This window comes from Neolamprologus multifasciatus, chromosome 23 (assembly GCF_963576455.1).
Source record: "Neolamprologus multifasciatus chromosome 23, fNeoMul1.2, whole genome shotgun sequence".
Taxonomy (NCBI): domain Eukaryota; kingdom Metazoa; phylum Chordata; class Actinopteri; order Cichliformes; family Cichlidae; genus Neolamprologus; species Neolamprologus multifasciatus.
Window position 1 is genome coordinate 35,325,276 of NC_140460.1, and position 72,089 is coordinate 35,397,364.

At 40.2% G+C, this 72,089-nt stretch overlaps 1 pseudogene across 1 annotated transcript; it reads left to right on the top strand.

The window, feature by feature from the left end:
- Positions 1-36,061: 36,061 nt before the first annotated feature.
- LOC146492075 (uncharacterized) lies at positions 36,062-39,810 on the top strand (annotated as a pseudogene). Its single transcript, XR_014872508.1, has 5 exons — positions 36,062-36,444; positions 37,906-38,290; positions 38,448-38,600; positions 38,828-38,911; positions 39,016-39,810. The product of XR_014872508.1 is annotated as an uncharacterized LOC146492075 (transcript).
- Positions 39,811-72,089: the final 32,279 nt, after the last annotated feature.

Genomic DNA, 72,089 nt, shown 5'->3' on the forward strand with positions numbered 1-72,089 from the left:
TCGCCTGAAAAATGTATGTTTTTTCAGACGTCAGTTCGGTACTTAGGGCACATCGTCTCCCAAAACGGTGTAGAAACAGACCCCGAAAAAGTAGCAGCGTTAAAAACATGGCCAAGTCCCAAGAACTTGAAAGAACTCCGCTCCTTCTTAGGGTTTGCAGGGTATTATAGGCGGTTTATTAAGGACTTTTCTAAGATCGTAAAACCCCTTACCAACCTAACTGCTGGATACCCCCCACTGCGGAAAAGCAATAGCTCTAAGTCCAACTACGTCCAATACTTTCAGCCAAAAGCTCCTTTCGGGGAGAGATGGACAGAGAGTTGTCAGAAAGCGTTTGAGACGATTATAGACAAACTGACTTCTGCCCCAATTTTAGGCTTTGCTGATCCCAAGTTGCCTTACGTATTACACACAGATGCAAGCACAATTGGGTTAGGGGCAGCTCTTTATCAAGAGCAGGAGGGAGAGTTGCGAGTAATTGCATATGCCAGTAGAGGACTATCAAAAAGCGAAAGCCGTTATCCTGCTCATAAGCTTGAGTTTCTTGCACTCAAATGGGCTGTAACGGAAAAGTTTTGCGATTACTTATATGGCAGTCCTTTCACAGTAATAACTGACAGTAACCCTCTAACTTACATTTTGACCACTGCTAAGTTAGACGCGACGAGCTATCGCTGGTTGTCCGCCCTGTCCTCTTTCGAGTTCCAGCTTAGGTACAGAGCAGGCAAACAAAACATGGACGCAGATGGCCTATCTCGTCGTCCGCATCTCGAGCCATTAAATGACCTTGTCTCCCTGAAGGAACAGGAGCGGATCCGTCAGTTTGTGCAACACCACTTGCCTGGCACCGATCCTTTCACTCACGTTCCCACTCAAGCTGTCAGTGCAATCTGTGAGAAACATCTAGTCCTCCAGTCTCTTGACACAGACCATGCTCTCGCCTGCCCACTCGTAACTTCACTGTCTATGTCCGTTGATGCTGTTCCCGACAGTTTCGACCAGTGTGATCCTTTTCTTGTCATTCCAAGCTTGTCAGAAGAAGAGATAAGACGAAGTCAAACAAACGATCCTGCTATCAGTGAAATCATACACCAGCTTGAAACAGGTGAAACATCTCCTCCTACTGTACGCAACGAGATCCCACAACTTAGCATCCTTCTGCGTGAGTTAAACAAACTTGAGTTGCAGAACGGGATTTTGTACAGAAAAAGGCAAGTAGGTGAAGAGACCCAGTACCAGCTGGTTCTTCCTGAAAGTCTAAGATCTATGGTTTTCAAAAGCCTTCACGATGACATGGGTCATTTTGGTCTTGATCGGACCCTTGATTTAACCAGAACCAGATTTTTCTGGCCAAAAATGGCCTCAGACATAGAGCAAAAGATCAAAAGCTGTAGCAGGTGTGTTTGCAGAAAGACCCTGCCAGAGAGGGCAGCGGCCCTAGTAAACATTCAAGTCACCAGACCTCTAGAGTTGGTGTGTATTGATTTCTTGACGATTGAACCAGATCGCAGCAACACTAAAGATGTCTTAGTTATTACAGATTTCTTTACGAAATATGCTGTAGCAATGACAACTCCCAACCAAAAGGCTAAAACTGTAGCCAAGGCCCTGTGGGAAAACTTTATAATCCACTACGGTTTTCCCGAGAAGTTGCATAGCGATCAGGGAGCAGACTTTGAGTCAAAAACTATCAAAGAGTTATGCGACCTAGCTGGGATTCAAAAGGTCAGAACTTCGCCTTACCATCCCAGGGGAAACCCTGTGGAGAGGTTTAATAGAACCCTGCTAAACATGTTGGGTACACTCAAAGACGAAGACAAGAAACATTGGCGTGACTTTGTTAAGCCACTCGTTCACGCGTATAACTGCACAAAACATGAAAGTACAGGGTTTACGCCGTACGAGTTAATGTTTGGCAGGCAGCCTAGGTTACCCATTGATCTTGCTTTCAATGTCCCCCTGAACCATCGCCAGCAGCAATCTCACTCACAGTATGTTAAAGCCCTCAAATCTCACCTTCAGGAGAGCTACCAACTGGCTACCAAAAATGTAAGCAAAGTCGCTGAACGTAACAAAACTAGATATGACAAACATGTAACCGAATCTGTCTTAGGTGTCGGAGATCGCGTGCTTGTAAGGAATGTTCGGATTAGGGGAAAAAACAAATTGGCTGATAAGTGGGAGTCCATCGTCCACGTGGTTGTAAGTCAAAAAGACAACCTCCCAGTATACACAGTCAAACCCGAGCATCACCATGGTCCCACTAGAACTCTCCACAGAGACCTTTTGTTACCTTGTGGGTTTTTGTCAACTGCCCCTGAAAATCCTCCAGCAGTCCAAGTAAAGCCTCATCGGCCAAGCACACGTCAACACCCAACGACTGATCCCGATGAACCTGAACTTGAATATCACTCTGAGGAGGATAACTACCCTCTGTATTACCCTCCACCTCCTCCCAAAGAGATCTCATGGTCGATTGAGGAATACGAAGTAGTCTTTCCTCCCAAGGCTAAGTCAAACCATGCTAATGAGCAACCCAAATCAGACAATTCTCAAGTCTCAGAAAGTGTGACAGTGCCTGATATTGCTCAAGAGCACATGGACATGACGGAAACTGTAAACTTACCTGATTGTGGAAACCTACCGGATATGGAAAACTTACCTGAAAATGACAAAATACCTGAAATGGAGAAACCACCTGAAATGGAAAACTTGCCTGAACCTGCAAAGGAAGGATCTCAGATAACGCAACAAAATGAAATGGACAATGCATCGGATTCAACGAAAACTAATGATGAGGAAGCAACTCAAACTCACGTGAATGGAACTGAACCTGTAAACAATGAAACTGAAAGAAATGACCTCGAAGCAGAGCAATCAGTCAGAAGATCATCCCGAGAGAGAACAAAGCCCAAGCACTTAACATACCCTCAATTAGGCAACCCACTTGTTGGCATAGTTCAGTCTTTGTTCCAAAGTTTAAGTGAAGCTGTCACAGGCTCTATTGAAATCCATGATATCCAGGTAGTCTGATTTATGCATTATGCAAAGGGGCTTGCATACATTTAAGAGGGGAGGGTGTAACCCTGGTTAACATAACTGCCAATAAATAAAAGCCTGTTAGTAAAAACAGTCATAAGAAATATATCACAGGTGATAAATAAATAGATCATAATGGTTAGAAAATTCATTAAAAACATCAGCAATGATATAATTCATGTTATAGGATTTCATTGTGTTTAAAAACATGTTAAAAGAGTACAAAACTTGCTAATTCATGGTGTTTTATGTTAATTCAGGTAAAATGGCTAAAATATGTGTTGAGACTCTTATTGTGAAAGGGCACGCTGCAGCGTGACTCCTGTGATAGCCACACCCAATCGGGTTGTTCATTCTTTTTGATGCTAGAGAGGGAGAAATGCAGACAGTCCTTGCGGAGCTGCTGCCTAAACGAGTGAAAAAAAGATTAAAAACGAGCCAGAAATCTACATAAAGCCATTTTTGTACTCTGGAGAATATATTTTTTGTTTTTCCGACCTGTCCTTGCCTCGGTGACGTTGTGAACATAACCGAACGGGACTTGGTGAGTTTAGAAATTGTATTTTATTTCATGCAAGAAATGTTTTGTTGTATTATATTGCTCATTTCATGCAAACGGAGAGCCAAGGTAGCAGATTTATGTTGTTTTATGTTAAACACGGTGGATTCGTGCTTAACCGACACACAGGCTGTACTTCAAAGGCCTTTGACGGTGTTTCAGCGCGCCATTTTGGCGTCACCTCATTCACGGCTAAATAAGCTGGAAAAATGGACTTTTACTGTTATTTAAGAGCTACCCTTGTGTTATTTTCGAATGTTTATGCACTTTATTTTGTTGTTATGGTAGGCCATTAAGGTTTGGATCGGGAAATGCCGAGCTAGAATCGGAGTTTGATCCGCTGAGCGAGAAACAAGATGGCGAGCCACCCACGGACCCATTGAACTGTACCGAGCAGGAAAAGGGAAAACGCCCCCTGCTGGACGTTGAGCTCTTTTGCTGAAAAACTGGTAGGATTAATCCATACACCTCTGCAAAAGAACAGCGGACTTTCAAAGCACTGGATAATCATTTGGAGTAATTCCAGGATTAATAGTTAAAGGACACAGAGACAACTTTCTTTTATTTGTTTGTTTAAGGGGATTATTCAGCCTTTTGCTGAATTGTTTTTAGTTTTTACATGTTTTTGTAAATTATTTTGGTCAACCTCACATTTTAATGCTCTAATAGTGTTAATGGAAATGTAAATAAGTTTGTTGGGTTAAAACAAAATAAGAACTGGTTGAGATTGAAAGGTGAACCTAGAACAAGATTAAATTAAATCTTGGGCCTAAAGAACTGAACTTGATTTAAAATAACACAGTGTTAATGCAAATAGATCAAAGGATAAGCTTGAACTTAGAACTTGAAATAAATAAGACAATAACCTAGGTTGAAAATAACATCCTTTTAAAGCCAAATAAAAGGTTTTGAGATAAATAGGATAAACTAACAGAATATACTGAACAAAAAGGGGAAAGAAAATATCTTGTTTTCCTTAAATGTGTGATGTTGGATGTTTTATGTGATGTGTGTTAACTGTCTATTCTCTGTCTTCACAAAATAACAAGCCGGCAATTTAAACGTATTTTCTGGTCTGTGGTCTTTATTACATGCTACACTCATTACTACTCTAGTAGTCGAACCTAACTGGTCCTAGTATACTGTAACGACTCCAGAAGTGTTACATATGCAACCTTTACCAAGCCATAAAATGTTTGCATGTCCACTGAAGACCTGACAAAAGGGGGACATCTTTCCTCTACCACGTCTGAAACTATTTCACATCACTCACTTCTTCTGTACACTTCTGCTAAGGTCATACTTGATTGCGCTACTTTTCAATAAATGAGGCCTCTGGTTGAGTCTTTCCTGCAGCTGTACAAGGCTCTGTAAGGATACAGGACAGAAAGAGGACTTTCAAGCAACACCCACAGAAGAACAAAAAGATTTAAAAGAAGTGTTAAAGTTGATACATTTATTTTTCCCCCCCCCCTGCCACACATTCCAGTCGTTTGGGAGCAGGGACAGGTCTGAGGGGGCAGCTTCGCTTTCGAGCATGAATCCGTGCTATAGTCACCTTCAAAAGAGCAAGAAGCAGGAAGAGATATGGAGGGGAAATCTAAGTCAAATAAATGGGGGCGGCAAGCAAAGAAACTACAGGGAAATTTGGTGATGAAAAGAGGAAATGACAGAGAGAAAGAGAGAGAGCTGAAGAAAAGGAGAGCAGAGCAGAGAAAAGAGCAAGGCCTTCTGTAATGAGCCCTGGTTAAGAAACAGCACTATACCGTCTGTCAGGTTTCATTTCGTATCGGTGCCTCCATGCATTTTCTCTTCCAGTCGCCTTGCTGTAATCACGCTGTCTTGTAGAACTTCTAGAAAAAAAAAGGAGAAAAAAAAAGCAAACACAAGAAATGTTTTCAGCTCCCATAGTCGGTGGCTCTTTTCACTTCCCATTTCAGACTTTCGGACTAGAAATGCGCACAGCGTTCTGACGTTTCCATTCATGGACTCGCTCTGTTGTCGCTCCTCGATCAGACGCTTTGACTCTACAAGGCGACGCAGCTCGCAGCAGTACACAACGCTGCCTGTGCGCGTCCTTGATCCAGATGAAAATAAGCTTTGCCTCACTGTACGCACTGTGCCAGGTGAGTTTGTTCTTCTTGTCAGAGTGGTCTCTGGATAGTTCCCCTTCAAAATCACGGCGCTCTGTCTTTGACAAGGCGAGAATAATTGTAGATGATAATTTGAATATGAATAGGGACGTGGAAGATTGCTCTCTCTCTCTTAAGGAGAACCGGGTGTCTTCAGTCTAAGAAAGTTGTTCCTACCAACCTCCCCTCCCCTGAAAAAAGTTTTGACAGCATGAGCTGGGATATTCTCTCAAACAGCCACAATGATGTTATTCCCTAAAGAGAGCAGCAGACCAGAAATACCACAGATCTCTTAAGTTGCTGATGGCTAGAAAACTCCGATTTCTGACGGCTCTTCTAATTGAGTGGATGAAAGCTGATGTGTTAAGAGCACAGTGACTTTGCTATGTCTCTGTGCAGTCGCTCTGAGTTGTTCCAAAGCAAAGTGGAGGAAAAAAAGTGGACTAATTGACACGTTTGAAAGATACACCCAGTCTTCACAGGCATCGAACGAAATTAAAACTTTAATTTGAGCTCCCCCAATTACATGAACGCTGTCCGAGGTGTGTTGTTTTAAAAGCACCTCACACTATAATCATTTATATGACATAATGAGCATGTCCGTGGCCTGTTTTGTTGCTCTTTGAGATTACGTTTTTCAAGAGAAGCCATGCAGTTTACGTTCACATTTCTTGGAGGGTCAGATGGCTTGCATAACCTCAGTGTTAGCTTGAGTCATGCGTTCTCTTTCCTTTTATCACTGAGCTGTTTGTACTGACACAGACAAAACGTAACTCCCCGTGGACCAATTATTTTAGTTTTCTCATTGGCAGCGTGGCTTCACTATTAGTGTGGGCTTATAGATATGTAGCTAAAGCACTATATGATGTCCTGTGTTTATGCGTGGGTGAGTACACGTGTTTGTGTGTGTGTGTGCGTGTTCCACAGCTGACAAGACGTCAGTGTGCTTTCTATTATGAATCTTATTCAGAGTCCTCACAATGAGAGCCGTGTCTCCAGAGGGAGCCTGTTCAGAGAAGCCAAATAAATATGATTGTGCTTAAAAAAGAAAAAGGGTGGGGGAAAAGAGAAAATCTGTCAAAAAAAGCCCAAGTCTAATGAAATTGGCGACATAACACAGAAAGCACCTCGTGGCGATCTCATGCTGGTGTAATGATTCTGCGCCCCGGACTGTACGAAATCCAGGCAATTTCAGCCAGGTGTTTACTCTGACTGGGTAGACAGCGCCTACAGCTGTCTACACAACAGCACGTTTCATTTAGATTGGTGAGCTCCATCAAAGCCTGTTTGAAGCATTCCAAGCGTGAGTGTTTTCATGTAAGCTTCACACAGACAGCTGTTTTTTTTTTTGTTTTTGTTTTTTTAATTGAAAATACTATAGCTTCAAAGGGTTTAGGTTTCACAAAGCTCCCCAATCCATGCCTTTGCAATCACTTTGGAAAATTAAAATTTCAATGAAATGAAAATGGATGAAAATCCTGTAGGAAATGAACCAGAAGATGCTTAAAAAATACTCATAATTAAGTGGTGTAGGGTGGTGTGTGTGTGTGTGTGTGTGTGTGGTGTAGACACACCGTAGTGTCCACCATGTCTTATAGTGTCAACAAAAGTGCTGCAACAGATATAATTTCGGTTTCATTCTGCTGTTCTGCCCAAAGAGATAAAACAATGGGGTGTATGACAAATATTCATTCAAGCAATAGAAAATACGCAGTAACAAGTACAATGATTGGAATTTAAAAAAAGAAAAAATCAAAAGACCCATCTTAGAACATGCTTTGTTCTTGTTTTTGTTTTTTTTTTTACCTCCTAACGAGGATGCTTATCCCAATTAGCTATCCAAGTTTGCTAGCATTAGCTAGCAAACCTAATTAAGATTCAAAGTGTCATGTGTCACAAGAGAAAAGCCATTTCTTTGTGCAATGAAATTCTTTCTTTGCTGTCCACCCACAGATGCAGATTAATATATACAATAGAAATAGAACATATAAATACAAATAGTACAAATAAATAGCTGAAGACAGAAAAGGAGACAAAATATGGAGATTTGAAACAGATGTGTGCAAAAGAGCTATAGCTTAATATGCTGGCTTAATATGTAAGATGACCAGACATGCAAAAAAAAATATTATTACTGTTCAAAATGGGTCAGCTGTTCAAGAGTTTGATGGCAGTGGGGAAGAAGGAGTTAGTGAGTCTGGATGTTCTGGATTTCACACTTCTAAACCTTCGTCTCGAGGGCAGAAGTGTGAACAGTCCGTGTTGGGGGTGTGTGGGGTCTTTGAGGATGGAGACAGCTCTCCTCTGGATTGTGATGGTAGATGCTTTGCAGAGAGTGCAGCGGAGTTCTGATGATCTTCTCCGGGGTTGTTATCACTCTCTGCAGGCGTTTGCGGTCCATAGCAGTAGTGCTACTGTACCATGTAGTGATGCAGCTGGTCAGGGTGCTCTCCACAATGCAGCTGTAGAACCTGCTGAGGATCTTGGCCGACATACCAAATTTCCTCAGCCTCCTCACTAAATACAGCTGCTGCTGAGCTTTCTTGACCAGCTGTGTGGTTTCAACCTTCTCTTCCAAATATGGACTTCAAAAGGGTTCAAAACTGTGTATACGTCGATTTTTGTATATACATAACCTATGGTATCTAACAGAAAGTGGTCCTAAAAAACAATTTCTATAAAACAGAGGAGATGTTTTAGCTTAGCTTCCCAGATCAATCCACAAATGCCAAATGCAGGGTGCCCCACAATGAGAATTTCTTTTTGCAAGTGTCTTGGATTATAACAATGACTAAGTAAAAATGACATTTTTACATAATGGGAATACAGCAGTGCTGACTTAAATATTGTACTGGGTCCTGTGGTTGGGGTTGTTGTTGTGGTAATGGTGAGCTGGCAGCAGGAGAGCTGCAGCTCTATGTGTATTGGGACGGAAGGCGTGTGTGGGCCAATAAAGAATGCTACAAAGCATGTTAATGTCACCAGGTCTGCCGTAGTCATTTACAGGGATCAAATTAAACCAAACCCCTCTTCCAAATATGCACATTAGACCTTCAGAAAACTATTGTAGTGTTAACCATAACACTGATATGGCTTGAAAATGGAAAGTTTGCAAAACCAAGAAGGATGGCCATTACACAGGGAGATTTGCTTTGCATAAACAAGTATGAACATAAAATTGGTAAAAGTTTAATCCATTTTCTAGAGATACCACCATGCCACCCCAAATAGAGTGTACTTTTAAAAGTAGAATAATATACTTTTTATTTTGTGGGCAAATTAACTTGCTATATAACTATAAGAGGTCACCCACGCCATATTAGGCTAACGATTGTTCAGGGCACAATAATATCATTATTGTTTGAGAACTGAACACCATAAGAGGAGTAAAGTCATCTTTTCTCTCACAGAAATTCATGGCAAGTACTGTTTCTCTTTGATATCCTTACAAAGCCTCACAAACACCAAGTAAAAGGCTGACAAAAACAAAAAATAAATTCCAAACTTAAACAACTTCAAATGGCGCAAAGGTGAAGTGGACGCCAGTGACAAGGTACACACTCAGGGACAAGGGCCTGATGTAGAGTGCTCCTCACCCCCGACAAGTAATAAAACAGTCAAGGAATGGCCTCTCGCTGCCATGGTAACAAATGTCCGTATAGGTTACTGGCAGTATGTGGCGCAAAGACGAGATGAGCTACTGGTGTAAGGAGAAAGTAAAAGATGTAACCTCAGAACGGAGGTCAATTATGTTGGAAGTTATCCATGCCTTAGAGCAGGGACATTGCTGCCGTCACACAAGATAATAGCTATTACTGACAAGTTGGTAAAAGTCGTGGAGTACAGCGCTGAGCTATAATTTCTTGGAGGCTATATGCCAGTGGTGTCAGCTTGCATCTATAAGGTATTCTTCTCTGCACAAAAAGAGAAAAGGGAGAAGCCGCTCTTATAGGTCAGAGACAACGGGCCGTGGGAAATTTTGATAAATAGTTCCTGGCAAGTATTTTGTGCAGTGCTTTTCTCTCCAATTTGTTTATTTGCTCAGGCCCGTTGTGATGCATTACAGATCTATAGTGTTCCTAATCCTCTGCAGCACTAGCTTTGACAGCTTCTGTAAAAGCAGACAGAGCAGCAGGCAGGGAGAAAAAAAACATCCCTTTGTTTTGTTTGAAGTCCTAAAACTTGTACAGAATGTGTGCAAAGCAAAGAGTGAATCCTGTTTACATACCTGCAATTCGATGTTGTATATGGTGGATTCAACCTGTGCATATATCTATTTCATAGTTAATGGTGCTATAAAGTTTACATTCTGCTTTCCCTCCATTTAACACAGTCTCACTGCACGACCATAAAGATTATAGCCACAGTCAGTCATTTGAACTGAGATGTGTGTTTAAAGGATAATCCAGAAACTACAAATAACTTTAATGCCAAAACAGACAAGCCTCTCTCGTATCTTTGTTTTTTTCTCTCCCTTTCTCTCTCTGTCTGTTTTTTTCGCAGCTCGTCTTTCTTTCTCAGGCTTGCTCATTCTCTTTTAACAACCTCCCTTTTTTTCCTTAGGCATTGCCTTTTTTCAGTTTCCATTTTTTTTTTTTAAAAAAAGAAAGAACATCCTTTCCTTCACTGCTCGCTCTGCCTCTTCCTCTGATTCACTTCGTCCTGTCTGTCTCTTCCCTCCCTCAGAAGATGGCCTTCACACAGAGTGAAGGGAGAAAATGAGCCCGGTGAGAGGGCAGGCCGACATGCTACTGTCAGGCAAAGAAAGGAGTAGTGATCTGACAGTTCACACATATATGCGTGCAGTTACAGTAATTGAGGTAAGCTCAGCGGGTGTGCGCAGGTAGCGCTGTCCGCTGTCGGGAAGTGCTGATGCTCCAAAACTGACCACGGCTGGTAGTAATCCTCCTTTCAAGCTTTAGTCAGTAGGCAGGTGTCATTACAGATGCACAGAGAAGGGCAAAGACTGCGACTGGTGTGAAATGACTTATTAGTAAGGCAGAGCACTGATGGGGAGAATAAATCTCTTGTGATGTATCATCTGCAAGCATAACTTGCCAGTTTTAATGTACCTGACAGATGAGGTAACATTTGCTCAGAGATTTTGTTGCTCTACAAACACACTGTCAGCACATTAACACTTTATGGTACCCTCGTTTTTTTTAATCAAATGCTTTATTCTCCCATCTGCTGTCAGCATTCTGACTTGTAAAAGATAGACCATTTAGAATTTATTTGGCTATCTAAAACAAATATTTTGGAACATGAATCTTGTACATTCCAGGTGTCTGGAAGCAGTTTGAGTAAAAGTTTTGTAGAACTGCCCAGAATGTACTTAAACTTGGGGAGTGGTCAAATTAAAGTCTATTTTCTAACAACAACTACAACAAAGGTGATCATTAATAGAGCTCGACTGATGTAGAATCTTTAAGAATAATAATCTGATATATTGGCCACATTTGTTTTCTTTCAGACGCACAAAATTTTTAAACATTAACACTTTAACACAATTAGATTCGTTTACACATTTATAAGGTGAAGTTATTTATAAATCCTTACTAGGATCGCATGACAATGCAGTTTAAGAATGGGTTTATTTTATTGTCACAATAAGTCTTGAACACCTTATTCACTCTCTGCCCAAGTCTGCCTGATTTATTGCATTACAACCGTGTTCCCAAAAGCAAATTTGCAGAGTGTGCTCTGGTGGACAATTTATAAAACTTTAACATGGCTAAATGGTTGAATCAGGACAAGCAAGACAGGCAGTGCTTGCCTTTTCAAATCTAAAAATAGCCCCGAATTACAACATACCAAACATCTCCTTTCATTTCAGACAGCGCTGTCGAAGCTCCTAGCTGTAAATTAATATGTGCATCCAGCCTTTAAATTACTGCCCTCTTGCGGGTTCAGTCAGCTATAGTCAGCCTCATAGCCGCTGGTCTGTGACTAAAAGTGTGAGGCAAGTTGCCGATTGTCTGCTTTCACTGCTCTGAGATCAGTTACTAACCATGCTTGTGTGGAAATACAGCTAGCATCAGCAAGTAAACAAGCTTCAGTGATTCAGCATTGTAACAGATGAGTTTAATCTTGCTAACCACCTTGGCCAACATGTGTGATGTAGAGGGGAAGGATTTTGAAAAAGTAGTTAATAACACTTTACTACATCAGCAAGGAAAACTTTGACGATGATGGAGAGGGGACTGCTGCCCTGACCATGTCTGGTCTCATAAATTAGGCAAGTTGAAGAGGTGCAGGCTCAGCAGCACTTTTCGATTAGCATCTATGAGACTGTCTGAATATAATACATTTAACCAGCTGTTTTGCCAACACTCCACCCTAATTTTTCATTCATGTTGATTCTCCCTGTAGCTATTGACAGTTAACCGTGTCACGTGCTGATCAAGCCTTTTAATTCAGATGATGATGCCGGAGCTTATGAACAACTGATTTTTTTTTTTTCTAAGATCCTGACAAAACAGCAGCTGGAAACATAAAATTTTACAATAATAGTGTGTTACCAAGGTGTTTTCATAGGATTTTATTGCTTCTTTTTCTAAAGGAAGGGTTCAAAAAATGTCTCCATCACTTGTCATTTGCAGCTAATCACAAAAATGTTTGGTGATAAAGTAGACTTTTAGTCAACTAAATAAATAATAATATTTTACAATTCTTCAGCCTAGAGGGACTGCATAAAGGTGCAGATAGGCAGGACATATCTGGTCCAATTGTTCTGTTACGTTGGTAAATGGCTAATATCAGCTGATATATCAGCTTTTGGCCGGGCTGTATATATTCTTAATTAAATGACTGCACAGGATTACCATCACCACGATGAGCAATTTTTAAAAACTATGAGCTTAATATCAAATGCTTGCAAAAATGTTCTCAGTGTTTCATTCTTTCCAAAATGTTTTAACTGTAATGAAAACAATAGAGCTGTAACTGCTTAACAACAATCTTTGTGCTGTTTATACCAACAGCCACAAGCAGTGCTGGGATTCTTTCAAGAAATGAAAAAAAAAATTAAATAAAGTAATTACCTTACCTATCAATTCCTGTATCAAAGTACTTTTTACAGAACCTTAGTGTTGAGCTACTCCACATCATCCCCTTGTCATATAATTCCACGTCTTAAATATGCCCACATACCAAGAGAAACTGCTCTCCTCGTTAGGACACCTTTTCCCATGAAAACTGTAAATGAAATTGCATTCCTTTGAATTTTCTTTTTTCTTTCTTTTCCTTTTACTTGATTTGATATGGGCAACAACTGCATTTAAAGACCGTTCTCAGTGTTTCTTTATCAGGTTATTGCATTCTTCCAGTGTAGACCACCTAATAATATATCTTTCAGATACAGTGCAGTGTGGAATGACGGGCTATTAGTCAGGTGTGGCTAGTGGACTGTGGTGGCTACCTAAGTTCAGTGAACTCATTGTTCAAGAGAAACCAGTCAGAGATGATTTAACCATTGTGGCATAGCATGCTATCCTGTTGGAAGCAGCCATCAAGGGATGGGTACACTGTGGTCTTAGAGGACTGGACGTGGTCAGCAGTTGGGCTGTGGAGTTCAAATTATGCCCAAATGGTATTAAGGGACACAAGGTGTGCCATGAACACACCATGCCATTACACCACCACCATCACTAGTCTTAACCTTAGGGATGGGTATTGATAGTCATTGAAAGTAACCACCCTTACTAAGCAGCATATCAAAGACCTTACATTAGGACAAATTAGTTGCATGCTGTGTGCTCAAACTTTGTGCATCTTGTAGTTTTTTTTCCTTCCCTTCTTCAGTGAAGGCCTCCTTCTTCAATGTTGGGGTCATTACTATTGTATAACACATGTTTCACAGAAGACCTTTCTTAAAAGTAATGTAGTACGTTACTTTACTACGAGGCGAAAGTAATTCTTTGCAGTATTTGTTACATTTTCTTGATGCATGCTCAATCATCCAGGTAAATAAATCCCAAAAGGTTGATTCTGTTCATTTGGACGTAGCATTTTCAGCGGGAGAAAGTTTCATCACTCATCCAAGTGACTTCTTCAGTCTCAGTTGACTGCAGGTTGGGGAACCACAACAAACCACAACAACTAATCATTGGGTGGGCTGCTCTCTGTGCAGGTGCTTGCAAAGAACCAAAGTTGCAGCATTATGCGGTTGTTTCTGTCCTGGATACAGTTTCTAATTTACCATTGCACTCTCCTCCTTTTGTGCAATAAAAATAAATGTAATGGCATGCAAATTAAAATCAGCTGATTGTAGAGCAAGTCCAAGTGAAATTGAGAAGTGGGATGGATAGGCAAGCAGACTAACAACTCCAAGGAAATGAACTACTGTGAACTGATTCTCTATAAGAACCAGTTCTCAATTCCCATCCCAACTGAAACCTGAACCATTGATAGGCAGGACAAATTCTATATTTTCATTTACACCCTACCCTTATTGTTTTTCCAAGCTTGTCGTGTCCACTTTCAGTGACAACATGTTGTATTTGTGGAGATGCTCTTCTGCATTCCTTGGTTGTAATGAGTGGCTAATGAAATTGCTGTTGCTTTACTATCAGCTCAAACCAGTCTGGCAAAATTCCTCTGAATTCTCGTGTCAGCTGGGTCTCTTTGCCCAGCAAACTGTTACTCGCTTTTATATTTCCTCTTCTTAGGACTATTCTTCATTAACCCTACAGACGGTCATGTAGATCAGTTTCTGCAATACTCAGACCAGCCTGTCTGGAACCAACAACAATGCCATTTTCAATGTTACTTTAATCACGTTTCTTCCCCATTGCAATTTTCTAATAACACACTAAAAACGTCATTGATATCATGCTAACTTACTGTCTTACAATATGATGCCATGTGTAAAACTCAACCGTCATACATCATTCAAAAGCCACCCTACTACTTTGCAATCTGATGTGGAAGCCAAGAAAGGTAAATTATACATCTAAATGTAACAACTTTGGCTTCAATATCCCATATGCTCCCAATGCAAATGGTACCCAGAAGACAGATTTTGGTGTTAAATAGGAACAGCTTGGAGAAACAGAATTAGCACAGGTCACGCACTGAGAGCTACTCAGTAGGGTGGATGGGCTGCCTTTAATAGGAAAGATACTGCTGTTTTAGAGGGGACGCAGTCATTGCTCTGCTACTCAAAGTGTAGCAAGGATGACCACGCTTGGTTGGAAATTTGAGAGTCACGGCTAATTGGTTGGCAATTTTACTGCAAACAGTTGCAGTAGCTGTCCAGTTATCAGGAAGACTGACGGGAGTAAAATAAGACATCAGTAAACAAAAGTTAAGCTGTGTATATTCTCAACATATCGAAAGTACTGTATCAAGATTTCAAATATCACATTTGAAATATCTATGCAACACTGATACGTTTTGAGTGTTGCTGATTAATCAGCAGTTAATTATGGTTATAACATTTTCAATATATATACATTTGACTACCCAAATAAGTACATTCTGGGGGGAGAACAAAATAAACTGATAAACCATTTTACTAGACAGTGGAATGAATGCTACACATGTATCATATCCACATAAATTAAAAAAAAATCACAAACAATAATTATACTTAAAGTTAAATTCAGTTCACCTAAAGGCACTTCATATTTTAAGGTAAAGACCCTACAATAATACAGACAAAACCCCATCTATCAGAAAACCTCCTATGAGCAAGTGTTTTGGCAACAGTGGGAAGGTAAAAACTCAATTTTAACGAGAAGACACCTCCAGCTCAGCCATTAGCTGCCCCATCCTGAGGTGTCAGAGTGCCAGAGTTTAATGATTAGAAATGATTAAATACAGTAGTAGTGTATAAACCCACACAGAGTGTTTCTTCTTCAGTCACCTCTTCATACTGAGTGCAGCCTATCCTGATCCAGCCCTAACTATATGCTTTACCAAAAAGGAAAGTTTTAAGCCTAAACTTAAAAATAAGTAATCCAAACTGGTAGCTGGTTCCACAAAAGAGGGGCCTGAAAGCTGAAGGCTCTGCCCTTCATTCTACTTTTGAAAACCCTAGGAACCAAAAGTGAGTACTTTATTGGAGTGCCATGGTACTCTGAGTTCTTTAAGATCTGATTTTTCAAGAGCTTTTTATGTTAAGTATATTAAAATGGGTTTCAACGGGGTAAATAATAAAAGCCTGCACTTTGCACTTGTTTTTACTTTACTATGAACTTAGAGTAATTGAAAAATAACAAAGAAAGCAAAATGAATATGTACAATATTATTCCCTTTGAAGTAAATACTGTTTGGAGAGCCAGCTTCCTTGGCGGAGTTTTGCGCTCTCTGAGTGCTTCTTGTTCAGATTTTTTTCCCTTTAAGCTTTACTCAAATTTAGGTTCTTAGCCCAGGAGCAGTCTCTAGCAACCCATGAGCTGGTAAAATGATACAAGACTGAATCATCTCCAAAGTGGGAGTTGCAAGAAATGTGAGTAACATCCAACCAATGTGACTTTTCAGTCCGAGATGGAGTGCTAATTTCCTCAGCCTGTCAGATTTCAGATGGGACGAAGCAAAGGGGCCTCAATTACATCCTACAAAGTCAAGAACGAGAACTCAAGAACGTCAAATGTTTAGATTCCCCCACCCCCACAACGCCTCAGATATAAATGAATTTTTTGGGCATCTCATTATGGAGACAAATGACTATCATTTGCACAACCATACCTCGAAAACATTCAAGCAACAAACTGTTGTGAAATGAATAGCTTTTCACAGCAGTTGGAATCTATGAGTCACCCTGACACTTTGCTGACTGTGAATGTTATTTGACTCCAAGTATTAACAGTGAGAAACATGACCGAGGCAAATATCAAAGACTGAAACGCACATTTAACAGTTTGTTAGCCGACCTTTAGTTCCAGTTGGCGTAATATTTGGAACATTTCAAATGATGTCGAAGTACCATGTGAGTTTCCAGAAAGTGAACTGCGCTTCGTGCAATAAGAGAGCAACATTCTTTGTTTGGTTGCGCGTGAAAGTGAACTACCTCATCCAACAATCACCCAGACAAAGAAAATCTATAAAATCAATGTTTGTGCGTGCGTTTGTGTTTGTAGACAAATCCAAACTTTACTCCAGACGCCGCCCCAACAGAAATGAAACGATTCCTCCGTTCTGTTGTTTACACTGCTGCTGATTGTCTCAGATAAAACTGGGTGAGAAAATCATACATATCGCCTGCATTCTGATGAGTTGTTATCGGCCAATTATTTTCCTCCGGCTGTCAACAGAAATGAAGCTGTATTTCTGCAAGCATGGCTAACAACCCGCAGGGAGGCCTGTCTGTCGGGTGTGCGTTAGTGCTGCGTGTTTGAGGGAGGGGTTGCGGCATATACGCCAAACAAATGTCTCCTGTCTCCTTGTACGCCTCTCTCTCTTTTCCACCATTTATTTCCTCTTTTTTCTCATGTTGCTGTTCACATTCCTGCACTCCCCGTTTTTTCCCCCTGCCTTCCTCTTTCCTATTCCTCTTTTCCCTTCACCACTTCTTCGTTTTACCTTATTATACTTTCTCTGCACTTTGCGTGCAACCCAGTCTCTGGTTTTGGCACGGACTGTTCTCCTGTCTCTTGTTTCTTTTTTTCTTTTTCTTTTTTTGCAAAGCTCCTGTTGTCACTGTCATTTGCACTGGCCATGTGCTTGCTTCTACTGCGGACTTCACAGTCCCCTCATGCTACTGCTAAGTTTGGCGATTTATCATTTTCTCACTGACTTTAATAATTGCACACGCATATACACGCGCAAACGCGCACACTAAACAATGCACTGGCGCAGGCGGGAAATGCACACAGACACACAAGCAAAGTAAACAAGAGCAGGCAACTGACACAGTTGCAGACTCTGTGCGAGGGAGCAAAGGCATAACAGGCCAAAAACAATTAAGCACAGAGCGGAGACGGGCCCGCTAGTGAGGGACATTTACATTATTGAAAAGGACTTTGAGGGGAACGGCAGAAGCTGCATGCCCAGAAAACACTCACACAAACACACATACAAACACAAGCTGCCTGCTTCACTGCTGGACATGCCAAATAATGATCTCTCCTCTGCCTCGGCCTCTCTCGTTCTCCCCCTGGTCTCTGTTTCTCTGTCTTTCTCTCTGCTCTCTGCCACGTATGTCTCCTTCGATATTCTCCCTTCCTCTCCTCCTCTCTTTCTATTGGACGTGCCCTCCAGAATCATCCAAAACACAATCGAATCTTTACAAATGACATACCTACGGAGATGCGTGATGTGTCAGCATGGATCATAAAATAGGCCCAAACGCGAGAGGACGTCTATTGTGCTTGACATTCCCTTCCCTCCTCTGTCATTTCATCATGTTAAATGTCATAGTGTGTGTGTGTGTGTTTGTGTTTATGTAAGAATCATGCGAATGTGTACAGCTCCGTCTATGTAGAATATATGTGTGCGCGAATGGGGGTTAGGTGGATTTTGCATATATGAATTTTCTTTGTACCAGGCTGGTTCAGCCTTCGCAGTGTTAGGAAAAGTGTGTTGTGAGATGAGTCCACATGGATTTGTCTGAGTGTGTCGGTATGCGTGCACTCGTTTACCTGTCCAACTGTGGACCACAGCATCATTACCAACAAGCCGACAGGGGACATCACGGTGATCCACCGCTGGAAATTACTTTAAATGTTGCAATCATAAATTGCCTTGGTTTAAGGTAGAGTTGCTGGAGACGTCAAAGTATTAAAGCTTATACTTAGCACCTCTTCTGTAAGCTGGAGCAGGGATTTTAGTGTGCTAAAACACATCTTTTTTTTCACACTCCTCCACAGTGCAAATGGCTTGTAACCCCAGGCAGGCTTACCATAGAAGGCTATTTAACAGGCTACATGCTGATGAAACAAAACCATTTAAAGATAATTTGGTTTTGGCTTGTTTTTGTTCTTATTTTTGAGAAACAAACAATAAAAGAAAATAAAAACATTAAGTCTTCTTAACTTGTTTCAAGCTCTAAAAGGAATTATGCTGTAAATATCACCAGAAGGCACACACGTTTAAAAGTTGATTATAAAAAAGGATTTAAAAGTAGAAATAAAAGAACCACAGTTTAAATTAGTTCATGTTAAATACATACTGACACGTTCCATGAGACTTTCAACAGTTTCAAGATTCAAGATTTACAGCTGTTTTTAGCTGTCACTCCCATAGATACCCCAATTTGCCAGTTTTAATATTGAATATTGAGCAATATTGAGTTTTGCTCATATTTGGGAATATTATCTTTATCACTTAGTTTCATGTTCTTTCTGGACTTAAAAATAAAAGAACCACAGTTTAAATTAGTTCATGTTAAGCACATACTGACACGTTCCATGAGACCATAGATACCCCCATTTGCCAGTTTACTCACCAACTTGTAGGCTTTTTACGCATTAATAGTTCTTATGGAGCCATAAATCAGACAGCTTTGACCAGCAATATTGAGTTTTGCTCATATTTGGGAATAGTATCTTTATCACTTAGTTTCATGTTCTTTCTGGACTTTACTTTTGTTTGTTTGGTGGTTTAGGAGTCTATCCTAACATCCAGTGTATTAAATATTTACAAGGTGCCACTGCCTGTGCGTCTAGACACAAATGCCAAAGGACACCTTGCGTGTATCTCTGAGACACTAGTGGCTTTGATAAAATGGTCGCATTTGACACTCTGGGATGGGAACAGGTCGTTTTAGGCAACAAAGCTATTTGGTAAAGATTAGAAAAAGATTGTGAATTTGACAAGCAGTTACACAGCCACAAGGAGTTGTTTATCAATGTCTAGATGATAAAAAAAACACCTCCTTGTAGCTAGTTGATTACAAATGACTTCATGGGCTTATAATGGAGGTTTTAGCACGTGAAAGAACAGTGTTTCTATACTTATATGTATGTGTTTTATTCTACATAATCAAGATAGGGCAAGTGTCATAAGACAGCTGTTTGTTTGTGGCATCAGAAAATTACTTGGACTTAAATTTGCCTCTAATTATGTGGATAAGGTCCACCTAAATATACAGGAATTAGTGGGACATATATCCGGTATATATACAGGTGCTGTTGGTTAGATGGTGCTTTTCCATGGTATTTGTTTATGTGTTATTCAGGACATGCACAAATGTCAGAACATTGCGTGGTGGAGTTTTCTAGACTTGTGTTTTTTTGCGTGTGTGCATGTTTGAGAAGAAATGTGCATCTCCTCGGGGATGTGTATGTGAGCCAGCCTGACTGGGATACAAGCAGACATGGGACTCATGGAAGCGGTCGGTTAAAGCCAGCTCACAGCCAACCTGCCCCCTGGAGGGGAAGAATTCAGAGCGCTGTTCTTAGCAAGAGGTTGTCAGCCAAAGCAGCCAGGGGTCCAAAAATCACAAATGATTACATAATTGTTGAAAACACACACATGCACAAACACATACACACAGGGGCACATGGCACTGGTCTAAACTAAAGTGAAGACAACATTTCAACGACAGGTGGACAAAAAGTTTGAATTGCAACTGTTTGTGACTTTGAATGTCAACTAAAAGCCTCCGCTGAGATGTCGGGTTCTCCCTTCAAAATTGCTTCAAAATGTTCCATTTGTAACATGTAATTTTTGCATTCTTCTCTACAATGTATCCCCTGCATGGTTTCTGTATTTGCCTAATTTACCTTAAACAAATAAATATATTACACATTGTTTTTTACAGCACTAATTTAGCTTAAATTATAAATGCAGAAGGGAGATTCTTTCACTTCTTTATTTATTTATTTATTTATTTATTGTCTGGAAAGTGATGTGACTCACAGGGCTGTGGTTAATTTTAGTCACAGGCACTGACCTTTCATTCAGGATACTGTGATAGTTGCTGTTTTGGTGCATGCCTGTTCATATAACTGCCTGCTGAAAGAAAAAAAAAGGCACCGGAAAAGCACTGTTGTACATGGCTGGTTAAGAGTACAAGGACAAGGACAAAGACAATAACTGTTTGATGTTATTATGGAGCATTTTGAAGTTGTGGGAGAAAATGTTTTTCTTTATTTTTGCAATGCTAATGGGAACTAGTTAGTGTTGAAACCTGTCTGTGTAGACAGATTGTCCAGATGATACCTTAGTGGGAGTTGGCGAAGCGTAACTGCAATGTCACAGCATAATGTGATTAATTTTGAGGTTGGTGTATGGGACTTCGTTCACTTAGAGTCATGTAAAAAAGAAGATTTTCATAAAACCTGGAGAATAAAAACATGCACACACCATAGGAATTAAGAGGGTAATTAGCAGCTATGTACCGCAAAGCAAATAAATTTCATTAACTAATCATCAGGGTAAGTAACTCTATAAAAGAAGTTTGGGCAGTCACAAACCTTGTAGGACTCAAGCACGTTAAATGTTAAAGTTCAAGACCACAGTTTAAATTAGTTCATGTTAAGCACATACTGACACGTTCCATGAGACCATAGATACCCCCATTAAAAACAACAGAACAAGTACTGTTTGTTTGAAAATGTTGCCACCCTCATCCTCTTCCTGAATAATGTTTTTTGCACAGACATTGCGGTGAAGGGCTTTGCAGCTACACCTGGGTTCCCAACCTGAGAATCTTACAGTCACTGAGGTGACCATGAACTCCTCTGCATACCAAGGTATTCTAGAGTCAAATGTAAGGCCATCTGTTTGACAGCTAAACCTTCACAGATCATGTAACAGGATAATGATGTCAAGCACAGCAGCAGAACGGCTAAAAAAGAAAACAATCAAGGTGTTGCAATGGTCCAGGCAAAGTCCAGACATCAGTCTGAATGGCGTGCTGTGATGGGACCAACCATGCATAAACAAATACCCACAAACCCCAATGACCTGAAGCAACGCTGCAAAATAGAGCCAACCAAAATTCTTCTGAAAAAGATGTTACAGACCGGTAAATTCTTACACAAAAAACTTTGGCAGCTTGTAGAACCATTAGCAGCAATAACCTAAAGTGTGCGGGTACTTTGTGTATATTATTTCAGTGATGATTATTAAGCATCTCAGTGCAATGTACATCTCCCTGCTGAAGTTAGCAGAATTTTTAATGCCACACCAGTAACCTTGATGCATTTTACATCAGCTAGCAATGACTTGGTTGCCAACAGCGAGGAGGGGAGAAAAGGTAGCAACTCAGAAGGCTAAAGCAACTAAAAGTATAGTGCAAAAAAAGAAAACGTACAAGAAGTTTTTGATTTTCCAGATAAAAAAGAAACTTGATGTTCAGAGGAAAGATATCAGAAAGCGAGCAAACCCAAATTACAAGTGGATTGGATTTAAATGGAATGATACTCATTGGAACCATACGTTTTAAACATGGTTCAACAGTGTTTGGGGTCCCCCTTCTGGCAGTAAGAATACCTACACAAGGTTCCGCACTACAGGTTTAATAAATTGATATATGAAGAAAAGCAGTAAAAACATGAAAGTTGAGAGCTATCAATATGTAAAACTACTTTTAAGAAAATACGTACAATACGTTTTCTTTCTAAGAAAACTGCTGAAAACATTGTTCTGAGTGAAATGACATCACAGTATGTCCACACAACAAACTGCATTTGTCTTCTCTGATTGTGTGTATATGTGTGTTATAGTACTGTATTAGAGGATGCTGTGAAAGACCATAGTGGGTAATTTATGGTGGGCAAAATGCAAATGGTCACAAAGTAATTGCCAATGTTAGTATGGCAACAAATGTCTGTCATCCTTTCACCAAGTACCTTTTAAAGGCTTTTAAAATACTTAGATCGGGAGTCATTTTGAGTAGTCTAATCTCTCTTTTGTGATTTTGAGGAATAAAGTGCAGCAAAGAACCTCAAGAACGTTCACATGTTCAAAAGAAACACTCAAAGGCCTATTAAAGGTCATAATATCCACACTACAGGTTTAATAAATTGATATATGAAGAAAAGCAGTAAAAGCATGAATATATTTGAATAACTAAACAGACAAAAAATGTTTCTAAGTAAAGCATAAAAGGCCAAGATATCCATCCATCCATCCTCTTCCCTTTATCCTTATCAAGGTTGTGTAGGGGGATCCAGATAAGCCCATACCAGCTACCATAGGGCGTGAGGCAGGGTGCACCCTGGACAGGTCACCACTCTGCCCAAGAGCTAAGCCCAAGAAAGCCCAAATTGTATCCCCCGAAAAAGAAACATCAATTTCTTCTAAACTACCACTATTTTTCAGACCCTACATAGAAAGTTTTCAACTGTTTTCAACTGAAAGGCTCCCTCCACACCCACAAAAACCATTATACCACAGGCGGCTGCACTTCTTGCAGTAAGGAAGTGCTGCAGTTTGCATGAATTGCAAATATAAAAACGCACATCTCAAACAAACCAACAACGACAAAAAAAACCTCCTTCTGCACCTCCACAAGCCTGAGGAATAATAAAAGTTAACCTGATACTAAATCGCCTCACCATAACAAAAATGCAATAGCAAAAAAAGAAAAGAAAAAAAAAGTGGGATGGACCTGCGGTAAATATCGAGGCAGAGGTTCAATATAGATATTTTTTTTATTACACAACAGCCGCTTGGTACTTAGCACTTAGTGTGACTCTAACTGCTTGTGTGAAGATGTAGTGTGTGTGGCATAGATAATTCAACCCCTGTGTGCATGAAGCCTGTGAACACTGTCAACCCCCCCACCCCTCCACCCCCAAAATTATGTGGCTCCTCTCCTCGAGCTGTAGGAATAGCTCCTCCGTGTCTTTGTGCTTCTTTTAAGCAGACACAGAAGCATAAGTCTTACACAGCTAGTGTGAACACAGATGTTGCTGTTGCAAACATATTGATTTTTTTTAAACTTTCCTTTAAATAAGGTTGGTGTTCAGTAGTATTATACCTTACACCAAAAAAAGAAAAAAGAAACAGCACACACACACACACACACACACACATATATATATATATATATATATATATATATATATATATATATATATATATATATGTGTGTGTGTGTGTGTGTGTGTAGTAGATGTGTGTAAAGTATATATAGTATATTATAGTTTCCAATAAGGACCTTAGTGTTCAGGCGTAAGCACTGGAACTATCCCTACAAACCAATATATAAATCAAGCCTCTGCTCCAGACCTGTGCTCGTAATACACAATCACGCACATGCACATTTCATTCAGAGACTCTGCTGCCTTGCGTCCAGCCGCCACACTGTTGTTGCTGAAATATCACCTTGAGTCTCACCATTTCCCATCCTCATTTACTTTATTAGAGAGGGGGGGGGGGGGGGTGGAAGACAAATTGAAGTAGAAAACTGGAGGTAGGAAGAAAAAAAACATGCACACACGCAAGCGCAGACAACTGTGATCGTGGAGGAGAAGGAATACAGACTAATAAGAGTAGATGGCGAGCTGTGTGACTGCATGAGGGCGTGATGAGTGTGTTTGGTGAGTAGGGGTGAGTGGGGGGGAGACTGTTAGCAACAGCAGCACGCGCCAGAAGGAAATGACATAGTCAGGGTTGCTGTGGAGGAGATGCCACCACCCTCACCTTGGTCTTTTTCCTTCAGTCTTGCCCTTACTTCATATATCACTCCCTCGCACCACCCCCCACATCTTGCCACTCTCTGCTCTCTGTCCTCGTCTCCCTTCCTTTCCCCATCGTCATCTGGCAGAGCTCTCTATAAACATGCTGCAGACAGCACCTTCTCTCTCCTCTACCAAATTGTCTTCCTCTGCCTGAAACGGCCACGATGATTGCATTCTTACACTCGGCTGTAAAACAAAAAAAGAGGGAAAAGAAGCAAAAACGTGAAATGAAAAAAAAAAAAAGAAAGAACAAAGGTATGCAGTCAGATGCCACATGAGTGTCCCTCTTTGTTGACTCCCGCCGGGAATCTGAGCTGACTCCCAAGCAAGCGCCTTCCAAACTAGGCGACAAGACGAAATGAAGCTGTTTTGACGGGGCGGGGGAGGGGGATGCAAAGCAGGAGACCATTCTTCACAATGCCACACAGTCATTATGATGTCCTGACTCATCGCATGGCAGTCTGCATCATATTGCAACACACACTGATGCACACACACACACAAAGTGGGGCCCACGTAAATTATAGCTTGATGGTACAAATCAAATGCAAATTGCATACACAAACAGAAGGAAACTGAGTGGATGTTAATGATATGACAGTCAAATGTGTTTTGAAATGCCGTTTGGCAAATACCAATTAAAGGGCAAAATGGAGCAACAATGTGGAGAGCTTTTTGTGCACAAATGATGGTGGTAATATATTTTTAAGCAGACGCGCAGTATAGCTTCCTTGATGTCTCATCACTCAAACGCTACGCTCTTACGAATACTTCAAGTACAAGAAGTCTTGTTTTTGGGGGAGGGGGGTTTATAAATACAATCTATGGTTCCAGACTGCTGAGGGATTTGGGGATTGAGGTTTGAACAGTTATTCTCTACAATTGTCCTGGGTTTACCGTCAGTATAACAAGCAAGACATCCTGTGAATGTGTTGTTTTTTTAGATAGATTTCGCAGAATTACTGTATTGTCTTTTGTCACCCTCTCGTTTGTTTATCATTTGCTTGGAAAATGGAAAATATGTTCAGCAGTTCATTGAAACGTGCAAACATACATGCAAGGCAGAAGCTAAGGAGCTTGAAAATCAATATTTGGGATGATCATCTTTATTCTTTAAACACAGCTCACTCAGTTGTCTCGTCATTTCTTTAAGTAGTCTTCAGGAACAGTTCTCCGGGCCTCCTGAAGGACATTCAAAGCTCTTCTTTGGATGTTGGACTGCCTTTCATTCTGTTCTCCATCAAGATGGTCCAGGCTCTGGGGAGGTCAATCCACGACTGATAGTGCTCCATTGTGTGTTTTTCTATTCAGGTATGATTTCCTGCATCTGGGATCATTGCCATGCTGAAAAATGAACCTGTTGCCAATCAGATGTTTTCCAGATGGTGCTGCATGGCGAATCAAAATCTAATGACCCTCTTATATGTTTCATATTTCTTTCGCCACCATCTTCCGAGGAAAATGCTCGCTATTCGCACCAATATATGCTGCTCGGTGCTGCGTGAATACAGTTTGTAGTTTAATGGAGCTTTTTATTCAGAGCTTAAAGTATTTGATGAGTCATGAGTTTGAGCCAAAACTATAATTGTAAAACTATAAAATGCCAAAGCACTCTGTAGAGCTAAAGGGAACTCCTGGTGAGTTTGACAAGCCTCTGTCAGAACACAGCAAGCAAAAAGCCATTTGCCTGTTAGCAAATGTTGAAGACTACTGTTTACTGTGAACTTTGCAGGTATCTCCCTGACCTGGCTTCCTGCTTCGACTGCCACATTTGGACTGACTCCTACTTCCTAAACTAGCTAGAAAGAAGCAAACATCCCACTAACTATCTGCTAGTCACAGAGATTTTTACCAACAAGAAACTGCCTGAAAAGCTTCTTAACTTGCAGAATCACTGACACCCTGAAAATCTCAGCAACTTTCATCTCTTTTTTTTAACTTCTTCCTGAACCCTACCCTTCTATCTCTGATGCCTGCAACATAACATAATAACTTTTAACAACCAACACATCATATAATATTGATAAGTGCAGCTTAACACGTTCATATGAAAGGAGTCAGGAATCTTTCTTTCTTTTTTAATGTTTTGGGGTTTTTTTTTAGTGGAGGGGTAATCACGCATAGTGTTCATTCAGACAGGCCACGAAAAGTCAAACTCAGCCGCAATCCAGGCAGCTCAACTGATCTCATCATTTCACGCTGCGTCTGAATTAATCCTCGCCATGTCAGCCGCCGATGCCTGCTCTGGTCTGTCGTGGCTCTCCTCGCCCTTCCATATGTGGGAAGCAGAAGGCTGGGAAAGTACACCTCTGGCTTTCAGTGTGTCCATATGGAAGGGGAGGGAGGTCCCAGAACAAAGACAAACCACTAAATTGACGTTCCTGCTGACAGAAATACCAATCTTCCTTTGACTACACTTAAACTGACACAAGGTGATGTGGGGAAAAAAGGAAAAAGGATCCCAAAAAAGCATCAAGGCAGCGAACGTCACATATAGTCAAAGCATTTACAGCTTGAAGCCAGGAGGCATCACTGGCATTTTGGGGTGGGAAGGGGGGGTAAAGGTCTTAATGGAACCTCGCTGTTTCAAACATCACACACACACACACACACACACACACACACACACACACACACACACACACTAACAGAGTGACAACAGCACCAATTTCTCTGTAACCAAAATCCTGGCATGAAAACACTCGTTTCTGAAATGGGGAGGGTTTGCTCGCTAGCTCGCTCGCTCACTGATCAATAGGACAGGCATCTACAAATCCTTCCCTTTTACTGTAACCCCGCTCTCCCGTAAAGTAAGCCGAACTCTTTATTTATTCTTTTTATTTAATTTTTTCTGCGCTTCACACTATTACCACGTAGTCTTGACTCATCTAGGCCAACTGCTTGAATAATAAGCAGAGAGGGATATTCGGTGAGACTTTAAGAGAGCTGAAACTACAGTGCTGTATTAGTGCCACTTTCACTCACTCAGATGAAGAAACAGTGCCAGTGATTAAGCTTCTTGTGAGTATGTGTGTTCGTTTGGGTGTGTGTGTGTGCTTGGCTCCACTGGGAGCCCGTAGCAGAGCCTTAAATTATACATATGTTCTCATTCCATTACCAGTGGCAACGACTAAAGGCTTCCCAGCATTTCCATTACCAAAATGAAGGGATGCACACACTCTCTTTCTCACTAGCTCACGCGCGCACGCACACACACACACACACACACACACACACACACACACACACACACACGCACACACACACTTAAGCAGAACTGGGAACTTGAGCTTTTTACTCATGCAGTTACACTGAATGGTGACAATCCTGAGGAAAAACTTCAAGAAATGGTATTCATTTTAATAGACTTGAGTGCATCTGTGACCAAACATTTGCCAGTTCAGATCCTCCACAGACGGGCAAAATCTGGATGGAGGGTTTGAATGATTAATGCTCCGTCCTCCCTTAACAACTGCCAGTGAGATGCCATTGAGAAAGGCATTTAATCCTCTTCTCCACTGGAACTGCTCAATGGCCAGCGGGCTGCGCCACTACTGGGCAGCTTCCTGCTTATGAATAGCTCGTCTTAGTCAAACGTCAAAGTCAAATGCTCAGATTATTAATTCCATCAAAGCTGTGGATACCTTGATGATGCTTTTTTTCCCATTTTCCACCTCAAGTGCAAAATGAATAATTTACTTATGCGATGCGTTACTGCGTTAGCACACGTGACGCCAACATGCATCTGTAATGCGAGATAAACTTGGAATGCCAGAGGCTCTGCTGAAGAAGCATACATAAGCCAATGAGGCTAATTAGCAGCATTAGCAAATTCTATATCACATGCACCGAACATGGTAAGTGGAGATACGTTTATCTCCACTTGTGATCGTTACTACTTAACGACAAATGTAATAGTTTTTATTGGGATAAGAGCCCTGTGCTCTGCAGTGCTTTTTCACCCGTATTTGAAGCTGCTGGATGAGATACATTCTCCTCCGGTGTGAACCTTGCTCCGCTTGACTCCGTCTCACTCCACCTAGCTGGGTGCCAGATCTTAAAACTTCTGTAAACACCGGTAGCCTCGCTGCGGCTGCTTCTCATCAGCTTTCAGATCAGATCGGAGTGGCGGGCTCTAAGGAGAGGCGTTATCAGGCAGCTGAACGGAAAGGTCCGGTCGGGCGGCGCTGCAGTCATTTGAGCCTGGCTACGAGATGAGACAACATCGGACACGGATTAAATCAACAAACCAGGCTGACCCTGCGTGACCAGGCAGGCTACTTACAACTCTGTGGAGAGAGGAGTATTTAGCCTGCTGGGGAGGGGACATGGAGGGGAAAAGGAGAGCATGAGAGGAATAGTGGGACAAATTAATAAATAAGGAGATTCAGGAAACAGCCGTTCCCAATGTATCTGTGATGATTCATGCCAGCATTATAGCATAATGAATGGGTAAGACTTACGAGCCAGTGATGTTTATATAAATATATATTTTCCAGTCTGCTCAGCTCCTCATTTGCAATGCCAGGAAGTCTTACCTCTCAAGTTGCATAAGGGGAGCAGGCCTTGAATCTTTAAGATAAGCAAATAGGGTGTAGCTGAGCAAACATTACATTTGAATTAGTGCTACTAGATAAGATTGAGAATGTTAAATATTTCAAAACTGACCCCCTTTGACAGTGCTACATGAAGTCTGCTGTTGCGCTGAATCCCATCTTGCCTTTTGATTAGCGTCCAATGCAACAGAGGAGGGCACATTTTTGATGCCTCAGCTGCATCTATGTCAAAGGAAAAAAGGGCCCGAGGGAGGTGGATGCGCATGTAACCTCAGGAAGGAGGCGGGTTTTTAAAGGCCTCTGGTCTCAGACAGGCCACAGGCAGTCTGGGCTTTGCGTCAGTTGTCATTTACTAAAAGTGAAAGCTTTCTCTTTGCTCCTAAAACTAGCAAAAATCATATTAGGTTATTGGGACCTTAAGGAGAAGTTGGTAGACATGACAACACCATCTTAACTTAAAAAAACCCCTCCAAACATCCAAAAAGCAGCCCCTTGTAAAGTGACAGTTTTCAAAAGTTGTCTGAATGAGCCACTTGACAAACTCTAAAGTTGTCCAGATTACTTTCTGACTCTTTGACAATGGCACTTCTCCTGCTTTGCACCAGCACTGAAGGTGACAAAGTGTTATGTAAATGTTCTAGTTTTAGATCGGTGCTTCATCGTTTCTGTGAGCGTAGTGTGTCCACAAGGCATTTTGTACTGCCAGAAAAGAACCAAGAGGGCCATGGGAGCCTGTATAAAAATGCTCAAAAATCAAATAAATAAATAAACAAACAGAGCAATAGTAGACTCAGAGGTGCTTTTTGCTTCTCGATGAAACACAGTAGTGCTTGCTTTCAGTTTTTAAGCCGGCAAATTGTTGCAACAAGGAAATACACAGAAAAACTGTGTGGAATGATTCAAGATCAAATTGAAGAGCTAATGGTTATTAAATTTGTATTTGGGGGTATGCCTCTCTTTTCTGCACACATAACAAAGCAGGCATTAATCACACTAAGAAGGAGGTGCGGTGGAGGTGGGTTGCAAAGCGGCTTGCATATTTAAAGCATTTTAATTAAAGTGCTCTGTTTGAGATTTGCTATTTTGATTCGAGACTTTAAATTTGACCTTTGTACATTTGAGACACCATATGACACAGCTGTTATTTCCACCAATAACATCCATGATGACTATTATTTGACACATTATATGAATATTATGAGCCATCATTATAATTTGACTTAATTTTACCTTTTTATGAAGATGTACAAGCAGAAGAGATAATCCTGCCATATTGTTGTATGGCACTGAGGGATGTCAGGTGGAACTTCTTGTTTCCCCAAAATAATACCCCAAAATCCAAACATCTCCCTGAAAATATGTTATTCTTTATCATGTCTCATACTCTGTAAAGGTCTATTTCCAGATTTCTAGAGTTACAGCTGTAATCTAACAATATTTTACCAGTTTATCAGTTCACGTAAAGCATTACAAGTTGTGATACTTTAGCTTTTAGTTATTTATACATATCACGAAACTTGAGCTGTCCCAATACCTTGCATGTACTCCAAACTTCACAGCATATTCTGTTTTCATATGCAGCTCATGTTTTTTAGCACAGGTTTTGCCCCCAGGGCCAAAATCACTCCAGTCAAGTAAAATAAGCAATTTTGCGGCAGGTTTTGGAGATTAAACTGACTTGAACCGAGGTCTCATTCGCAGCTGCACAGATAGGAAGTGAAAACGGGTTGTTGTTCGTTTTATTCTAACATTCATGATTCTGCTGAACTGCTTTATCAGATCCTCCCATAATGGCAATGTGGTTCAGGGCTGCGGGTGAATTGAAAATAGGTTTCTGTTACAGTTCGTAAACAATCTGATAATTTACTTGGCACTGTAGTGAAGGGGGTGGCAGGGTGGAGAGCAAGTGCGAGGGAAACGAGTTAGCAAAACAGAGATGCTGAAAAGGGCGATTGCCAATTCAATGATAATTCTAATCGGGGGAAAATATCTATAAAAAAAACATATTTACATATGGATTCCTGTGAGCTGTTGACAATATCTCATCCTACTATCTGAATCTGTCACAGAGCTTATTCCTCGGTTTTAACTCTGTGGAGTGCAAGAAGAAAGAAAAAAAAAAACCTCCCCTGCACTCAATCTCATCCATGGGCAAAGCCATCACTCATGCAGTCATATTTGAATTAGATGTCTAGACATACAGTTTGCCAAAGGACTACTCTGCTTTGTCGCTGAGGGTTTCCTCGCAGCCCTTATCCTCTATCAAAATGATAGAGTCCCAGAATGGATCCATGACTAGAAATAAATGCGGGTGTAAATGGATCATATCTGGAGGGGTTTCCTGGGAATAGGTGGCTGAAGTCCTGTAAAGTCTCTTTCTCAGGCAAGAAAAGCAGCAACAGGATCAGTGTGTGGTATCATACTGTGAGACTTGACAGAACAACAAAAACAATGACAATGACATATATATGAATCGTTCACTTATATAGTACAGTTATTAACATCACTCGTTTTAGAGATAGAATAAACATCAGTGATGCTTATTCTGAGCATTGGCAGCTTGTACTCTTGTGAGACTTGAAGAATGGAAAGAAAGAAAAGTCCTTCCATGACTTTCAGGGATGACCTTGCACATGTACTGCTGACTGGAGTGTTTCCTGTTCTTTTGTGTCTTTGTTATACAATAAAAAGTATCTTTGACTTACATTAACACAAACCTTTTCTCAGAGCTGTCCGCTGGTTTTAGCAACCCTTTGTCAACTGAATATTGATTCCTTTAACAGTCAGTGTCAAATATTTAGTAAGAATTACTATTGTGTATGTGAAATATCTCATTCTCTTTCAAGGCCCTCACCTGTGGTACTTTAACTTTAACTACAAAAAAGTTAAGGGAACATTTACTTCGCACAAGCTTTTTAAATGAATTCAATTTGAACATTTTCAATGACGAGCATGCATTGAGTAATTCAGCTGGTCCAACTTGAGCCATTATGTGGCCCATTAGTCTGCATGGCCCCCACGTGTCTGTGTGCACACCCAACAATGTCTGGGCATGCTCTTCATGAGAAGGTGGATCCATATTCTGGGGGATCTCTTCCCAAATCTGGATCAAAGCATCAGAGAGCTCAGTTTGTGGCTTCAAATACATAACATCCCAAAGGTTTTCAATGGGATTCAGATCTGGGAAACACAAGGGCTAGTCAATGGCATCAGTGCCTTTATCATCCAGGAACTGCTACCCCCTTGGCCACATGAGGCAGGCCTTATTGAGCCCATTGCAGCAACATAAGGTCTGACAACGTTGGCTAACATGTGGAGGTCTGTGTGACTATCACTGAGCCACTGCTGAGCAAGCCATGCTGGAAAAAGTTAAACACAGCATTACATTCACCATGGCATCTCCAGACTTCCGTTCCTGTTACATGTGCTCAGTGTGAAACTCCTCTCTTCTGTGAAAACAACACAGACCTTCCAGTTATGGTGCAAGCACAGGTCCCACTAAAGGACAATGGGCCCTCAAGCCACACTTTGCTTCCGACTGCTTGGTTGGAAAAATGCACATGAGCAGCTCACTGGAGGTCATTTCATAATAAGCCTCGGGCTGTGTTCCTGTTCCTCCTCACAGAAAGGAGCAGTTAGCATTCCCACTGCTGAGCTGATGCTCTTGTGCAGTGCTGCCAGACTTTCCTGATGTAATGGCCCATCTCCTTCACGTTCTTGACTGTGCAGGGAGACACAGCAAATCTTCTTGTGATGACACATATGAATGCGCCTCCCTGTAGGAGCTGGACTATCTGTGCAATATGAATGGGCTGCAGGTCCCATCTCACACTGCCAGTGGTGACAAGCACACTAGCAATAAGCAAAAAATAGAGAAGAAAATCATCCAGAAAATAATAGTCTGTCTTTTTGGTGGTTGTCTTATGGTTGAGTTTTCCACATTAGCATGCTGATATTTGCTAATTAACACTAAGAGCTAAAGATCAGGAGTCACCACAGTTTTAAGGATTCAGCGTCTGGGCAAAATGAATGCTGGTACTAAATTTTATAGTAATCCTTCCAGTAGTTGTGGACTAATTTTAGTTTGGATCTGACTCATATCTGGCCAGCTGCCAACCCTAGATGAAAAGGCAGCTCAAAATGGTACCTGGAAATACGTTTCAAACACCATAATACATCAGTATTGGCAGGTTAAACTTTATTACTTTATTAAAGTCTATATTTTCCTTCGTGTTGCCGGATTCTGTGGCAAGAGATACTCGATGCTTGCTTGTCAAGCAATTCTGAGCACGAGGAGAGGGATTCTCATTTTTTCAACACTCTTTTGTTTGTCATCTGCAGGCAAGCCAGACTGAATGAAAATCTGTCAGTTAATATTAAAGCATTCTAATCAATGTGTTTTAATTACTACTATGTTATGACCAACATAAAAAAGCACACAGAGTCGTGGTAAAATGGCATGCCCATTGTATACATACATATATATATATATATATATATATATAGAGAGAGAGAGAGAGAGAGAGAGAGAGAGAACATATGGAAGGTCACTAATTATTAATGTAATTATTATGTGACTATGTATGAGCGCTGTGGCAACACATCTCTTGTGCTATATAAAGATCTGACTTCGGAACGAGATCAAACAGTGTGCAGGGGGCTGATTATCATCTGCGAAGTGAAGTCACTCACTGCGCTCACAACACCCCAAGAAAACAGTTAATCCTGGCATCAGTGATCCATCGCTCTTGATTTCCACCCTTTGCACTGATCATTCACCTACACTTGACTTCCACTACAGACTGACGGCTCGCCCACTCTCCTGCTCCCATTTTCACTCGTCTCATCTCGGCGGATATTGAACCTCTTCTCTGAATAGTATAATTTATGCAGTCATCACACTCGCTCTTTCACCTTTCTTTCCAAGAAAATTGGCCAGATTCAGTCTTTCATGTGTGGATGTTTTTGTTTTTTTTTCCTGTTTCTGATTATTCACAATTGTTTACGTGCGTACAAATTTGTAAGCATGAATGCGTGCTCCCGTGGGTGTGCATGCATGTGTGTGCTGGTGGAAGTCAATTAAACAAACAGACACTGTCCTTGGAAAAGCTTTCTGGGTGTCTCAAGCACCTAGCTTCGATTCAGGGAACACTACAGTTCTGTGTGTTCAATTCCCAGCTGTGTAACTGCCTCCATCACACATGCTGGACACAGAAAGGTGGTGGTTGGGGTTGGGGGGGGTAAAAAGATGGAAAAAGGGAAGAGGAGGTTGGAGAGGAAGAGACAACATGAGACAGAAACAGAGACCTAGAAAAGGGAGGAGAGGAGAAGACAGAGAGAGGAGGGAGAGATGAAATCCCCCACACAATAGTGCCATCTAGTGGGATGCCTTTCCACCCATCCCTTCATCTCTTCTTCCCTTTGCCTTTATTTGTCATTGTTCCCTAACCTCACAAGCTCGCACTTCCATGTTTTTCCTAGACACCCTGGCGTCACACATCTCCTACGCGCACACCCACCCTCCATTAATAAGCATGTGGGGAAGTGCATGTATGCCCGATTACTGATTTGGCGTGCTACAGCAGCAGTGACTCGTAGTCTTCTCGGTGTGCTGTGCCCATGTACGGCAATGATTCAAAACAACAAAACAGGACTCACACACACACAGTGAAGAAGTTGTTTACCAGGATAAAAAAAAAATACTTGTTTGTCCCTGCTGTCCCCTTCCCCTTGTTTACTTCTATTTTTCAGTCCCCTCACATTGTTTTTTTTTTTTTTTTTGCCTCTCCAATCCTTTCCTACTGTTTCCCTCCTTTTAGCAAATTCTCCACCTCTCTCTATCGGGCTCTTTTCCCCTCTCTCTCTCTCTCTCTCCTTCGCCAGAGCGCCACCACCCAGACTGTAAACAGCGGTGATGGATTACTAATTGTCCTGCTCTAGTTGCATTGGGGTGGAGACAGCTGTGTGGTTGGGTGGACTGGGATATGGTGATGTCGTGTGTATGCAAATCATAAAATCAGAAGTAAAGAGCAGGGTTGAAAAGGACGTGACAAACACCCATACCTGTACAAACACGTGTGTTCTGGGTCATGCCGTTGCTATAGAAATGAGAAGATGCTATAGGGCATTTTGACATTCACACTGTGTCCTTGATTGAGCTTTTGTAGTTTGATACCTTGCCCATTAGTTTTGCTTTGATAGCTGTAATTTGGCCCTCTGGGGATCTGCTGCAATCTTAAAGCAATAAACTTTGTCCTGCAATATAAAAATAAAGCAGGGCTTTAGTTCACAAGTTTTCTTTTAAGTGCTTCATCCCCCTTTTTTTTAAGATATGAAAAGCATTTTAATAAAGCCTTACCAACACTCACGATCAGTCTCCCTTTTTCTTTGTGGGACACTGGTTGAAGCCTTGCCTTTTTACAGCAGTAGTTTAAATGTCTTGCTGAGAGTGATCAGGGGAAACAGTGGCTGCACATTGGAAATAAAAGCAAACAAAAACTTAGCTGGGTTTTGTGCAGAATCAATTCTCTTTTATCAGTATCATCCCTTGAACATTTGACATTGCATGCACTTACTAAGGTATTTTTCAAATCATACCCAACCTTTTTTAAAATTTATTTCCTGTTGTGTCAAGAAAAAAAGATGAGAAGCAGCTCGTCTCAGTAAGCTAGCTTTAGTAAAGAAGGAAAAGGGAAAAATTGTTATGCCGGCTTTCTTCACGCATACAACAAAGAAATCCACCTGCCCCCACCAGTATTTATTTATTTATTTATTTATTTAAAACTATGGCACTGACCTTCTAGCAAGTCCCTCAGTCACAGTTCTAGGAAGTTACACACCAGGCAGATCTTGCTAGCTTTGGCCGTTGCTCGACTAGCCACCCCCCTCGTTTTCTGAATCTTTTAGTTAGCTAAATCTTCATATATCATCTATAGACATCAAAAGGTTATCATCCCAAGTTCTCTGCGTAGTTTCTCAGTTATCAGCATTTTCGAATGCTACAGTCATGCTAGGGAAAACAATAACTGGACATCACAGCATGGCCAAAATTATTATGAATGGGTGCACTGAAGTTGCAATCTTATTTCTTTAGTTTCTTCAAAGATGGGAACATAATGGTGTGGATCAACCTGCAGTCAAGTGCGGCCTTTGAAGTGATTTTGGTGCATCAAAACAATGATAAAACGGCAATCACTGAAAAAATGGGAATTGGCAGGCTTTTGAATTTGCACAAATGAATTTAGTTAATGCTACACAAGCCTTTCATGTTTCTCTTATTTACATGATTAAATAAAGTACCATTTACTTGATTATAAACAATACTGAGACTACTCATTTTTCTTACATTGATTTAAAGTGACTAAATTAAAATACTAAAACCATTGTAATCATGTTTGACCACAACCGGAAATGATGCAATATATTCAAAGACAACAACTAAATATGATTGGATAATAAGACCTAGAGTCTTATCCAATAAGACAACAACATAATTTAAGGAGAGCGCAATTGACCGCCAGATTCTGGAAAACTGTTTAGCAGCATGCAACCTTTGGCACTGAGTCAGGCATACTGAGAAGGTAAGTAATTTAAATACATTTGTTTTAGTTGGGTACGTTTTCACAGAATTGTTGTAGTGCATGCTATATGAAAAGTAATCTGTAATGTATCTACATGTTGTTTTTACAGTGCTAGCTAAAGTTGGTATTAGCTTTGTGGCTAAAACTGAAAAATAGTATCAAATTGCAGCTGTTGTCGGTCAGATATGGAATTTATGCATGTGACAGAGAGCACTGACGTTTTTGATGGCTTAGCAAGTTAAAACATCACTGAGAGAGCGCAATAGTGTTTGTGTTACTCGTGCTAGTTATGGCTACAGTGGCTAATTAGTCCGGCTGTAACCGTCAGAGTTTAAGAAGCTGGGAGCCCCACAGTGCCATACCCTAATTCTTGCTGCTGACACGCACTCAAGTTATAATAAGGATCCTCCCACCTTAGACGTGGGTTTAAGAACCTGTGCCCATAAATGCCAAATCATTTCTCCATTTAGTCATTGTTTTAGGTGAAGTGTCACTTATTTGACTATTCTATTGGTCAAGCCCAAATAATACAGCAGATATCTACAAGGAGATAAGTTTGTTCAACAGAGTATGTCTTATTAAGTGATGTATTGTGAATTTTCCGACATCGTCCTAACAAAAATTAGGACCCCCCCCCCTTTTTTTTCTACTTTGTGTAGAACATATGTGAGCTGCTTCTCAAAACATTATGTATAAATAAGAGAAAGATTAGTACTTTAAAGAAACCATTGATGCTCTTCTGAACTGGAATAAATACCTTTTTTCAATTAAAATTAATGTTTTTTGTGATGGTGGAATTTTTACCTTTATCATTACAGAAGTCAAAACATCAGATGATGATAGCTTACCATCTAAACTCCCCATCTCTTGGCAATTCTGAATTAGAGGGCTCAGCTGTATCGGCCTTTCTTGTGGATTTAAAGAGTTAAAGACTTAAAGAGGAGATAACTTAAGTCATTAGGTACATATTCCCTGACATTCTAGATGTTGACCTTGGACAGTGTGTGACATAAAGAGTATAACTTATAGAAAGGGAATGGTACTGGCCCAAAGGGCAGCAGGTGGATTGCCAGAACACTGAAAAACCATATCTGCATTGTACCACAGCATATTCTACATTGTGAGAGAGCTTGGTGGCTGGTACAGAGAGCACGACAGAGCTTTTGAGCTCAGCCCAGTATCATCAAGAATATTCACTCTCATTTCACTCTGTGAACTCCTTGATACTTATCCATTGGTTGACTATGAGATTGGATCAGTCCACATTGTGACTTTAAAAAGGCATATAGAAATAAAAGGTGTTCATATAAGTGTAATAGGTTCAGTCGCATGTATTTCCTTAAATAAATTCTTCTTTTTTTATGTCTGATCTTTATAACTTTGACTATTGGGTATGGATAGCTTTATGAAAACTAAACTGAAATGATTCTTTCTGAATATGTAATTCTTTTTTGCCTACAGAGTCCTATGGTCCTAAAGACTGTTTTGGCTGACGGAACCTGTCGAAGGCTCACTCTCTAATGGAGCGCCTGAATCAACTGAGGATCTCATCGTTGAAGTCAAGAGACAGTGTTGTCTTCAGGGCAGTTTCAGACTTCAGTTTATGGATTCCTTGTTTGGGAATGAGTTTCTTAACCTCACCTCAGTTTCAGAAGTTGCAGACAAAGGGACTCTTAAAGCTATTGACATGCCAAAGCCCACCACATGGACATAAAAAAGAGTAACAGAGTTGGTGAAACTCAAGATGGAAAAGACTTTTTCATACAGAAGACATGAAGATGTTCGTGATGCACCAATGGTGGAGGCTTTCATGGCAAGATGGCCTGATCTATTTGATTTCCATGAAGTAAGGTTTGCCTCATACACGGTGTTCTTGTGGTATTAGCCTAAAATGGTTAAGGCACAGTTGTTATTTGACAGCCCATTTCTTCAGCATGAGTGATTGTGGCCTTCTTCCAGGTATTAAACCTTTGAAGCTCATTCCTCTGTGCTCATGTTTTCAGATCAACGCTGAGTTTAAGAGAATTGCCACCATCCCCCCTCAGACAAAGTTCGTGGCTCAGCTGGCTCTCCACTTGGACAACCTGGTGAAGTTGGTCAAAAGAAGAGGAGAGCTTGGACTAATACTGAAAAGAATTGTGTCATAAATGGATAATGTAAGTGATAAAGCCTGGATTTCAAATGTTTTCCCATGATAAATTCTCGCATATTGTATTTTTACATCTGCTTGTTTTTTTAACCTTCACTTATTATTAATTGCCAGTAAACCTATTATTAATTTCTGTGCCTTTACTTTAAAAACATTCATGTAAAGTACACTATTAAAACTTAAATGAAGGACAAGGGCTGAATGAAGATGCTAATTACATACATTTCATTTCAGTGTGAAGATGTTGATGCTGCGTCTGTCAAGGGAGTGTGTATCTACATGGGTGAAGACCCTGGCATGCTTATCCGGGAGTATGTGGTATGTACTTGTGTTTTTTTTTTTTTTCTTTTTTTTCGGACTTTCCACAGTGTGTCATATTACTTACTTGGCACGAAATGACTAACATGGCTTCTTTTTTACAGGGCATGGAAGAACGTGCCATCAGTGAGACTGTTGAAGACACCACTGTTCGAATTTATCTTCTTAAAGAGCAAGCTTCAGCAGATGAGCAAGAGTTGTCCTCGCAGGCATCAGGGTGGCGAAGAATTTGGATAATGTAGCATTTGCTGTGATAATGCTATTTGGACTCATGTATGCATTAAACCTTGCCTACCCTGCTGACCTTCGCTACAACTTTGACGTTTTCCAGAAGGTTTTCATGGAACTGGATGGAGCTAAACTCTCTAAAGTTCTTGCTTTCAAAAACCATCTGTTTCATTGAGAAGTCAAAGACTGCACTTCTGCAATTCTTTGCAGTTTTTCCTTTTGTGTTCAGTAACGTTATACTGCTTATGTTTTTATTGCTTTCCCCTCATGTGACTGCAATGCAGGATGATTTTTCCTTTTGGTATCATGTTGTAAGAAATTTTTACTGATGATTTTTAGCAATATGTTCTAAGTCAACCTTAATGTCCTGCTTACATGTTTAAAATGAAGATTAAAATTCATGTAGGTGTTTGGTATTAGTTATGTAACAATGTCATTTAAGGCTCAACTTAGTTGAAATCTTGTACAGATAAATACTTGTACAGAAGCTGAAACTGTTGTCAAATAATACACAAGTTATATTTGTGTAAATATGTTTATTCATAAAAGCGTGTTGCTTTTTTTCAGGTAGTCTTAATTTAGTTTACATTTTCAATTGTGTAATTAATACAAATGTTATATGTAAGAGATGACAGGATCATCTATAAGCACTTTCTTTTATTTGCTGCTAAGGTCAGTGTTTTGTGATATATTTGCAAATATATTCTCAAACTAAATTTTCTTTTAGTTATTTCTGCAGGCTCTTTAAAAATGTGTTAACAAGTTTATATGGATGTGATTTTGGACTTGTTCATGGCAGAATTGCTGCTTTCACTGCTGTTACAGTTTAATAAAGGTGAATTGTTCAGTAGCACTCAGTCTTTGCCTTTTTTGTCAATAATGATCAGTTAATATTTCAATTGAAAAAATTAAGTAGGATTTAAAGCCATAAGTTGTGTTGCAGGAACATAATTGCAATGTGTTTACATTACATAATATCATTGCGTACCACTGGCAAATAAAAATAAGTTTGTGTTAAACATTAAAATATATTGACATTATGCAATACATTGATATTATGATAACAGATTAATATTAGTACATCAAACATGATTTTTTTAAGTAATCTGATGTAAATAAAATACTTTGATTTGAAAAGCATTAATTACTTGAGGGAAAGTGGAAAATTAAGTCAATCATACTTATTCATATTACAGTGGGGCAAAAAAGTATTTAGTCAGCCACCGATTGTGCAAGTTCCCCCACTTAAAATGATGACAGAGGTCAGTAATTTGCACCAGAGGTACACTTCAACTGTGAGAGACAGAATGTGAAAAAAAAATCCATGAATTCACATGGTAGGATTTGTAAAGAATTTATTCGTAAATCAGGGTGGAAAATAAGTATTTGGTCACCTCAAACAAGGAAAATCCCTGGCTCTCACAGACCTGTAACGTCTTCTGTAAGAAGCTTTTCTGTCCCCCACTCGTTACCTGTATGAATGGCACCTGTTTGACCTCATCATCTGTATAAAAGACACCTGTCCACAGCCTCAACCAGTCAGACTCCAAACTCCGCCATGGCCAAGACCAAAGAGCTTTCGAAGGACACCAGGAAAAGAATTGTAGACCTGCACCAGACTGGGAAGAGTGAATCTACAATAGGCAAGCAGCTTGGTGTGAAAAAATCAACTGTGGGAGCAATCATCAGAAAATGGAAGACATACAAGACCACTGATAATCTCCCTCGATCTGGGGCTCCACGCAAGATCTCATCCCGTAGGGTCAAAATGATCATGAGAACGGTGAGCAAAGATCCCAGAACCACACGGGGGGACCTGGTGAATGACCTGCAGAGAGCTGGGACCAAAGTAACAAAGGTCACCATCAGTAACACACTACAACGGCAGGGAATCAAATCCCGCAGTGCCAGACGTGTTCCGCTGCTGAAGCCAGTGCATGTCCAGGCCCATCTGAAGTTTGCCAGAGAGCACATGGATGATACAGCAGAGGATTGGGAGAATGTCATGTGGTCAGATGAAACCAAAGTAGAACCTTTTGGTATAAACTCAACTCGTCGTGTTTGGAGGAAGAAGAATACTGAGTTGCATCCCAAGAACACCATACCTACTGTGAAGCATGGGGGTGGAAACATCATGCTATGGGGCTGTTTTTCTGCCAAGGGGACAGGACGACTGATCCGTGTTAAGGACAGAATGAATGGGGCCAAGTATCGTGAGATTTTGAGCCAAAACCTCCTTCCATCAGTGAGAACTTTGAAGATGAAACGAGGCTGGGTCTTCCAACATGACAATGATCCAAAACACACCGCCCGGGCAACAAAGGAGTGGCTCCGTAAGAAGCATTTGAAAGTCCTGGAGTGGCCTAGCCAGTCTCCAGACCTCAACCCCATAGAAAATCTGTGGCGGGAGTTGAAAGTCCGTGTTGCTCGGCGACAGCCCCAAAACATCACTGCTCTTGAGAAGATCTGCATGGAGGAATGGGCCAAAATACCAGCTACTGTGTGTGCAAACCTGGTAAAGACCTATAGTAAACGTTTGACCTCTATTATTGCCAACAAAGGTTATGTTACAAAGTATTGAGTTGTATTTTTGTTATTGACCAAATACTTATTTTCCACCCTGATTTACGAATAAATTCTTTACAAATCCTACCATGTGAATTCATGGATTTTTTTTTCACATTCTGTCTCTCACAGTTGAAGTGTACCTCTGGTGCAAATTACTGACCTCTGTCATCATTTTAAGTGGGGGAACTTGCACAATCGGTGGCTGACTAAATACTTTTTTGCCCCACTGTATGTGGGACCGATGTACACAATAAAATCAAGTAAATTGAAAGAACTTTTTTTTTCAGTGATGGCATACCACCAGTCTACCACCAGTTTCAGTTTGAATATGGTCAAGTTACATATAACTTTGATAAATCGGCTACAAACACATTTAGTTTTATCTATTGTCATCTACATTCACAGAAATTCACATTAACTACTTACATCCTAACCAGAACCTCAAAGATTTGATTCAGAAATCCCTCCACAAATGGCAGAATTGCGATTTAGGTGACTCAGGTGCTTGGCAACCTTGCATTTATATAGGAATTTAACCAAAATACAACCAACAAACAGCTAGTTCACTCAAGTGTAGCATTGCAGATTGTCAGTTTGCAAAAGGTTTTCAGATAATGACTAGGAGTGACTGCTGCTTTCAATGGGTGAGGATGTTTCACGTTTATCAATGTTGAGCAACCAGTTTAAATTCAGTGCATTCACAAGTGAAACACCCATTTTTTATAGCAAGAAGGTTTTTCAAGGTGTGATAAAGTCATTACACCAATAAATACTTGAAGGGAACTGGACTTCTTTGTAGGTTCATGAAGACATTCCCCCTCTCATCATGCTTCTTCGGCCACCTACAATGCAGTATTGAGATCCGTTCCCAAGTGTTTCAACCTCACTCACCCCTTGACCCATGTGACCTTAACAAGTCACATGATGCCAGAGGTGGAAAACCTGGGACTCCCCATCAGTCTTTAGAACGGAAAAAGTCTCTCAAATTAGAGGTGAAAAAAAAAGAAGTCCAGTTATCTTTAACCTCAGCACTTACAACAATTGGAGATAAAATATTGGAATTTCAGGAGGGGGACCACGCCTACAAACACAGTTCTTATCAATATATGTTCCCCCAGTTCTACAAGCTGTTCATTCCCATTTACGAGTCTCACCCTCCCTGCCCTTTTCAATTCCTTAACTTCTTCACTTCTATTTAGTACATGGGGATCTGCCAGGCCCGGGAGTCGCCGCCAGTCCCCTTCGAGGCCTTCCCCAAACCGCAGCTCAACTCATGTCTAAGCCATTCACCTTTATCTACTAAAACGCTGTCACACCTAAGATGAGGACGTGGGCCCAGCTAGTGAAACTATATTGAAAACTTTGAAAGTCATAAGCGTGATGGTTTTGATTTTAAATTTGTTTTTGTACTTTGGTTTCCTTGTGTTTCTTTGAGGTGACTTCATTGTCAGTGTCTGTTTGTGCTTGTGTGTTGTAATCATTTTACACCATCTGACAATTTCCAGAATTTAGCATTTGGGCGCTAATATGATCCTATATAATGCTGAAATTTCTCAGTAAGCATTTGAGCCACCGTGCATGCTTGACATTGAGTCTCCGGGTCTCTGGAGGGCTCTGTTAAAAACACAGTTTTTGTTATTGGGTTCTTTTTTTCTTATGCCTCTCAAAGCGTTCAGTCACCACTCTTGGCCTATGGATGGGGGCATTGTCATCCTGGAAGAGCGCACTCCCACCAGGATAGAAATATTTCATTATAAGCGATCACCAGAACAACTTTGTGTTGATTTGTTGTGACCCTCAACTCTAAGGTGCAAAGCAGACTCAAAACACAACAATAAAATGCCACAGGTTCAGGTCTGTGGTAAGCTACATTGTAGAAAATGTAAGAACAAACATTTTGGAGCTTGACTTACAGAGAGAAGAGGCTTTTCTTTCAAGCAAAACTCCTGGTGTACCTTTTTAACTTTAATTGCTTTAGTATCTTAACCTTAATTAGGTTATTTATCTAAACCTTTTCATATAAAGAACAAGTGGAAATGTAATGTCCTTTGCAGTGGGGAGAATATTCAAATCCATAAGCCTAATTGTTGAGTCAAAGTTCTGGGGAAAGTCTTTCTTGTCTTTAAGAAACGATGCAGAACAATTGTCCTTTAAAATTCGCCAACCAACACATTTTACTACTACAGATTGTTGTACTTAGCAGCTGTAAAATCCATATACACTAAAATCTTAATGTCGCTGTAAAAGCGAGCTCGAGTCAGCACATACTCACTCACACATCTCCTTATCTTTATCTCCTTCCAGTCATCTCTCCTGCTGCCTCCTGCTTCCTTCCTCTCTTGATCTCGGTGGTCACATCAGCTATCAATTAAACAGACAGCCAAGTTATCTTTGGAGCTTTGGTGAGTCGTAGAGGACAGAAAGAGTTGATTGCCCTAATGAATTATATATGCATTGTTGATAAGCTCTACTTTTGCCCAACTTCTGTAAATATATATTTATATAACGTGTCACTTTGTCTAATCGTCACCGGCTGGCCATGTGTCCTCCAAGTTTCTGGCAAGGAGGGCAGCCCAGGAGTGGAGCCAAGTGTGTTTATAAGCAGGTTTGCAGCTGGGATTATTGGGAAGGGACTGTTTCTGCATGCAGACTGAAAATCTGGTCACTGGACAGAAATTACTTTTTTTTAAGTTTCTTGAATCTCACTAGCTTGAGGTTATTTTCAGTTGCCATTGTTTCTGACAGACAATTGTAAATGTTGATTATAATTATCTATGATTATTTGCATATATCATGTGAGCATGTACAATTACTTTTTAAGGTCATACTTACGTCCATTAACATGGCTAATTTCAAGCCATTTTGATGTTCCAGTGACAAACAGCTTTATCTAAACCGTGTCATGTATTTTGTTCATTTTAGCTCAGTTTCACATCACAAATCTGATGTGAAGCAATAAATTTAGCTAGTTGGGTGTCTGGCACTTCAGCCTTTGTGTGTTTATTTACAGTCTTTTGTTTGCCAAAAGAAAAGTGCCTACTTTGTGGGTGAAATTGCCAAAAGCCTGTAGATTCAGTACAACGCCATGTACTATTGCTCAACAACACAGCAAAAACTGTTTTTTTTTGTTTGTTTTTTGTTTTTTTGCTGAAAACATAGATGGAAGACATGCGTGGACAACTGAGCAAGAAGACAAATTAATCAGAGTCTCTTTTTTTTTTTTTTTGCAGAAATAGAGATGCTCAGGTCCTCAGCTGGAAGCCTTATTAAATGGTATCAAAAGAACCACAGTGTGTTACTGAATGAAGGGAGTAGTGAATAGTCTATGAAATCATTGAAGTGTTTTGGTGATTTGTCACATGATAGCCAGTGCTGAGTTCTTAACCCTGTAAAGCCTGAACCATGAAAACATTTTTTGAAAATGGAGTGTTCACTGAATCTTCTGACAAATGTTTTTAAAAAGAAATGATTTGCATATTTGAGTTTCTTTGTATCAGATTCGCTGCATTCTTCATTTTTGTGAAATTTATTCCACAAAAGCTCATCTATCAAATATATTTACACCTTATGCTACAGCCCCACACTAGCTTAGTATCCTAATGAAGGTACCCATACAATATGTATTTTAGTGTCACGAATCTGGTGGCACTAATCAAATCAAATCACTTTTATTGTCACATCACATGTGCAGGTACACTGGTACAGTACATGTGAGTGAAATTCTTGTGTGCGAGCTTCACAGCAACAGAGGTGTGCAAAAATACAATAAGGTTGGTAGTTGAATATTGTGCAAAACAAGTGGCATTAATGTACAGTATGGAGTGCATAATGTTGACGTTCCAGTAGTGAAGGTGAGGTGAGTGTTCAGCAGTCTGATGGCCTGGTGGAAAAAGCTGTCTCTCAGTCTGCTGGTACGGGACTGGATACTGCAGAACCTCCTTCCTGATGGAAGTAATCTGAACAGTTTATGGCTGGGGTGTAGCCCAAAGAAAGTTCAAGGTTATCACCACTGCAATTCTCCAGGTAGAAATGGAGGCTACAATGCTTCGAGTCTGTCTGCTCATCACTGCCTTTGTCATTTGTTGAAGCTAAGCTTCTGGCTGCAGCCTGGGGTCGACATACACTTGTTCTTCTTTGCTGTCTTTGCAGGTGTTTGCAAAGAGCTGATGTTGCACCAGCAGTATAGTGCTGTTGTTTCTGTTCTGAATGCAGTTTGTACTTTACCACCCCATTCTTGTCCCTTTATCCAAAGAAAAGAAATCGTTCTTCCTTAAAAGTTGGAAACCTTTTCCCCATTTTCCTCCTCCACACAAACTGAAATGATAGCTGATCATAGTTAACAAAAAAAAAGTCAAGAAGGAAAAAGTTTTTTGATATTTTTTTTCTGTGTGGAAATTGTGCAGATTACACAGGTACCAACATAACTGCTAACTTTAATGTGACTACAGCATTACAGGAAACAGTAATGCTAATTTGTAGCATTTTTTTACTGTGTAGAGCTGAAGTGTTACTTTGTTACTTTGTAGCATTAGTTTGCAGTGTGTTATACCCAACACTAAATATAGGAGTCATGGTTGCTGAAAATGCAGAAATTCTATTAAAAATCATTCATTAAAAAGTGACCCCAAATATTTGAGCAGCAGTGCAAATGTTTTATTCAGACAAGACAGAATGACATGTATACGTGCATGATTGATTGAATAACTGATTTTGCCTGCTAAGAACAGCCTCCATCGTCTTTTGGGACTTATTGAGCAGCTCCACTGCTCAGCAAATGTCATTCATAATTAAACCGTACAAAAAAGATGGTGTACAGCTACAGGAGTTCAGGCGGCAGCCCAGAAGGCCAGATCTTCTTGACTCCTTTTCAGCTGCGAGGATTGATTTGATCAATCATTGCCCTCCCACATACACACACGCACACACATCTCCTTAGCTTGAGCTGCTGGGTGAATAATTTAAATGCCAACTTTGACAGCTTTCATTCTGTCATCTTATAGGGAGTGGCTCAGCAAGGCAAGATCAGTGCTTAATTTTTGTGTCACTCAAAACCTTCATTAATGCCTCTAGTCATAGTCATATAAGGACAGAACAGCATTGCAGTAAAGTGGATGTGCATACTGTCCAACCTGAGGACACTAAATGTACAAATGATCCTCTGTCTCTCTCAGATGGGCATACAGCAACAGAGGTATGTCTTCATCCAGAGTCAGAGCTTAGTTAAAAATATTCAATGTCATGCTATGGCTTCAGTTGCACCTGCAAAGCTCACCAAGAATGTATTATTCATAGCACATTACAGGGCTACAAGTACAAAATAATTAGAATATCTTTTTTTTACAAAGACAATGAATTCCAGATTTAGCTCAGAGGTTCTAACTTTCATCTCCATTTAAGTATACAAGCATATAAGCAACAACAATATAAACAGGCCAATTCTGTGTTTTTTTAACTGTATTTTTGACTAACATTGTCTCTCACTGGGACTTCACAGAATTTAGCTGCATCTGTGACAATGGCCCTTTCTGTTCTTTCATTTTTTTCCCATCTGTCCCACAGCTTTCTTTTCCTTTTGACTGCCATTTCATTAGGGGTCTAAATGTATCTGTAGAGCAGAAAGTGGGACTTGCCTGACATGTTAAGAGAGCCTGCAAGCGTGCACCTACGTGTGCCTTTTGTGTGTGCAAACACTGCAGCAAAAGTGAGTCATGAGTGAAGTGGTTTCTTGGTAACAACCTGTCAGTCCCACATATTGATGCTTGGTCAGGAATGTTTTATCCCAAGGTGTAGCCTGTACATGCTTATTGGTCACAAGGAGAGGGGGGACAAGCCAATGTGGAACTGACAAAAAATACAGCATCTCTAGTGGCCACATGAGGCTGGTGTAGTTATAAATATGATAGTTTGTACCATATATACAGTATATATGGTATATACAGTATATACAGATTTTTATATATATTTTTATATATATTTATATATATTATATAAATATATATATATTTATATAATATATATATATATAAATATATATATATATATTATATAAATATATATATATATTTATATATATATAAAGTAGCTCATTTAAAATGTACTCAGAGTAAAAGTTACATAGTTACTTTTTTGTCAGCAGGAGGACAGCCTCTTCTGAGTAGTGCAAAAAAGACAATGGGATAAATCTCAAAGTAGTTGTTTTTTAATTAAAAGAAAAACTTTACAAATTAAAGTGCAGTGGCAGTTAAACTGCAAGTCTATACATCAGAACGGATAATGGTCACCAAACCAACAAACCAAACTGTCAAAACCATATAATTATTTTACATGAGAATGTGTTCTAAACTGTCAAATAAGAGAACAAGTACTGAATTGAGCTGTACGGCAGCTGCTATAAAAATGTGTTTTAAGTTTTTTAAACTTGGCCCTGCTCTGTTAATTTTGAGGAGCAATTCAATTCAATTCGATTCAATTTGATTCAATTCGATTCAATTCAATTCAATTCAATTCAATTCAATTCAATTCAATTCAATTCAATTCAATAAAACTTTATTGATCCTGAAGGTTGACCCAGAAGGAAATTGGGTTAAGGCTGCCGACCTTTGCCAGCGCCATCTTACCCTCTGACCATTCATACATTACACAAACATCACATGGGGAAGACAGGTCAGAGAGGTATAACAATGGAAAATGCACAACATGAAGAAAGATAAGGAGAAAAAAATAACTCCCCCCAGACTGAGCTCCAACAGGGAGATCAGTCTGAACAGAAAAAACAGAAAAAAACACCTCTGCTCATAGCACATGTTATTCTTTTGCCTGCAGTGTGAACATATGTGGGTTAAGTAAGAAAGTAGCCGCTTCTGTCTTCTGTCTAATTTAACTATTTTTTTAAAATAAATTATTATTATTAACAAACAGGAAAAATGTAAGTAAACACATTTTCTTTTGGCAATTTACCAATCCAGTAAAAAAAAAAAAGTTGCGTGGACAACAACGTGCCCAATAACAGCTTATATCTTAACTTAATGTGATTAACTTGAGCACAGCCTTTTTGCTAAAATAAATGTACACGTTTCATTTAACTTACCTCTACATGCTTGCGCAGGTTTGATGTGGAATTTTTAAAAGCTGCTAACTCGGTCTCTCTGGGCAAACACAGCTTACACTGCATAATAAAGCTGTTGCTTTTCTTGCACTTGAAGCCAAAATGGTCCCTTAATTACGGCCAGGGGTTCACATTGGTTGATTAGATGATTAGAGCAGGGCGATATGACCAAAAATATTTATCACAATATAATTTTAAAATTATAACAGATGATATAATTGACACTAGACAAAATACTTTACAACTCCACAACTTCATTAGTGCAAAAAAAACCCCCATAAATGTATTTTCACTTAAACAAGCAGCTGTTTTTTATGTGCATTAAAGTTATATAAAAATTTAACAGTGCAAATGCAAATTCCTTGCTGACAGTTTAACCAAAAGGCATTTCCAGTGGAAATTGGCCGACATATCCTCAGCATAACCATGTATAATATCCACAAAACTTAAAAAGAGGTTATACACACACAATACGGTAATATTATGTTGAAGCACAGTACGTATCACTCCGCATTCACTCCTCCCTACAATACCCGTAATGCTCCGACAATCCATCAAGCGCTCCGGGTTACCGTGAACGGTATGATATGGCCCAGCCCTAGTGATGATTGCAAATACAAACGCGCTGTTCTTAGATATCTTTCATCTTCCTGCTTGCTGTATTGTCACTGGTCAAGTTGATTCTTCACAAAGGCAAACATGACCCACAGACCACCTGAAAAAAACTGGCCCAACAACTTTAACGGGTTATGCAATTGCCACTAATTGGATTCTTTCCTTGTTCATCAAATTGCAGTAAATGTGCTGTGTAATAGTAACATACGTATTTGTTGTGCATGTTTGCGACACTGGTTGTTAGTAAGAATGCATCTTGCCATCTGTCAAAACCAGGTTATGTCACTCTTTTCAATCCAAAGACCTCCATTATTTACTGTTAACCAGCAATCCAAACTGAGACAAAATGAAATGTCACTTATAATGTGAGTTTTTTACTCTGATTGGAGCATCGTGCTGACAAGTCTGTGGCTGACTGTAGCAATCAACAGCAGACCTCTTTTTCTCAGCACTCTGATCTTAGTAATCAAGAAAGGAGGAATCCTAGTGGTATCAATTCCAATGATATTTCTTTCTGTACATCCAAATACCCAAAAGTGTCACATTTGAGTAGCTCCAAAGTACAGTAGGTCTACTTTGTGGGGAAAGCGGTGGCTATAATTGCCATCATTTCCACATCGAAGCCTTTGATTTCCCCGTGAGGCCCTAGAAATGCAACTTGACATTGGCACATCAAGTTCCTTTTAGACCCTCAGTTTCCATCTGTTACCCTTTACTTTTGTCTCTCTAACCCGTCTGCCCCTCTGTCACAATGTGTCCTTGTGCACAAAAAAAAGAACATCAAAAAATACCCTCCACACTTAGTCGGCAAGGTTCTGCAAAAAGCAGCAGCAATTACATTTTGAGCCTTGGGGCAAGGGGAGAGGGAAGGGAGGATTGGTGGAAAGAGAAGTTGGAAGGGTGAGGATATCAGGTTGCGATTGGTCATGCCTTAACCTCCAAGCTGAATCGCAAAAAGACAGAGAGATGAGTGGAATAGGATTGCCCATTTTGTTTCTGGATAGAGGAATCAAGTCCTCCCAAAATCTGAGGCTTTGAACCCCTTTCACATGTCACAGATAGACAAACAGACATGGATACACACACTGACACACACACACACACACAAGCCTTGCTACTTTGGTCACTACACCCCGTGGGCCAAATGATGACTCAGTGCTTTAATCGTATTTGCAGGGGATTGATGCCCAGAGACGAGTTTCCTTGCCGCAGACTGAGACTTGGAGCAAGAAAAAGATATGGTGAGAGCGATAGTGACAGAAGCACAGAAATAAAGAAAGGAAGTCCCTTGCCAGAAGAAAAAGAGGCAGCCATTCGAATCAAAGGTGAAGCTATTGAACCACGACGGCTGTTTCAATGCGAACTCATTATTGTTCTCGGCAGTGAGAAGAGACAACCTTATTATTCTCCTTTGCATAACAGGAACTCATAACAGGATATTGCTCACAGCGTTTATGGAGTAGGGATAATGCTTAGGTGCTCCTTGTCCTCACCTTTGGCAGACTCTTTTCTCACATAATCCAATCATTTAACTATTCTTGAGCTTATTTTACTTGTAGTCATTCTGCTGTAAAGTGGAAGATGAGGAGTGGAAGCGGGAGACAGTTGATAATTGGGAGGGATTTGGAGGTGAGAATTGTTGGCGTAGGTTAAATTTAAGAAGTGAAAAACATAATATATTCACCTGGGTTTGTGCACTGCTGTACTGCTTTTTTTTCAAGTGTGATTCTAATTTGACAATGTGGAAAAAATGTAATAGCTGTGCTGTCATCAAAAAGAACAGAGGCCTGTATACACCAGGATTCAGTGCAGTTTAATTTCCAACAACATCCCTTTCTAATTATAGCTTCCAAGCTCCATTATGCATTCTGCTTTTTCTAATGTAAGCTTGATTTACTTTAGTAGCTATAAAATAAGGAAATGCAAACCAAAACAAGAGCAGTGTGAAGCTATATGTTTTTGCAAAGCCTCAAGGATCCAGAAGGATATCCAGATATAGATTTGTTTGTAATATTTTCTTCAGGATATCAAGACAATGTCGTCCCATTTTTTATGAATTTAATATGTAAGTAATGTATTGAAGATATAATCTGAAAGGTCCAACTTTGCTCTACCATGTAACATCAAAGAATCTTTCAGAAAAAAACCTGGATTCAGATCTTAGAGAGTGTCATGTGTCAGACTGGCAACCTGTCCAAGGTGTACACCACCTCACACTCTATGACAGCTCAACCCTGAACTGGATAAACAGAAGAAAATGGATGGATGGATGGCTTGGTGACTAGCTGGCTAGATGGATGGATGGATGGATGGATGGATGGATGGATGGATGGATGGCTGGATGGATGGATGGATGGCTTGGTGACTAGCTGGCTAGATGGATGGATGAATGGATGGATGGCTGGATGGATGGATGGATGGCTTGGAGACTAGCTGGCTAGAAGGATGGATGGATGGCTTGGTGACTGGCTGGCTGGATGGATGGATGGATGGATGGATGGATGGCTTGGAGACTAGCTGGCTAGAAGGATGGATGGATGGCTTGGTGACTGGCTGGCTGGCTGGATGGATGGATGGATGGATGGCTTGGTGACTAGCTGGTTAGATGGATGGATGGATGGATGGATGGATGGATGGATGGATGGATGGATGGATGGATGGATGGATGGCTTGGAGACTAGCTGGCTAGAAGGATGGATGGATGGCTTGGTGACTGGATGGATGGATGGATGGATGGATGGATGGATGGATGGATGGATGGATGGATGGCTTGGAGACTAGCTGGCTAGATGGATGGATGGATGGCTTGGTGACTGGCTGGCTAGCTGGATGGATGGATGGATGGATGGCTTGGTGACTAGCTGGTTAGATGGATGGATGGATGGCTTGGTGACTGGCTGGCTAGATGGATGGATGGATGGCTTGGTGACTGGCTGGCTGGCTGGATGGATGGATGGATGGCTTGGTGACTAGCTGGTTAGATGGATGGATGGCTTGGTGACTAGCTGGCTAGATGGATGGATGGATGAATGGATGGATGTCTAAAAGACTTCAAATGTTAATTTCTCTTAAGTCCTCTGGAATTTTTTTCACCCATAAACAAACTTTTGAGCTGTCCAAAAAAATAGTCGGTCCTTACCAAACACATAATCTCCCTGAAGAAGGTAAATAAAAAATGACCACAACTGTGAAACCCTCAAAGACAGTTCATTGTGTTTCGCTTTGAATGCTATTGGACCAGATGGTTCAAAACAAATTTCAAGCCTATTTTCATTTCCACAGGTTGCTGACATTCCAAAAACACACATGATGTCCTTATTGTGCCTTTACATAATGGTTGAGGCAATAGTAACAATGGTCTCTTTCCAAATAATTCCTTGACATGCATGAAACATGGTTACTTTTTTTAATATGGAAGTCTAAAGTGAACTCTCCTGTTTTTACCATAATCATAATTACACTCTAATTAAGGCCGGTACTTGCAGACGGGCACTCAGGCAGCTGTGAAAATTAAAGCTCAGCAGTTGTTCTTTTCACATTATCTAGACCGCTTAGAAGATGCGTGCATACCTGGTAACATTGTCACAATAGAGCATCTTAGAGGTGCAGACTTTGCCAGTTGCAGAATGTGCAGATATTCACCAATCTGCAACGATGTGTATCTGCAAATTGTGGAACAATTTCAGAATATGTTCTTCAGTGCAATATGAGGATTTTGAATACCTCACGTTCTACATTACAAAATGTCATCAAAAACAGACAAGGCTGAAAATCAGTAATGGGTGTCTGTGATATTCAGATGGTGCTGCACTTCAAAAAGGCATGACTCTGTCATGGAAAGCAATGCATAGGCTCAGGAACACTTCCAGACATCACCGGCGATTAACACAGTTTGCAGTGATATCCAAAAATGCAGGTTAAAGCTCTACTGTGCAAAGAAGAACCCTGTGTGAAAATGATCCAAAAAGGTCATTGGCTTTACTGGACCAAAGCCCATTTAAAATGATATGTGATCAGATAAACTTAGATTTGAAATTCTTTTTGGCAAACATGGATACTGCACCTTCTGGACCCGAGAGGAGAAGGATCATCCAGATTCTTATCAGTATCAATTAAAAAGCAATATTTCCTATGGAACTGGCAGCTTGCACTGGAAAGGTACCAAGCTGTTAGAATCCTAAATCAGATAAGAATGGGACAACATTCCTCTCCCAAAAGTTTAAGAACTGGTTTCCTCAATTCCAAGAAGTTTAATCTCCTAGGACCTGGCGTCCACATATGTGGACATCACATTTTGGGTTGTCTAGACCAGAATACAACATTTTGCTCTTCAAGCCTGATATCTGCTTACGAGGACATTATACTGCCACTGTTCTATCAAAATTTAAAACAAATGTCCTCATATGTGGCTCATATGTAGGGCGATCGTGGCTCAAGAGTTGGGAGGTCACCTTGTGATCGGAAGGTTGCCGGTTCGAGCTCCGACAGTCTCGATTGTTGTGTTCTTGGGCAAGACACTTGACCCGTTGCCTACTGGTGGTGGTCATATGGCCCGGTGGCGCCAGTGTCTGGCAGTCTCGCCTCTGTCAGTGCGCCCCAGGGCAGCTGTGGCTATAATGTAGCTTGCCATCACCAGTGTGTGAATGTGTGTGTGAATGGGTGGATGAGTGGATGTGTAAAGCGCTTTGGGGTCCTTAGGGACTAGTAAAGCGCTATACAAATACAGGCCATTTACCATCTCATTTTTCTCAGAAACAAAAATCTGGTGAAAAGAAAATTAGGTAATTCATTGTTTTTACATTCATCAGGTGCCAATCAGCCCAAATAAGAATCGGCTCCTTGAGCACAAGAAATGACAACATCACAGAGCGCAAGTATGGTGAAGCTCGCGGCTCTCCAATGGGAGATTGAGAGACCAGTGTTGGACTGTAGAACTGCTTTGAAATTCATATGAGCTGTTCGCACTAAAGTAAAAAGCACCATCACTTCATGCGGCTACCCTCTCGGCGCCAGCTGAGGTCGCAAGACTGGAGCCGAACAAAAACACCCTGATAACGACTGTGTTTAGACTGTTCCTTCCCATTCCATGCAAGGCCACCTAGGTTGGCTGGAAGACAGTGTCCTAGCAGGGCAAAGGACACTGTCTCAGCTGAACTCTGGACACACACACGCATACATATACACTGATATGCACACACTCATCCCCCCTCCCTTTCCAAATGCCTTCGACGCTTATAATAATAATAATAATATATTATAATAATATGGGTTTATGAAATTTCAATTAATTTTTTAAAAAGTACATTTTGCACAATGGAATTAGATTTGTATTTGGACCAAAACCTTGATGCATCTTCAGCTTTGACAGGTTGTCCTTTCCTTAAGCAGCAAATTACATTTTTTTAGTTATTTTAATGAATCTACAAATATTCCAATATCCACTTACGTTTAGCACATAAAATGTGAACTAGTTTGATCAAACAAGTGAAGTGAAGCACTGCCATTCACTACAGCAATTACAGCTCAAGCTGTAGTCGGTAATAAAAGCATGAATAGCATATATTCAGAGTTGACCAAGTTGTCTTTGCTTCTTTTTGTGTGCACTTCAATCTGTCCTATATTTGACAACTTCAGTATAAAACCCTGTTTTATCCTGTGTTTACAAAGTAGTATTAGTACCTTTGAGTGATTTCAGAAGGTATGACTCCTCAAAAAAGTCTTTCCCATGAGGCAAAAAACTACCAACAATGGCTCTGCCTGCTTTGGGGCAACGAGGTTCTTCTTGGAGATTATAGTCATGATGTTGAGTGAAATAAACAGAGGTTATTAACAGGTTTAACGTACAGGAGTATCTAGATGGATGTAACAGTGCTGTGAATTTCAAAATGGATGTAATTGTAACTGAATTATATTAGCTATTTAAATTAACAATTAATTAATTTTATTTCAAATTACCAATTGACAAAACTGTCTTAAAAACATGGAAATTAAATTATTTATGATTTGCAAAAAAGTTTTTTTTTCTGAAAAAACAGTAAGTCTGCATTTTTTCCCCCTACAAGACTGCCTGTTTTTTGGCACATTTCCAGTTGGGTCAGCAAAGTTGGGACAGTTTTGACAGCAACAACATACAAGGTGAGAATGGTTTACGAGACGCTGTCTCGACTACCACATATTCTCCATTCGTTTGGCAGTGTGAGCTCACATTTTCAGTGTTGTCTTCACATTTGCATCGCCTCTTGTCTGCCAATCTAACCAATGTGCTGAGTGTGCCATTCCAACGAGGGCTTTAACATTCCTGTACAGAGTGAAGCTTGTTAACCACCTGGAAAAATGCCATTAACATTAAAATCATTGATAGAAACATCTTCAAGCAAATAAAATAACCTCAGTTAGTCCTGAAGATCTAACATCCCATCATAGCATTTACGTTAACAGGGTGGATTTTAGGGTTTTTAGGATTTCATCTTATTTTATAACTTTATTGATTCATTTCTAGCTAAAAAAAATAAGTCATCAAATATAATATGTTACATTGCTTTAAATATTGGTTATGTTGTAACGTTAGCTCGGGCCTTACAATTTTATTTACCTTCCCAGAACTGATAACATTGTTTTGATGCAGCAATGCAATATGTCTTGCTCATTCTCCCCATTACTGATGACCGTAAGATCAATCAGACCATGAAAATATACATCTTGTTCATTATTAACAACACAGAGGAATTTACCTCATTGGATGGCAACAGAGTGTTGTTTAGTATTGAGCAACACATTAAGCTCAAACACTTTGAGCCCATGGCAGTCAACTGGTAAACACTTTAAAGTGCACTGTAGCCACATGATGTCTGAAACTGCTAGAGCTCAAAAGCCCCAGAGCAGCTGTCAGATTCAATAGCGTTGTTGTTGTTGGTTTTTTAATTGTGACAGAGCAGATGTACTACTGTTTTGTTTAAAAGACAAACTTCATTAATTTCTTATCGAAGTAATAATTATCAAATTATGTGTCCATAATTGTAATATTATACAAGTTAATCAGAGATGTGTGCAGTTATGGACATATCATAGCAATTCTTTGCCCGTTATCCATGTTGCCAGAAAGCTTCAGTCCAATAGAACTTCTATAGGACCATGAGACGTCCCCCAGATAATGCAACAGGTTAAACAAGAACGGTCTGAGACCTTGTATATCTACCAAATATTAAATCCCAACCCAAAAAGTTATCTAGAACCAGATTAGTTTGAATTTGACAGCATTAGCAGTAGAACTTCCAACATTCTCAACCTCCTAGAATCAAGAGGTCAATTATTTTAATCCCATCCCAGAACAATAGAAGCAATGCCATTTCTTGCCAGGCAAATTGTGCTCTTACATCAAATTTTTCCAATTATAAAAAAGAACTGGCAAAAAAAAAAGGTTATTCAGGTTAACTTTTGGGGTTTATTAGTTTTACGCAGTATTAATGTTTTTTGATTAATAATTATAAAAAAAGTATAATGAATTTTCATTTACATGTGAAAGATCCCCAATTTGAGAGCCAGAGGAGAAACAAACCCAGCCTGGAGGACGTCCAGTGTAAAGTGTCTATGTCACATTAACATGCAGATCCTGTTTGCCCTGGTAACCCCTTGGGAAATAAGGGGGCAGCTGAAAGTACCTTCTGCTTATCTTAAAAGTAGAAAAGTGAACGCTTATCATTTTGTCCCCCTCCACCTGACCTACAGCCTCTCTCTCATCCACCCTCAACACTGCTATGCCCCTGTCTGTAGCCCTCCTCAGGTCTAACCCCGTCTGATTCAGCTGCTCTGCTCTGGATTTCACCCTTTACTTGCTTGGATTCGTTCCCCACACTCTGGAGAGATCTCCTGCTGTTCTGCACAGCCAGCAAGCCGCCCACTTCTTCAGGTGTCTATGATCTACTCTGCCCTGCTATAATTATTCATCTTCTTCTGATGTTCATCTATCGATCTCATTCAGCTAGCCATAGCTCATGAGAGCGGGCAGACGAGTCTTCGTGTCAAATATGAATATAGATTGCTAACAAATGCAAGGCAACCAGGCATGCTGTTTTCCACTGAATTTTATGGAGTCAAAATGACTCTGTTAGCAGTTCTAGGTACTCCAAAAAAATGGTTTATTCATTATGTAGTATGATGAATAAACTAATTTTAGGAAAGGAAAGTTTAATTTTAAGAGTTACATTATTTTAAAATGCCAGGCGAGTCAAAATCACCCCAATTCATTCCAAGCCCCAAACCTGGATTGACTCCAACAGTCAACCAGTTCGCAATTGGGCCAGCTCTCACTTCTGTCACAAATTTCATGTTAATCCATCCACAATTTTCTGGCAAATCTTCCCTCACAGTCACAATCAAATCTTTGTTTTCTGAAAAATCACAGTATACAGCATTACCCACAAGCCTTTGCTGTGAATCAATCAGCTGCACTAAGCTGTCCTGTAGGGAATTCAAAGCTCTTAATTTTTTTCAACAAATTTGATGTAACAAAAATAAAAAGACACCGTGTGGAGTATAAAATCAGATTTGTCAATGTCAGTCATTGCAAGAAGGTTGATCAACTAGTTCCAGAACCACGGCAGAGCAAACCACCTGCTCCCACTCACATTTCAGTTTGTAAGTTAATAGCAACATTTAGTTGTTCCATCTAATTCACACTTCAGTCCACTGTTTATCTTTAAATACTGTAGATCACTGGAGTATTAGAGCTTATCTTACATGCTTTCATCCCTTTTCTCTTTTTTCATTGATATTTACAAAAAATTGCCTGAGTAGCCTGGTGGCTGATGGCCATTTTAAAAAGTAAAGACAATAGTCTGCTTTAGAACAGGAGAAACAAATGGGATTAAATAATCCGCTGCAGTGTTTTCCAGTGTGCTGGTTCTGTAATATATAGTCTGCTTTTATTGTGCAGATGTGTATGAGAAGTGGTGAGGGAAGAAATTTAAGGCATAATGTTTTGTCTCAGAAAGATTAGTTGCAACGTTTGAAGAGCCAGACTGTTTTTCATTTCACTGCTTCAGCAATCTGAAAGAATTCTAAGAAGGTTGACTTCTAAAGGATGACTTTGGACTGTGTCTGTATCTGCATCTCCATGTGATAGGCTGCTAAACCCGAGGTCGTGTTTAATCTCATATTTTTCACAAAGATAATGGGAAACTAAAGCATACATAGCTCCAGCACAAGCTATTGACGAAGTGTTTGTCATGCAAGGAAAATGAATGTGGTGAGTTTATCTGTATTTTTCTGCTTCCACACACTTCTCCAGTTGAACTGGCACGAGCCATTGCCATTAATACTCTTTGAGTGTTCACCCAAGTTAGAAAGCTGTCTGAAGGTCCCTATATCAGTTCCAGAACTGCTACTGCAAGTGCTTTATTCCAAGTGCAAATATGTACACAGACCCTTTATTAAAAAAAAGGAAAATCCACAGATTTTAGGGGGTTATGCCTTTTCTTTTAAAATCACCTATGTATTTATTGGTTTATTTTGCAGGAGTTTGCCATAGTAGCACCTCTGTTTATGGAACAAGGGAGAGCATTAAACCTTCTGGATTCTCTTGAAAAAAATAATCAACCGAGCCGTGCAATAAAAACAACAAAGGCAAGCATAATGAGCACAAGGCTTTCACAGCAACATTATCAGGCAATGCCGAGAGATGAGGGCCCTCGCACAATTACAAGTCCCACACTTATCTTGTCGAAGCAGATTCTGCAGGGGAAAGAAAACTTGTGTGCTTGTGCATGAGTGTGTGTGTGTGTGTGTGTGTGTGTGTGTGTGTGTGTGTGTGTGTGTGTGTGTGTGTGAGAGAGAGAGAGAGAGAGAGAGGAGGTGGAGTGCACAGCCGGCCCTTTTAAAGAAGTGTTCAATAAACTAACAATCACTAATGGTCCAATACAGTATAGGATTTCACAAACTAAGCAGGACTCTGTAACAGTTCTACTGTTGGGTTGGGGTTTTTTTTTCTCGCAGATTCCTATAATGTCATGCGGCCATGTCATTATCTCAGACCAAAGCATGATGTAGACCTTGTTAACCACTGTAAAGTGCTAATATGTCATGTAACTATGATGGATTGGGTCATACAACATTTATTATAGCTGCAGCATCTGTATTAAAGGGTAGAGCCTCGGTGAATCACACAAAAAGCTGCTGCTGGCTGATTTGGTAATTGTGGGCCATGGCTATGGGATATAATATGTCCTATTACATATGATATATGTTTATAGGTTGGTTTTTCCCTACAAAATCACTGCTTGCTAAAGCAACTCTAAGGTATTAAAGGCTCCCTGAATTTTTATTTCTTTCTATAAACCAACGTATGTTTATATTTTTCACAAAGTGCATGTTGTGCATCTTTAATTCTCATAAAAGTGATACTTTCTTCATCATAAAACATGTAAATTCCCAGTTTTTGGAAGCCTTTAATTACATTATTTAAAAGTTGTGCAGATGGCAGTAATGTACCTATAGGAAAGCACCCTTTTGCACAGTGATATCTGGCAAGAACATCACGAGCAGACCGACCTAGCTAGTGCCATGATAGAGTGCAAGTTGGGCCCAAAAGGCAGACTTGGAGCTGGTTTAATGTTTGCTCAATAGTTGATACTAGAACATGATACTGAGACAAGAGAGCTTGGTAAAAATCACGGGAATTTTTGAACGAGGAAGAGTTGTAGAGGCCACGGGAGAGTTCCAGAATGAATACAGGTGGAGAGGGGGCAGACAGTGGGGAGAAGGAGGCAGAGGCTGTTGATACTAAAGAGGCACTGGCAGGTTGATGACTTCCAGAGATGGACCACCGAGAGAAGGTAAGTTTTCTTCCAAATAGCCAACATTCCACTAGGAAATCCAGGTAACAAACTGAGGAACAAAAAGAGTGCAAATTAATCTACAACAATGCAGAAGTGGCCTGATTGTTACTGTAGTGATGGAGACAGTGTGGTGAGGGACACTGAATAATATGATATCCCCCAGGTGTGAGAGGAGAGGAAGCTTCATTTCGTTTTTTCCTGATTCACTTGTGTATGCAAAATGACTGTCAGGTTCATGGAATGTGCGGCATGGCCATGTTTGTTCTTATGACTTTGTGTTGTCAGTGGATCAGGGTCATTATATATCCATCAGCTCTGATTGTTTTGTGCAATCTGCAGGTTATCTGCATGTTGCCACTCTATATAAGGAAGGGATAGTGGAGATGATGGTGATGATGTTTTAAGATCAATATGAAGGAATATTAGGACCATGTTAAGAAAAAAAGGTGCTTTTTCACTTTTATTGTTCATTTTGAGATATAAATTGAAACATATTAGATTGAAATGCTGTTCTAAGAATAATGTTAAAAGTCAAAATTTATCTGTCATCTAATTTAATGTAGATGAGGTAGTAAAATTGTACTGCATAAGGTTTCAGTTTGCACAAATCCAGCACTGAGGAGGTTGTATCACAAAACAACATTTATGATAAGACAAACAATTAGGTTGTTTCACTACCTCAACCACACAAGGCATTTTGTAGAGGGGAATAGCAGCCATGGCAGTTGTATGACCTAAAGTAATAACTTAAAAGTTCAAATGTGGAGGTTATTATCCATATGAACAATGAATATCGATCTGTCGTAGATAGAGGCCTGCACCACCAAAGAAAAATGACAAGAGAAAGTGTGGCTAAGGAAAATGAAATAAAAGTGTCCAATGAGGAAGCCAAAAAAGGGGTAATGCAAATGGTAGCCTATTTAAAAAACATAAAAGGTTGGACTTCAGTTTTAAAATGAAAAAATGACTAACTAACCATTAGAAAAGAAACAAAATCAAATTTCTTTACAGGCAATTTAATTTTTAATGTATTTTCTCATTCTAATTTGGAGCATTCATTTGGCTTACACAAACTGCCTACACAAGGTCATGTATGCATAATCTACCCTCACGTTTTCATATTCTCTGTGATGACTTTATGGGTCAGTCGCTACTTCCAAGTCATGTTGAATACAGCATGAAGTTCATTATTTAAAATCATGGTCATTATTAGTGCCAAGAAGGATGACTATTTAGGTTATATTCTCAGTAGCTAGCAACTTGTTAATAATATTAATATATTGCCATCTCATTGGCTAATCAGAGATCTTAAGCCAATCAGTGTTCAGTTGTATGGTTGAACTGTCACCCTTCACTTGTCAACTACAATTTCAGAACCCACCATATTGCACTCAGCTCGAGGCTTAATGAAGGGATTTTAGAAACCATGAAATGTAGTTTATATACAGTTTATCCTGATTGGCAATCACTATTTTAAATGATTTATATTTTTATGTAAATTGAGAGAACTGATGAGCAAATTTTGCTATTGAGAAGAGAAGTTTGCATTGCCGTTGCATCTTGCTTTCTAAAGCAAATGTGAGCATTGCTATGCCAGAGTATGAGGATCTTCCTTCCAAACAAAGTTTGCAGTGATTGATTTCACTGTTGGACACTTTCAACCAATGAGTCACAATTAGTGGAATGAGTTTGTTTGGAGGAGAAATGTGCATTTTCATCCATATCAGTGAGCAGAAAAGCACGGATTCATGATGAACATTGCTGGAGTTCATTTGTTGGCGAATCAATCACATTGTATCTCCACCTTATTTCCTTACCTTTCCTGTCACTCTGTTTTGAGCAGTACAGCATTAAATAACAGCTAAATGCTCATCACTTACATTTGAATGGATTTGAATGGAAATGAGGTAAGTAAATAAAACTATTCATCAAAGTCAGTTTCACAGCTAACCTATTGTTTGACTGCCCAGACTTTACCTTCTGTGACTGAATGGTTTTCATTACCCCTCATGTCCTCACAGTGCTTAAGTTACAATTGCTTCGGATTTTTTCTCCTTTTTTTCCCTTAGTCAATTAGGACAATCCAAAAGGAGGTCTAAAGCTTAGGGTCATTCAGCACCAGCACTGTAAGACCTACATTTCTAACCCCAAGTTCCAGTCTGACAGCCCATCAATCAGTCACCATCACCAAGCTTACTGAGGTGGACAGAAACAGTGAAGTGTGTGACAGGTTACAAACACATTACGAAGGTCACTGCCCACTTTAAAAATCTGGATGAGGTAAAGCGTGGGTGTTCATGTGGCTGGTTGTTGCTCAGTGTTTGGTAAAGTTCACCTGGGTATATCTGTGAGACTCCTTTTTTTCAGCATTATTATGGCTTCAGGCTTAAATCTGCTCTAGTGTTGAAATGCTGCAGTGCCATTTGGGAGACAGCAAGGGACTAAACGCTTTTTCGTTTGAGAGAGTTAGATTGCTGGTGTTGCTTTAAGCCCTCCTCCCACACATCTTCTTGTAAAAAATTCTGTACAGGTGGGAATTAGCAAGAGTAATGTAGTGGGCCGCGTCTTTTTCGGAGCACTGGAATCAGAGGCTAAAGCAATACCCACACAAGGCTGTGGTGCAGCAAATAAGAGATTCTTGCATGTCTTATATAAATCATTAGTTTAGCCAAACCGAGTTAAGGTACTTGGTGTACCTAAATAATTGATTTATATCAAATCACTGGGTAAATCATTAGTTTAGGCCAAAAATCCTGGTAGATCAGGTGATCTCAATGCTCAATGCCAATCTCAATACCATAAATCGTCATTAACACTATAATGGTACTGTCTAAACAGGACCACTGGGTCTTCTTAGGTCCCTGATTTTCAAGGCTTTTATTCAAAACATATTTATCATCTACAGCCTCACTGACTCATCCAAATGGGAGATGACTTCCAGCATCTGGCTGCCAACTTTCAGCTCAGCTTTTCAAAAGTGACAGATTATCGTCCGCACAACGCACCTCACCTTGTCACAAATGCCCCGCAGGCTCTGTCATTATGGTTTGTAAATGATAGTAAAAAGACAAACCAATTTGCTATGCTGCTCCTTATTATTCCACTCACACTGCAATGCCGCTTCTCAAAACAAAAATCTTACAAATGCAGGACAATGGGGAAAAGCCAGTGCATTTAGATACAAATAATTGACCTTTAAAAGCCAAATAATCCTTCCCCCGGAGTGACCTCCTACAATAGTTGATTTTGTAATAGACAACCCACCCCTACCCCTGCACCACTTGTGTTTATCCTGGCTTCTGGCTAGTTTTCATTTAGTATCATTTGCACAATCCATTCCCAAAAAGATGTGTTTAATCAGAATCGCTCTGGCAGTGTCTGAAAGGCTCCGGCTATCAAATGGAGCTTCTCGTGAATTTGTAACGTGATATGTTAATGCAGCTTTTATTCATTCGGCATCCTACCATATTTTCTCGAAGCTCTCTAAATATTAGATATGCACACTTTAATCCACAGCCAGTAGTTTGGTCTTCGTCTTTTTAGTAAGTTTAAAAGAAAAAAAAAAGAAAAACCCTGTTGTTTTGTGTCTTGTCAGAAAGAACTTCAGTTTGAAAGTGTCACAAGCTTTTGGTATGGATTGAAAGATTTTCCTGTAGAACACATCACAGTCAAAAGATCCTTTTAAGTGACAAGCACTTTAAAAAGAAGAAAAGCTATTGTGGAAGATTCGATCACTGATCATCACAGACTACCTGCTGGCTGCCATTAGACATTACAGTACAGCCGTGTGATTTTTAAGTTACACTTTCTGCTTGTGGTTTCAATCTGGCGTATTTTCACAGCAGAGATGATATTGAACCATCCCGCAAGAGAAAGATGAATACAATAAAAGTCATTTCTCGTTATGGCGATTTTTTTTTGTCACTGATAAAAGTTGAAACTGGGCATTTACATCGACGTCACTGCTTCCTTCTTCTTTCACATTGACCCTTTTAATGCTGCTGCCAGAGAGGGAATATGGTAGATGAACTAACACGGGGGCTTACTACTGATGGTCTCAATGAGAAGGCTCAGTGTCAAAGCCATTATACAAGCCTGTGAAAAAAAAGAAAGAGACACAAATCAACCTCTGCCAGCACGCCAAGGTTCTTGACTCCACGGAGAGCCTTCGGCGAGATCTCCCCCTTTTCATCAGCTTTACTCTTCTTCCTCCAACCAGTTAAAAGATCGGGATTTGATATGCTGTCACTCATCTCCTGCTTGTTCTTTTTTTTTTTTCAGATGACAGGCGGGGTACGAGAGCTGCTGTGGAGTTGATGTGAACCAAGCGAGGGAGAAAAATTTCGAGGCTTCCAAAGATTCCCCACTGAGCAGAAAAGCAATCATTAGGAATTAGAAAAGGGAGGAGGAAGAGGTAAAGTAGTTCAGGGGAAAGGGGAATAAATTTAATGGCAAGTCAATAGGTATTGATTTTTTTGTAAATTTCAACACAGCAGAATAGCACCTCTTCAGTCAGGATCCAAAATAAGGCTAAAAGGAGATGAGGGGATATTATCCACTATCTGCTGTGTCTAGCATCTTCCACCTCTTCTTGCGTATCTCTTTGCCCTGCTAGCTCTCTGGTCACTGACAGTTCTCATTCACCAGCGCTCGTCCTTTCTCTGTCTCATTTTCTTTTTCTCTCATTCTCTCCCTCCCCCTCAATCCCCTTTGTATTACTGCCAAGCAGTCAAATGGATGTTGGCATATTTTAAAGCACTGTTGTCCAACTCTCTCTCATGCGCAGGCCAAGTCCGTGGCTCAGCAGAGTGCAACTTGGCAGCCGACGAGACGGGCACACTAAAGCAATTAGCGCAGCCACCAACAGTCGCTTGGAGAACTGAACGTTCGTTCTGTTCACGAGTCAAATAGAGTGTATTATTTATATCCAAAGGTCAGTACCCTCCCTGTCAGAGGATTTCAGATCGGTTTTTGTGGGACGTTTACACTGCAGGCATGAAAAAAAAGAAAAAAGGAGAAGGAATCTAAGCAAAATGATGTTAAAAGGGCAGAGCTGTGACAATGCCACCTCCCCTGCACATGCAGGCAAGCAAAGCAGAGGGCGAAGCTGGGCGGTGCTTAGAGAGATCGGGATTTTCGAAACCTTCTTGCTCTCGCTCTCTTACACAGTTCTTGCGGAGACATGAAGCACACTGGAAGGTAAACCCAAGCAGAGAGGTCAGTGAAAGCAGCGCGCTGTTAAAGGCGGTAGAGTATGACAACCTCAGAGGGGTTGACCGCCCTTGCTGTCAGAAAAGATGACCCTCATCTCACAGTCTTTGTTCTGAACAAGAGAGGAAGCAAAACGGACAAAAATGACAGCAGAGCCTAAGAATAGTTTGTGCTGCCGGGATACCTGTGAGTAGCCAAGCTGATGTGATGTGCTTGGCATGAAAATACTGGATTTGTCTTCAGGTTTGCAGTGCACTGGTCAATAAATAGTTAGTGCTCAAATGTGAGATTGAGAGAAGCAGCAGGTGAAGAGTAAAAAATGTTTGATTACATTTTTTATGCTAATAATGTTGTTTCCCCCATGGTAGCCATGACTACGTTTCCTTTATGTCTCATATGTTTCATAGTTACATCAATAAACGTATCTTGGAGCTTCAGGTGGAAAAATCAACACAGAAAAGTCATGGAGCACGGAGTTTAACATATTCTCATGCTTGGAGAATTTCCAAATGACACCCTAGCCTGCAGAGAGCGTATGTTACACAATGATTGTAAAACACAATATCCCAGGAGTTTGTGAGTGTACTCCCCAAATTTCACTTTATTTGATCCTTCTTCATCCCTATGAACAACAATTTCAACACAGTCTGATGGCAGATAATGAAATTTCATTTGGGCATCTCATCAAATAGTCACAGAATTGTATCCATCCATGTTTATAGACACAAACTGTAGTGCTCCCAAATGATAGAGCAAGAAAATCTGCATTAGGAAGCAGAAAATGGTGGCAGTGCAATAAAAACGAATTAAGTCACTCATCATTCACTTCACAGGGCAGTCGTTTTCTAACATTGTATCCCCAAGACACACCAAAGAGTAAGTCAGAATACATTTTAAAGGTGCACCTGCGTTCATATTTGAACACACTTGGTTAATTGTTCCTTATATGCGTTATACTGTATATGTGTGTATATACTGTATGTACAGTCTCTGCATTTCAGATTAAATGCCAAACATCACAAGGGAGGAATTGAAAGTATCCTTTAAATTCCTGCCATGGACACAACTTTCAAGTGTAGTTTTCAGCTGGATTGAAGTTGAGGTTTTGGGAAGGACAATCCAGAAGCTTAATGTTTTGATGTGTGTTTGAAGTCATTGTCCCCTTGGAATCCCCAGTTGTCTCCTAATGTCCAGTTTTTCACTACTAGATGTTGATTTCAGTAGAAGTTGAAGAATTTTGAGGTAGTCCGCCTTCTTCATTATGCCATCCAGCGCTAAATAGCAGCAGACTATGACACTACCACCACTATGCTTGGTTTGAAAACATTTCAAAGCTTTACATTTCTCTACTCATTGTGGCCAAAAAGGTCAATCTTTGTCTCATCTGACCATAAAACTTGTCTCAGGCCAAAAAAGCATTTGACTCCTCCATGTGGGCAGCTGCAAATTTCATTTAAGCTTGATTTTGAAGGGAAGCTTCTTTTCTGTCTATGACCTCGCTTCACTTAGGACAGCTTAATCTAGCTCGCTCTTTCTCACATTGGGTCTTTGTGATCTGTGGCAATGTGGGACGCATGGCATATGTATAAATAAAATTGCTTTTTTACCTTCTTTGTTCTTTTCTTTTTGCTTTAAACTAACTTGTGGGATTTGAGCAGTAAATTTAATTGTGGCCATTTCAATTGTTCCTTATTAAATAATATTGTAAATAATGATCTGAGACTCATATTTAGCTTTGCAGTAGCCAAATCAAGGATTCTCCATTGTTAAAATAATGTTAGCACATTATGGTCATCTCCATTTTAGGGTATCAGTTAATACGCCTCTTGATTTATAGCAACCACTCATTTTCAGTGAGCAGAGGGTCAGGGGGCCTGAGATGTCAGTCAATACCTGCAATATTGCCTCATTTGCAGTACCTGTCAAAGTGACTTACACCGGTGCACACGCATACATACACGTACACACACACAAACACACCTCCCCCGCTGTCAAAGTAAATTGGGTGCATGTTCTCTAAACCCTATTTATGGGTCTCCCATTGCTTTTCTTGATGTAGTGTCTGACATGGCGAAAAAAGGGCAAAAATCATCCAGGAAGAGAAGGAAAAAATGTATATGTATGCATTTGAAACAGAGAACGCGACAGAGGTGGACGGACAGAAATGCGAAGACGGAAAGGTTGAAACAGCGACGCAGATGCAAGAAAAAGATGGATGGATAGAGGGACTGAGAGGGAGAAAGTGAGACAAGCAAAAAAAGACAGACAGAAAGATGCATCCCATGAGCTCAACGGTGACGCCATCCCCCCACCTTCCCCACCTCAGCTTCCTGTCACTCATGGCTGATGACAGACCCCATCCTGTCTCTGCCTCCATCACCTCAATCACACAAGGACCTGATACTGTCATCACACTCTGAGCTCCATATCAAACCAGTACATTGCTATGTGTGTGTATGTATTTGTGTGTCCTGATTGGGTATGTGACCCCTTGCTGAGGAAAAGAATGTGAGTGTGAGCAAATGCCTGATTGTGTGTCTACGATTTGACAAGCAAGCCTTCTTGAGAAATGTCTGTCTGACTGTCGGTCTATCTGACAAGCTCCCATTCTGAAGAAAAGCCTATGGATTAGGCAGAGCCAACAAATACACCCCTCGTAAATCTCAGTTGCTTACACCAGGACAGCGAAAGCTTCGATCTAAGGGCTGCATTGAATACAAATCAAAATCTGTAATGTGGTATTCCAGCTCTTACAAACACTCTCAGCTCTCCGCTTGATGTAAAATCCAGGAAACATGGACTGAATGATTGGTACTGATCCAAGGGTTTGTTTTTGTTCGTTTGTTTTTTATGTCATGTGTATTTAGAGTATCTTTCTTACCATTCAAACATCAGACTGCAGTCTCCACATACTTGCTACTTGTTTCTGCAAATAAATAGGAACACTGTGCAAAACATAAGCCAAAAGAAGTAGGATACAACGATCTGCAAATGATTTAAGCCCCTTGTGTCATTTATTATAGTAGAACGTCAATACGTCACATGTTGGAACTCGTGTTTTTTTTGAAAAGAAAACAATTTTTTTTAATTTCAAGCGAGCAAAACATTTTTGATATTCTGACAGGAAGTGAGCACGCCTTCTGCTTTGCTGCATCACTCCTTCGACCAGCAGTGTTTGGGACCTGAAGACGTGTAGCAGTTTGGATTGCTAACTGTTGTTTCTGTACCATATTGCTTCTTCTTTGCAGTTCAGCAGCATGGCTTTACCAAGCACACAATGTTGTGTAGCATGCTCTTTATAAATGTATTGTAAGTATTAAAATAATGCTACATTTTGTACATTTTGCAGTATTTTGAATAAATTAATTAATATATGAATTTATAATAAGGCTATAAGTCCCAGAATCCACCTGGTGAGACATGAAAATAGGCCAAGTGGCCTGCAAGAGCTGTGTGTATATAATGTTTTCAATGTAATTACAATCACAGGAACCTGAAATTACACTATGGCTCAATGTGACTGTGTTAGGACGAGTATTGTTAAATTCCCCCAATTCTTTCATCTTTGGGCTGAAGGAAGGACAACACTCAGTGTATAAATGCTCAATCAACAATCATTTCATTCCATACAATTCTCATTATTCCATACAACACTTTTGAGCATAAACCATCCGGAGGGGAGATGAGCGCGGGAGGGTGTCTGCCTGATCTCGACGTGTCTGAGCGTTTCTCACATTCTTATACCCTCAGCCCCCCTCCAAAGTCATAAAACCTAAACATTCACATTCTTTCTCTCTGTCACTGAGCCTAAGTTATGACGTTGGCTTCCTGTGCAGTATGTTCTATTCTTTTCTAATCAGACAAAAAAGGCGATGACTCTCTGAAAACAGTATTTCTTATACCTCAGCAGTATAATGCATCATAAAACAAATCATTCATTCACAATAAATCAGCAGTCTAATGTAATACAAATCAGTTTAATAACTGTAAATATCACCTTCTTCTAAGTCAGGAGAATAATGCAAACTAAAACTACATAATGATTTCACAATCTTTAATTAGGGGTATAACGTGGCATAAGATAATATAATAATCTCGCAGTATCCAGTGTTTAAACAAAATACATAACATCAGCAAAAACCAAGATGTGGAAAATACTTGTGAATAAGAGAGTTGGTGACACTGAATTTCTCATAGATTGTAACTGATTATGTATTTACATAGAATGTATATTATATCTAATATATATTATTGTAGATAGACAATGAATGTTATATACATTACGTGGCTATAGTGGGAAAGAGCACGAAGCAGTCTGCATTCATCAATACAATAATAATCATTGTTTTGATGGTATCTGTTGCTCTCAGATGATTTATTCTCTGTGAAAATCTTCTCCGTCAGTTCATTAAATCCCTGCAGCCATCTGAAGGCAGCAGGACACATATGCTGATAAATCTGCAGCTTCTGCAGCGCCAGAGCGCGGTGCCATTTCAGGCAACAGTGGAAATGAAGCTGGAAGAGCTCAGATTGACGTGGTCATAAAAATAGCTTCAATATTAATTCTGTCATTGTAGAAGTTCAAAAAAAAAAAGAAAGACAAACTATTTGCCTGTGGCTCCAGATCTGAGTTGTTCAACTCAATGATATAATTTTATGAGGAAGCCTTGTTTGCTTTGTGGAGCTTTTTTTTTTTTGTCAAGCATTATGCGATTGGCACAGCTGTTTCTGAGTGATGAGACCAGTTATGTGATTGGCTGGGATTGAATTTAATAACCAGCAACCCTGCAATTTATGCTCCATTTCTGCCAGCTTTGCTACGTTTCGCGCTGTTGGATACATGAGCGAAAGCAGGAGGTGAGCTTGTTGGTTCCCAGATATTCCACACACCCATCGCGTACTGCTTTGCAATGCTTATGCTCACATGGTTAATATAGAGCTATTGTTGCCATTTTTTTCCCCCTGTCAACTTCTAACAGAGCTCTAATTGCTTATGGGGCAAACGTGATGACTGGATCCCCGCTGTGCCACTGACATGATGACACCTCAATCATATGTCGGTGCTCCGACAAACATATGGTAGATGCATCTTGATGCCGAAAGCCTAATTTAGTGTAGATGATGTACATCTGTCACCACGCCCCAAACCTTCCTTCAACTGCGCCTTCTACTCATCCAGTGCATACACCTCTAAATGGTGCATTTACGGCAAGAGTGTCACATATTGAGCCTGTCACTCAAAGCACCAACCTAGAATAAAAAGCCAATTGTACAGGGGTGTTACTGTAGCAAAACCATTTTCAAGAGTTGTGTGATTGTGTGTCAATCTGCGTGCGTACCCACACTAAGAAAGGTGTAAAGAAAAGATAAGGAAAAAACTATCATACTAAAAACTACATATTAAAACAGTTACGGTTAGTGATTGACTGGGAGTCACTTCAGTTCTCTCAATGGACTGGAGATGGATTCCCTCAAAAGATCAATAACTATGGCTGTGTAACTGCTGCATAAGAGTGCAAGGTACAGCAGCTTAGCAGCGTGAGCCCATAAACCTGAGCTCAGGGTAAAGAAAACCCCGGAGTTACGGACAGATCTACTGACATGTTTGCCAATTGCCACACGCATTTGCAGATCCGGCAAGGCAGAAGTATAGCGAAGAGATAGTTCACAATGACAGCCAACTGAGAGGCCCGCCATTTGTAACTAGTGACTCATCTGTATTTATCTTGGATATTACTGGATGAAAAGTATTTTGCATTTCACAGATTTGTCGGGGTGTTTACAAATGTCAGTGCACTCGCAAATCTGATTACAGATTTGAAGATTTACGCGTCTCCAAATCTGCTTGACACGGAATCTGCACTTTCACAAATGATACGCAATTTGGAGATTCTTTTACATATTTACAAATCTAATTACACAAGCTGAGAAACGGATGCATTACTCTGCACTTGTGTTTTCATAAATAAATGAATAAAGAAATTAGACGCAGGCAAGACAGTAAAAACTTGTTGTGGGGGGGGTTTAAGAATTAATGGGTAATGCAAACACTTGCACACAGCATCTCAGTCACATCCACAAATGATATGATCTAGCTTTATCAAACCTAACCATACATTTGCACTGACTTTGCAACTTTAAGAGGTAGAAATTGGACTCAAATACCCAAGAGCAGAACAATAGTGGAGTGGGGCAGCTACTAGGGCAGGACAGTGGTGTGGTGGCGAGAACTGTTACCTCACAGCAAAAAGATCTAAGCTTCTAATCCACCACTGTGGCCTTTCTGTGTGGAGTTATGGTGAGTTCTCTCCGTATGTACATGCAGTTAGTGGAGTTGTGAGAGTGAATGGTTGTCTGTATCTCTGTGTTAGCCCTGCAGTGGGCTGGCAACCTGTCCAGGGTGTACCTTGCCTCTGGCCTTGTGGCAGCTGAGACATGCACCTGTTATGTGTCTACAAATAACAGAGAGCTTAGCAAAAAACAACTTGAAATTGTATCTTTAAGCATTTGTTACCATTTCTTTAGCTGAATTAACAAAATATGTCAAAGATGGCACAGTTTGACTGGCATGTACTGGAGATAATTTATATGAATTTGGAGAATTTCAAAACCCCATCTC